Consider the following 67,752-nt stretch of genomic DNA (forward strand, 5'->3'; position numbering starts at 1 on the left):
AAATGCCCCAGGGAGCACACCAGACAACAAGAGACCTGCAAGGCCTCCTGGGAATTGTAGTTTAAGAACATAAGAACAGCCCCACTGGATCAGGCCACAGGCCCATCTAGTCCAGCTTCCTGTATCTCACAGCGGCCCACCAAATGCCCCAGGGAGCACAACAGATAACAAGAAACCTGCAAGGCTTCCTGGGAATTGTAGTTAAGAACATAAGAACAGCCCTGCTGGATCAGGCCATAGGCCCATCTAGTCCAGCTTCCTGTATCTCACAGCGGCCCACCAAATGCCCCAGGGAGCACACCAGATAACAAGAGACCTGCAAGGCCTCCTGGGAATTGTAGTTTAAGAACATAAGAACAGCCCCACTCGATCAGGCCATAGGCCCATCTAGTCCAGCTTCCTGTATCTCACAGCGGCCCACCAAATGCCCAGGGAGCACACCAGACAACAAGAGACCTGCAAGGCCTCCTGGGAATTGTAGTTTAAGAACATAAGAACAGCCCCACTGGATCAGGCCATAGGCCCATCTAGTCCAGCTTCCTGTATCTCACAGCGGCCCACCAAATGCCCCAGGGAGCACACCAGACAACAAGAGACCTGCAAGGCTTCCTGGGAATTGTAGTTAAGAACATAAGAACAGCCCCACTGGATCAGGCCATAGGCCCATCTAGTCCAGCTTCCTGTATCTCACAGCGGCCCACCAAATGCCCCAGGGAGCACACCAGACAACAAGAGACCTGCAAGGCCTCCTTGGAATTGTAGTTTAAGAACATAAGAACAGCCCCACTGGATCAGGCCATAGGCCCATCTAGTCCAGCTTCCTGTATCTCACAGCGGCCCACCAAATGCCCCAGGGAGCACACCAGACAACAAGAGACCTGCAAGGCTTCCTGGGAATTGTAGTTTAAGAACATAAGAATAGCCCCACTGGATCAGGCCATAGGCCCATCTAGTCCAGCTTCCTGGATCTCACAGCGGCCCACCAAATGCCCCAGGGAGCACACCAGACAACAAGAGACCTGCAAGGCTTCCTGGGAATTGTAGTTTAAGAACATAAGAATAGCCCCACTGGATCAGGCCATAGCCCATCTAGTCCAGCTTCCTGTATCTCACAGCGGCCCACCAAATGCCCCAGGGAGCACACCAGACAACAAGAGACCTGCAAGGCTTCCTGGGAATTGTAGTTAAGAACATAAGAACAGCCCCACTGGATCAGGCCATAGGCCCATCTAGTCCAGCTTCCTGTATCTCACAGCGGCCCACCAAATGCCCCAGGGAGCACACCAGACAACAAGAGACCTGCAAGGCCTCCTGGGAATTGTAGTTTAAGAACATAAGAACAGCCCCACTGGATCAGGCCATAGCCCATCTAGTCCAGCTTCCTGTATCTCACAGCGGCCCACCAAATGCCCCAGGGAGCACACCAGACAACAAGAGACCTGCAAGGCTTCCTGGGAATTGTAGTTAAGAACATAAGAACAGCCCCACTGGATCAGGCCATAGGCCCATCTGGTCCAGCTTCCTGTATCTCACAGCGGCCCACCAAATGCCCAGGGAGCACACCAGATAAAGGACCCGCACACCAGGAAGGACCCGCAGAGCTCCTCTGGCCAGGGATGTGCGGTGGGTGGGGAGGCCCGTGGAAGTCCCTTGAGAAGCACTGCTGCTGTGTGAGGAGCAGGTGAGGCAGGGCCGCCCCGCTGGAGTCCTTCCAGAAGCACCGCCGCCACGCGAGGCCTGCAGGCTCTCGGCTTGACGGCCCCGCCCCCTGCAGCCTCCTCAGGAGCAAGGCCCACTGAGGCCCCGGGCTTCCTCCCCGGAGGCGCGGCTGGGCTGAAGGACTGCGGGAGGCCGTGGTGTGCGGCGGGCGCGCGGGAGGAGCGAGGTCCGCTCTGCAGGTGGCGCGCTGGAGGCCGCCCGGTGCCTGCGGGGAGGGGCCAGGCCGGCAGGCCGGGGGCGGCGCTGCCGCGAGGCGGGCGTGCGAGCAGGCGAGGCGAGGCGGCGGCGGGCCCCTGCGGCGGCGGCGGAGGCAGCATGAGCAGCGGCTACAGCAGCTGGGAGGAGTCGGAGAGCGAGGAGTTCTTCTTCACCGCCCGCACCTCCTTCTTCCGCGGCGCCCCCGGCAGGGGCCCGCCCGCCGGCCCCAAGGTCAGTGCGGCGGCCCGTCCCTGCCCGCGGGCAGACGGCCGCGCTCCCCACGTGGGGCGGGTGCCGGCTGCGGACGGCACTCCTGCGCGGCGCTCCCCGGGCGCGGCTGCCTCCGCCCGGCAGCCCCTCGTGCGTGGCCGGAGCAGCGAGGCGCGGCTGGAGGACCTCTGGGTGCCCCGACCCCCTGGCGGCCCGCGGTGCCTCCGGAGGGGAGGGGGCTCCGCGCAGAGCGTGGCGCTCCGTCCCCCTCTAGCTGCGCTGCTGGTCCAGCCTGACTCGGCCGAGGTCAGCGGCTGCGTGGAGGACCGGCAAGTGTGGCCTTGGCACGTGCTTGCCCTGGCCTGCTTTGCCCACCGGTGCTCTGCGGCCCAGCTGGGCGTGCTGCTGGCGGGCACTCCAGAGTGCTTTTCCCTCTCCGGGCATCCACCGCAAGTGAGCGGCAGGAGGGTTCGAACAGGCAAGGGAAACATTTCTATCAGTGTAATTGGTCTGTGGAACTCCTTGCCACAGGGTGTGGTGACGGCGTCTGGCCTGGATGCCTTTAAAAGGGGATTGGAAAAGTTTCTGGAGGAAAAATCCATCACAAGTTGCAAGCCATGATGTGTATGTGCAGTCTCCTGATTTCAGAAGTAGGCTGGCTCCAAATGCCAGTTTGGAAACCGCAGTTACTGCAGAATGCACTGGCCTGTGTATTCGCTGGAGGCAGGCAGTTTGACTCTGTTGCCCCACTTCTCTGACACTTGCGCTGGCAGCTAATTTGTTTCCAGGCCCAATTCAGGGTGCTAGTTTTGACCTTTGAAGCCCTTATATGGCTTGGGGCCAGGGTATTGCATAACACCAGAACCTGGGGACATCCACTAAAATTGAGTGTTGGGAGGGTTAGGACAGACAAAAGAAAATATTTATTTACTCAGCATGTGGTTGGTCTGCGGAACTCTTTGCCACAGGATGTGGTGATGGCATCTGGCCTGGATGCCTTTAAGAGGGGACTGGACAAGTTTCTGGAGGAAAAATCCATTGTGGGTTACAAGCCATGATGTGTATGCGCAACCTCCTGATTTTAGAAATGGGCTATGTCAGAATGCCAGATGCAGGGGAGGGCACCAGGATGAGGTCTCTTGTTATCTGGTGTGCTCCCTGGGGCATTTGGTGGGCCGCTGTGAGATCCAGGAAGCTGGACTAGATGGGCCTATGGCCTGATCCAGTGGGGCTGTTCTTATGTTCTTATTTGAGGGACCACCTGCTTCCATACTATCTGACCCTTCTCCTCAGGTCATTGGAGTGCCCTTTTGCAAGTGCCTCTGCCTAGGGAGGTGCAAGGGACAGTGGCAAGAAATAGCGCCTTCCCTCTAGTGGTACCAACTTATGGAACTCCCTCCCTCTTGATTTAAGAACTGGTCCCTCCCTGAAGATGCTCCTTGAAGACACATCATGAACACATTTTTGTTTCAACATAAAAAAAGGCCTTCTGTTTTCTCCGCGATTTGAATTGACATCTCACTTTACAGGCTGGGTCCTCTTTTATGAGATGGTCACTGCTGTTCCTGTGCTTTATTGTAGTAGTGGCTTAATGTTGTTTTTATATTACTTTAATGTTTAGGGGCTTTAGCTTATTATGTAATTTGCTTTTAAAAGTGATTTTATTTTTTTTGTACTTCTACCTCTTTTTGTAAGCTGCCTTGGGTCCCCTGGGGAGAAAGGTGGGGTAAAAAGTACTGTTAATAAACAATAAATAAGAATAAATCAGAGTCACAGTCTGAATTTAGGCTGGGGGAAAGGGAGAAAATGGAGGGAAGGCAGCAAAGGGTGATAAGGGTAGATCTGTGTGGAGCGCATTCATCCCTTGCCTTTGAAGGCTCAAGTCAAAGGGTCTGTGGAAGAGGTGAACTGTGAGCCAGGGTTTGAAGGCCAGGGGAAAAAGTGCTTTGTGCAGATGGCCTGGGAGGGAGTTATCTGAAAGGAAGTCATTAAAGAGAACAGGAGATCTTTGGGGACCTGGAGGAGCAAAGGTCACGGTGGAGGAAAGGAGGAGGGCCCAGTTGCTGCTGTGTGGATGTGGCAGGGGAAGCATTGATGTCTGGCAGAACATGGGCTTACTCGTGACTCTTGGTAGAATATGAGAGAGGCAGATGGAGTGAGTGTGACAGTTGAAGAGTCCCGAGTCCAAGAGTTGTGGGAGAAATTCCTGTTTTGACTAAATATTAGGACGTTTCACGTATGCAGACTAGCAAAGGCCTTTGCGCCTTGCATGTGTCAGGCATCTGCAGAGTTTGGGACGTTGCTGCCCCAAGCCACAAGAATCCTCTGCAAAACGAGCTGTGTGTTTTTGACAGAAGGATGATGCTGGCCTAGCTGAGCCAGAGTGCTGTGAGGCTTTCTGGGATCCCACATGTGGAGGGTTTAGGGGCAGTGCAGTGACGGGCTCCCTGTGGGACCATTTGTGCCAGTGCTGATGAAGAAGATGCTGCTCTTTATTTATTTATCACATTTTCATACTGCCCTTCCTCCACAGAGCTCAGGGCGGTGTACAGGCCACTCCCCATATTTTTTCCTCACAACAACCCTGTGAAGTAGGTGAGGCTGAGAGAAAGTGACTGGCCCAGGGTCACCCAGGAAGCTTTCTGGCTGAGGGGGGATTTGAACCTGTATCTTCCAAGTCTGAGTCCACCTCTCCAACCACTACACCACCCTGGCTCTTTACAGCTGGGGTCTCCATCTTCAGCCTCTCAGTTTTCCCTTCAGGATGTTGAAACCAGTGGGATGGTTCTATTTCAAGGTATTTGCAGCCTTTTAGAAATAGGTGGGCAGAACCTGCCAGGTGAGGCAGTATGACAGGCTGGACCAAGGGCCTTGGAATTTAGGAAAACCTTACTACTATAAAAAATGAACTGTGGCCCAATCCTGTGCTGGCTGGCCAGGCGCCCGTGTGCTGCCCATTGTGGTGAAGGCTCTTTTATAGCAATTGCAAAGCGGGCTCTGCTGATAAGTGCTTTCGGGCTGCTGACAAGGAGGTTGGAATGGCATCTTGCACACCAGTGGATGGCCAAAGACCCATTGGAGCAGATAAGACCATGCAGGGGTTGGAACGGGGCAGGGGAAGGCAGAACGGGGGAGGAGTGGGTGGAATGGAGCACTGTGCCAAATCGTGGCTGCCTTACTGGGTCAGTGCAGACTTGTGCCAGCGATTGAGCGGATGCAAGTCTGAGTTGACCCATAGCAAGTTGACCCCAGCAGTGCTGGGGTACCTTGAGGATGACTCCAGTGGCCAAAAATCCCTTGTGGTATACAGCCTGCACCAGCACTGCTGCATCACCACAGTGGAATTTAAAGCCCAATCCTATACATGTCTACTCAGAAGTAAACCCCATTATAGTTAATTGTGTTTACTCCCAGATGAGTATGGATAGGATTGCAGCCTAAGTTAGGATGCTCCGTATTCACACCTTAGGAGCTAAAGGTTTGTAGCCAGCAAACTACTAGTTTGTAGCTGACTAGACGCCTCTTCCCACTGAGGTGGTACCTATTTATCTACTCACATTTTTACATGCTTTCAAACTGCTAGGTTGGCAGGAGGTGGGACAAGCAATAGGAGCTCACTTCATTGCACGATTTGAGCTGCCAACCTCATGGTCAGTAGGCTCATCAACTCAGCAGTTTAACCAGCGGCGCTACCACGTCCCTTTCCACAACTTACTGGTAGGTAATTTAAAAATGAATTTAAAATTCATGAATTTAAAAATGAAAAATTTAAAAATGAAACCTTGGCCTTTGGGTTCTTTTCTTTCTGACCCCAGCATTGCCACACTATAACTGTACTTTGTTAATCTTTATTTTTTAAGGTAGCATTATTGAAAGCTGTGCATGCAGCATGTACATAGGTGTTTAGTAAGTTTTTTCTTTTTGATTCTCTCATGCCGTAAAACGGAAGTTTGTTGTCTTATTGGATGGCAAGTTGTGCATAAATGCCTGGGCACGTACAATTGTTTGCTGACTACTGTTTGAGCAGCCCGCTTGGAGGCAGGCTGTGCAGCATGGCCTTTCCCAGTTGGAAGAGACACTTGGCCAACAGTCTGAGGCAAAGAGGCAAAGAAGGAAGGCCCACAGCCAGGGAGACAGACCAGGGACAGACTGCACTTGCTCCCGGTGTGGAAGGGATTGTCACTCCCGAATTGGCCTTTTCAGCCACACTAGACGCTGTGCCAGAACCACCATTCGGAGCGCGATACCAGAGTCTTTTGAGACTGAAGGTTGCCAACAACTGTTTTTAATTAAGGAACTGAGCAGCTTTTGCTTGATCAGTGGCTGTTGTGTGGTAGCCCAGTGGAGTAGTCTTGTAGTAGTTTTCTACATGTTCCCCACACATGCATCATGAACTATAACCCAGGAATGTACTTAAACAACCATATGACTTCCACAGGCTGAACTGTAATGCAAATTGAGTAATTCAATGTGTCACCAGTTTAATGAATTGGTCTTAAGCTCTCTTCCTCTCCTCCACACAGCAAGAGCAAAGTTGGAATAATATCTCTCTCCTTTTGAGCACCTGAATTGTTTTTGTAATGCTCAAGGGGCACTGAAGAAAGGGAGTTTTGTGTGGGCTCCAGTATTTGTTTTTGTTAAGGAAGCCTGTGTTGTTCCTGCTTCTGCAGTTTGTGTGCCTGGATTTCCCTTTGGCGTAGGGGAGGAGCACTTTGACACTGAGGTCAGAGGAAGCAGCAAATCTAAATCACTCCACCCATCTGCTTGCACTCCAGTTACAGTGCCCAGCCCATGCTATCCTGGTGGAGTTGGCACTGTAGATTGTTGGCACTTCTGCTGCGTGCGTGAGTGTACACAGATCTGTCTTTGTTTTAACTTCAGAAGTTATTGAGAAAGTCCTGTACAATTTGGTTATTTCCCAGTGTAAGAAATAAGAGCATGAGCCTCTAGTCTCAGTGGAAGAAGGCTGCAGTGTGCTTGGGAGCTCATCCCATGATGCAGAGGAGGCTGTGTGTCCTAAGGGCAGAGATCCTTCTTCCCAGATGGTCCTAGAGTGGGAAATCAAGATCCAGTCCTTAGTTTGCTGAACTGCAGGGATGAACTCCGCCATCTTAGTTCTGCCTAACATGCATCCCAAATCCCAGTCTGCACTAAAAGCTGACTTGGTTTGGCAAACTTGGTATACTGCTAACATTGTGAACTTGAATTAAGCTATTTCTGCACAATGTTGCATATATGCAAAAGGGATCAAACGTGTATATCTGTGGGCTGGACAAAAATGGGTAAATGTAATCTTATGGGGATTGTTCACAGATGCTTTATTAAGCACTTTGGCACAAAATGGCAATCAAAATTTTGATTGAGGCAATCAAAATGGTCTCACTCCTGTCTGTAAAGAAGGAATAAAATCTTTATTGTGTTGAAAATACTCACCAGGCTGTAGGGAAAAGGCAGCCTCTGTTGAGTGGCATTGGAGAGGTAAAGGAAGGTTGTACCAATATTGTAATAAGGAGAGTCATGACCATGAAATTGGATATTGGTACATCTTCTGGGAGCAAGTTTCACTGAACTCCATGGGACTTACTTCTAAGGAAACATGCATAGGATTGTGCTGTAGAGATTTTTTGACTTCATAGAGTTTACATTCAGTTGTCAGCATCAGTATCCACCTTGTTGCTTGTGGAGCATTGAGTAACTCCAGAACCACCTTGGGTTAAGGAGCCAAATAACATCTTCCCGATGATCCATTTCTATTTAAAAGAGGAACCTGCTGTGTCCCAACAGAACAGGCAGAGAGCGAGCAAGTAGTAGTAGTAGTAGTAGTAGTAGCAGCAGCAGCAGCAGCTTCAGTGATATGGGACTGATGGGCTGGAAGTAAAGATTCAGGATTCAGGACTGAGAACTGGGAGTGAACCCTGAGCCCCTGAGAGAGGGGGTGAGCTGATGAAAGGTTGACATGAAGTGGGATTGTGTGATTCCTGCTGCCTGGATCCATTGGGATTGATGACTGACTGCTCATTGGCAAATTGGTCCCCTTCTCCTGTCATTTTTTATGCGTGATCTATGTAGGTGGTATGTTCTGCTTGCTGTGCCGGTGGTTGATTAGATGGACTCAGAAGATGGGCCCTGTTGGGAGAGTTTGTGTTTCTTTTCATGAGGGAGCTTGGCAGTGGAGAGGGGTACCACTGTTACGAGAGTGACGGACCATGGGAGACATGGAAGTGGGGGTTGGACAGGCTGTTCCAAGAGAAGGAGGGTCCATCACAGACAGATTGTTCCTCTTTCTGGTCCCTCTCTGATGACTGAACTGGGCAGTGATTCCTTGAACCTGCAGCCGCTGCTTTTGAACACCAGTTCAGTAAATAATAAAACCTACACATCCAGGATCTCAACCTTAATCCTAAAGTAGGATGCCAACCTGCTGGGTAGTATGGAGATCTGGTTAGATGAGGCTGGTGGAGTAGGTCTCAGCTAGCTTTGTCCACCAGGTGGGGTGGTTAGGGTGGGGTACCATCAGTATGTTGATCACCCAGCTCTGTCCTTTTCACCAGATACCAGCGTGGCTTTTGGGGCCCTGGATCGTTGCCTGGGGGTGGTTGGAACTGGGATGAAGGTTAACAAACAGGGATTAAATCTGGTCAAGAAAGAAATTCTGTTGGTTTGGAAATCCACAGTGCAGGTGCTAGAATATGGTGCTGCTCTGAATGCACTTGCCCTCCCTCTGAAGGAGCAGGTCTGCAGTTTGGGGCTTTACCTGGATTCGCAGCTGCTCCTGGATTTCCAGGTGGTGGCTGTGGCCAAGGAGTCTTTTGCCCAGTTTTGGCTGGTGTGCCAGCTTCGACCATGTTTGGATTGTTTGGACCTCGCCACGGTGATCCATGCTATGGTGACATCAAGATTAGACTATTGTAATTCACTCTGTTTAGGGCTGCCCTTGAAAATGGTTCAGAAACTGCAGTTTGTGCAGAGTGTGGTGACTCTTGTGATTGCCGGAGGTAGGCGATTCAGCTCTGTTGGGTCACTGCTCTGCTGGCCGTACTGGCCACCGGTTTGTTTCCAGGCCAAATTTGAAGTGCTGGTGTTGACCTTTCAAGCCCTACATGGCTTGGGGCCAGGGTATTTGAAAGATCACTTGCTTTCTTCTGTATAATCCTGTTCATCTCCTCAGGTAATTGGAGAAGGCACTCTTACAGGTGCCATTGTTTATGGAAATGGGAGGAGCAGTGACAGAAGTAGGGCCTTTCCACTAGTGGCACCAAGACCCTCCCTCTCAGTTTATGAACTGCTTACTCCTTAGACGCTTTCGAAAGATGTTTCTCTTTAGACTAACCTTTTCAGTTCGTGGGTTTTTAAGTATTAGATGTCTGCAGGTTTTTTATTGGGATGTCATGTAGATTAGGTTGTATAGTCCTTTCTTAAGAGGTGGCTGTTACTGCTGGTCTGTGTTTTATTTGTAATGTTTTAAAGGTGTTTTAATGTTAATATTGTAAACTGTAATTTTTTTATGGCTCTGTAAGCTGCTTTGGGTGCCACCTGGGGAGAAAAGTAGGGTGCAAAATGAGTAAATAAATAAAACAATAGGAGGACATGGTTTTGTTGGTTGTTATGCTGTCAGTAGGGTCTTTTGCTTGTTGCAGGGGCTGTAACTGGTCTGGCAATGGTGAGAGAGAGACTCTGCTGTTAAGTCTTTCTAGGGTCATTTACTTCTTCAAATAAAGTCAATGTACAGGTAATTTTAGGATTTGCAGTATGCAAGATAAAGCAAACTGTTTCACTCCCCAAACCAATGTGGCTGCATGAGCACTATTAATTTTCAGTGGTTCTTAACCCATTTAAACTTTCAAATTGACCTCCCAATTATTATCTATGTCTGGATTTGACTTCACTTCAACAGAATTATTGTTAGGGCCTTTTCAACCTTGTCTTTCACGATTCTACATCTTTGAAAAAAAAGATTTGCTTGGATTTTATGATTGGATATTTGCCATTTGAACAAGTTCCCCTCTTTGCCCTTATAAAAACACAGCATTTGGGTGTTCAGCCAGGTGTATGATCTAATTGGCTGATTTCCTATATAAAGCTAGTGTAGCCAGCAGATATTAACTTCAGTTTACAAAGGTAAAAATGTACTGATTATCAGTACAAAAATGTACTGATTATTTCAGTACATTTTGGGGAGTGAACCTCCATATATAGGCTTTGGTTCTAAAGAGGGCTTTCATTATAACTGTTAAATGCCTTGATTCAGTTGGGCAGTGCATGGGTTAAAAATAATAAAGGAGTGAAACTTTGGATTGCAGTTGAGCAGAACTGCTGTAAAGCATCATCAGGTCACATGCCCTGATTTGTAAGTGAAAAAGGCCATACTACATCAGCAATACCTGTGTACCAGGTTCAGACGGAAAGAAGGATGGCAGAATTGGCACAGATGGCCATTGAACACTGTTCGTGCTTCCTCTTCTGGGCGTGGCTGCCTGGGAGAAGAGACGGTGTCCTCGCCCAGCCACAGTGAAGTCTCAGCTGGGGGGATGTGGGTTTATTTGTATGTCAGTCGCTTGTATGCTACTCTTTGACCAATATTTCTGGAGCACTTTGTGGCCAAAGTCACTTAACTTTCTCCTCCTCCTCTTTGGGCTCCCAGCTAGCTCCTTTCATACAGGGATGACTCCTTCAAGAAGTTGGTGGCAACTCAGCAAATGGCTGCCAAGCCACACCAAAATGTGTGGATCCTTGCCTTGATCCCTACTTGATCACAGGCAAATGTAACCCGATAATAAGCAATCAAGTGTCAATATTTGTCTGGTCATTTGACCAGCCTTAACATTTTGATGTGCTCCGGGACTGTGACATTTATATCATATACTTCCTAGTTATGGGACAGCAATGGGTGGGGAGAGCATAGACAATGGAGCACTCTTGTATAAGCAGACTGGAGAAAGGAAAGTTCTGAACCCAATATGAAGACAGGAAAAGATCTTGCATTGCAGGATTAATGAAAGCAATTTATGGAGTGGTCTGACACTGCCTAGAATGTTGTTCCAAATTTATGGGCAGTGTTAAATTAAATGCTGTTCTTGTCTAGAGACAGGCTTGAAAGTTATTGCAGTTACCCTGATGAATTTTGGATTTTTCTATCACAACACTTCAGCTCTAACTAATTGTAATAAAGGACAAACCATATTAATATGAAAATGGAGCATGTTTGGTTTTATCCTGCAAGCTTTTCCCTCTGAGTCCTGCTTCATTTATCAACGTAATAATTTGACTGTTAGAAGAACAAGACCTAAAAATAGGATATAGTAACTTGCCATCAGTCATTGGGGATTATGAAAATACTCTTACTTGAATCTGCCTGTAGAAGGTACAAGTGACTTGCGTGGGATTAAGACTGTTCCATTTCATAGAAAGAACAGCCTCATGTTGGGATGTGCTGTGTAACTCTCTGGTTACCATAGAGGGGTAAAAACAGCTTCCTTGTGAATGGTCTAACCTTTTTACAGCTCAGTCCTGAGCTGCCCAGGGTGCAGGGCTGCAGTAGGGCCAAAAATGGCTGCCTCTGCATCCTGCATGCTCAGGGCAGTTGCCGGCAGCTCCTCAGGAGGGGGATTTCCGTTCCCCTCTCCCTGGTAAAGCGCGTAGCCCCACCATGGGGCTATTTGATTCACCGCCAACCTTTGTGTCGAGTGGCGAGCCTCAGGATCCGGTGTAGCTTTGTCTCTGTCCCACCCACTCCCTCCCCCCAGAACACCTCCTCCCCACACTCTGCCCACCTCCCCCCTCTCTGGAACTCCTCCTCCACACCTCCCCCCACACCCCCACCTATCTCTCTGCAGCATGGCAGTCCTTGTGACTGCCAAATGGCGGAGCTCTGGCGCTTGCCTGGCCCTAGGGCCTGCAAACGTGCCTTAAGTTTGAAGCAGTTTGCACCGCCGGCACACACTGTTCAGGATTGGGCTATTAATTAGCAGGTTGGCACCTGGTTGATGGGAGCCATTGATAATAAGCTTTGGAAACGGGCTTGTTCAAAGGGGAATCTGGGTTTTTGCCAGTTCGGTGGTGATCTCCCAAGTCATGCACAGCATGAATTGATGCTCAGAGATGAAACTTAACTTGCAAAAATATTGAATGACCTCTCCGCTATGAAGAAAAGCTCAAAGAAAAATAGTTTGGTGCATCCTTTGTTGGCAAAAAATAACAAACCCTCTCTCTACATATTTCCGCTTCCAATTGTCTACATAACTTGTGTTTCATCTTGGCAGGATGTTATTTGGATTAGATTTGTTCTGTTAACAACCTTTCTGATTGTGAATATGCTTTTTTATGTAGCAGTGTTCACTGTTGTTAGTTAGGCCCAATAGTCAGCTGTCTACTGGAATTACTCCACTGTCAGTAGGCAAGTGTTAAATTGCATTTACCAGTTCAATTCATTGTATACATTTGAATTGAAGATGACACCGTTCAGGGGTGAGCAGGGAGGTGGCTAAGTTTGCAGACAACACCAAACTTTTCCCAGTGGTGAAGACTAGAAGTGATTGTGAGGAGCTCCAGAAGGATCTCTCCAAACTGACAGAATGGGCAGCAAAATGGCAGATGCGCTTCAATGTCAGTAAGTGTAAAGTCATGCACATTGGGGCAAAAAATCAAAACTTTAGATATAGGCTGATGGGTTCTGAGCTGTCTGTGACAGATGAGGAGAGAGATCTTGGGGTGGTGGTGGACAGGTTGATGAAAGTGTCGACCCAGTGTGCTGCAGCAGTGAAGAAGACCAATTCTATGCTTGGGATCATTAGGAAGGGTATTGAGAACAAAACGGCTAATATTATAATGCCGTTGTACAAATCTATGGTAAGGCCACACCTGGAGTATTGTGTCCAGTTCTGGTCGCCGCATCTCAAAAAAGACATAGTGGAATTGGAAAAGGTGCAAAGAGAGCGACTAAGATGATTACTGGGCTGGGGCACCTTCGTTATGAGGAAAGGCTACAGCATTTGGGTCTCTTCAGCCTAGTAAAGAGGTGCCTGAGGAGGGACATGATTGAGACATACAAAATTATGCAGGGGGTTGACAGGGTGGATAGGGAGATGCTTATTACTCTCTCACATAACACCAGAACCAGGGGACATCCGCTAAAATTGAGTGTTGGGAGGGTTAGGACAGACAAAAGAAAATATTTCTTTACTCAGCGTGTGATTGGTCTGTGGAACTCCTTGCCACAGGATGTGGTGATGGCATCTGGCCTGGATGCCTTTAAAAGGGGATTGGACAAGTTTCTGGAGAAAAAATCCATTTCATGCCATGATGTGTATGCGCAACCTCCTGATTTTAGAAATGGGCTATGTCAGAATGCCAGACGCAAGGGAGGGCACCAGGATGCAGGTCTCTTGTTATCTGGTGTGCTCCCTGGGGCATTTGGTGGGCCGCTGTGAGATCCAGGAAGCTGGACTAGATGGGCCTCTGGCCTGATCCAATGGGGCTGTTCTTATGTTTTTATGTAAGGTACTAAAATTGTCAAGGCACACCATCAGTTTCTGGACAATTGACTAGGCACAACTTGCTATTGGTGGGGGCTCATATCCTCAATGGTCCTATTAATAAATGACCCTCCACCAAATTCCCGTGGCACACCTGGGGACCATTCACGGCACACCAGTGTGCCACGGCACAGTGGTTGAAAATGGCTGATTTAAGTGAGCATACCAGAGCAGATGTATGGAATATTCAGCTGATGAGATGAGATTTGTCCCACTCTCCCCAACATGCTTGGGATTGTTTGCTAAAAATGGATCTTGCTCAAGGTATAAAGTCCAAGATACCTGGCCTGGGGGGGGGGGGGGGAGTGGTCAAAACATTTGGACTGCTGTGCTGCCTTATTTGATGCAGCTCTTCACTAAAGCTATAAGTTCTAGTTGTTGGGAATATTGACCAGTATTAGGACGCAGGATTAGGTGAGTGTGGGATTGCTCATTTTACAGTGCGCTCTGACGCCTGTTGACTCCAGAGTAATTCTGCTTTGCAACAGATTGGAACCATCTGCCTTGTCCAGTCGTACGCTCTCCTTTTGCAGGTGGAGGGTGTACAGTCATTTATCAGGGATATTGTTGCCTGATCCAGGGGCCTCCAAGGTTCCTTCCAATTCTGACTTCCTGTGATTCTAAGGCCCGCTGTGTTCAGCAGGACTTTTGTGCATAGAACTACAGACTGCACACTTACATGGGAGAAAGCCTCATTGACAGTTGCTTCTAAATAAACATCCATAAGATGGTGATATTAGTTTCCTATGTTAACTATGTGCATGAATTTGGTGGTGCAATTGCTGACATTTAATTTGAAAATCTTTATAAAATGCAGAGTTGCAGTCTTCATAACTGTAAGTAATAACAGGGAAACACAAATCCTTGGCTTTGCTTCTTATCCTTGAAAGAAAATGAAAAGTAATTTTTAAAAAATCAGCTGTGCTTTAAACCTGTATGTTGTTGAGATCTGATTATCAACTTCAGTAAAAAATCATCTGCATCCAGCTTTTCAAATGTTGATAAGTGATTACCATTTATAAGACTCTTGTCACTTTAATGGTGAACTTCTGATGTTCTACTTTGAAAACTTAATGTTTGACTTAAGGAAAGGTGGAGCAGCAGCATTTCCTTGTGCCTTTTGATTTCCTGTGCATGCAAATAGGGAAATTGCTGCTTAAAAAATAGGAAAAAAGTGCTGGACTCTGTGATACAAAAATGAGCACACAATATTCCATGTACCCTCAAGAACAAAGCCCCTCTTGCTTGCTGTGTTTCCTGATGGCCTCTTTCCGGAGCTGTTAGAATAACTTTTTTGTTTACAACCTGACTCAGTGGCTCTTGTCCAAGAGCAATGTACCTACTTTGTCTTGGTTTTTGTTTAGTTTCACTTCTGCTGCAGCAGACCTTGAAGCAGACTTTTCATTCCTGAGAGTAGCTCAGATGTGATGATTGCCGCAACCTCTCTGCATCTCCTCCTTAACACGTTGGCCATTGCTGCTTCCACCGTACATTCCTGCAGATTGCTGTATAAATAGCTTTTAAAGCTGCTGGGGATTTTCTGCTCATCATAATTAGTGTAGACCTTGGGACTATGTTGCAGTGCCGCCATTGCAAAGCTGCAGTGGGGTCCCTCATAAGTGAGGCAGTGCAAAATGCAATCATTGCCACTGAGAGTGAATGCCTTGTCTGTGCTCTGGACCATTTAGCATGACTTGGCCAGGCAAGTGGCAGAGTGTACAGTCCTTGTGTATTTTCCAGGCACAAAAACACACATTAAATACAGTTTTTCACAATAGAGTCTTAAGGACTGCATACAGAAAACAAAGCCCTGTTTATGTTGTACCTGGATCTGATTGTAGTGATTGAGTAGGGCGAAACAGTTGGAGAAAGCTTTGAAACACAAAGGAGTTGATCATCCTGCTTTGGGCAGTTCCTGCTGGTCTCCATGACTTGAGAGGACTTCTGTGGTCCACTCCCAAGGAAGTTGGGTGTGGCTACAAAAGTTCTTTCTGAGTCTGAGTGACTCCTAGCTAAACCCTCAAGGTGTCTGCTGCTGCTGTTTCTCCAAAGAGATGTTTGGGATTCACATGTGCCTTATAAGCAACAGATAATCAGTCCCACACATGGGCCAGCAATTTGTCCAATATCAGAAGATCCCCATTGCCTGTAGAATGTAATAGTTTGTACCCAAATTGAATTGCAGCCCCCAGTTTCTCTTCTGCATACTCAGGTGACTCTGTGCCTGACCTGCCTCTTCCTTTAAGAGGAAATGGTTCATATGAGGGGTCAGACCTCTGAAGGTGTGCTGCTCTTTAGGAGTAGCAGTGTGTGGCTATTCTGTGAAGTTTCTGCCCCTTGCAACTGAAAGATGCCATGCGCTCTGTCCAAAGAGAGGATTGTCTAACTCCAGAGATGGCAAACTGCCGGCATTAAAACACCGTGCTGCCTGCCGCCTGGCTCCAGCCCTGGCTAGTTGGCACATGCTTTTCAGCAAGACAGATGTGCGTGTTGTGGGCTGATGTGGGGAAAATTTTTTTACAAGGACTGGAAAGAGCCCTTTGAGCGACCTGCATCCTCCTAGGCCTTTCTGCTTGAATGGGTGGGATTATACCTTAAACCCGTGTAGCCCCTGCTGAGTGCTCTGGTTCATTTTGGACTGAATAAGAAGAGCATGGAAATCCTCGTATTCCTGTCCAGCATCACCCTCTCCTTGCCCACTCTGCTCTTATCAGTATAGGAAAATATGTTCTCTCCCCTGCCTTCCTGGCACTTGCAGAAGGCCTTGACTGATGCACTCCTCCTGGATGACTGTCATGGATATGTACAGTTCAGGCCTAGTAGCATTGCAAGGCCTGAACCAAGCTAAAACAGTAACACAGAAGTGACTTGCATTTCCTAGCTGCTAGGATTTACAACTCAGTGGAAGGTGATTATGTAGCACCTAGGCAACCAGAAAGATGCTCATGAAGGATGGAATGCAGCTGCAGATCTCCAGGGGGGAGGGAAGAGCTGAGAGGGCGAGCTTCCAGCCCCACTTCTGGAGGACAGGGTCTCTTGGTGAGAGAGGAGGTGGGTGCACATCCTGCCCCACCAGGACCATGTGGCCTCTTAGGTAACTGAGGATCTACAAAAGAAGCTGATCCAGGTGAGAGTCAGAGATTAATAGAGTTAGCCAGTTAGCTTTGTTTTTTTATGCTGATATGTTTCCTAGAAGTTTTATGCCTCTAGCATTTGCTGCCTTTTGTAACTTTTAGTAACCCTATGTATTTAATAAAGTAGAAAATCTTTTTACCATGTTGGTTCATTGTCTGTTGAGGACAAAGGTTCAGAATCCTGCCTAGCCGTTCAGCAAGCTACCAAAAATCCTCATTGTGGACTAAAAACTTGAGGACTGAGACTTTAAGTAAAGAAAGTGCTCAGTGCCTACAAGGGATCTAGTTAAGCCTAGAGGGTCTCGGGTTCCCTGGACTGAGGCACTGGCTCTTACAGGGTGGTGGCAGTACTACCAAACAGGGATCTTTGAGGGCTCTAGGGTTCAGAACCAACAACTCTGAGCACCCCAAAATCCTGGGCGTGAGACCTAAGTGTACGACAATGACCCATGTAAATACTGCTCTCTGCATGGACTCCTCCAGTTCTTCCCTCCTCCCACTTGCACCTTGCGGCTTGAAGCAGCTGCCTTCTCTTCCTGCCACACTTCCCCCCCCCCATTCTGTTTTGTACTGCTGTAGCCTCACTAGCTAGCTCTGCACATACCATTGCAGAAGGCATCAGTCGGGCAAAAACTCTGTGCTGTGCTCAGCTTTCTGTGAACACATTTTCTTGAGTAGCGGTTCTGCCTCTTGAGCAGAAAAGAGACCAGATATTTAAGCAACCAGGTAATGATTACCCTTTTGGTAATGACACCTGCAATATACCTGTTTTGCATCATAGCCTGGAATAACCACTTCTTTGTGAACACACCTGGAATTTCTGCAATTTCCAGCCAGGATTGTTCAATAGTGGACAGAAGGTTTTGAGTGCTTGTTGGCTGGTTTGGGGCAAGTTGCTGTGTGTGTGTCTCTCTCTCTCTGTGCCACAGATGTGCCACCTTGAGCATCCTGGGGAAGAAGTGGGCCACTGTGAGATACAGGAAGCTGGACCAGATGAGCCTGTGGCCTGATCCAGTGGGGCTCTTCTTATGCTCTTTTGAGAAGAGGGAAATGCAAAACCTGGTAGATAAATGTTCAAAGTTTGGGCCTGTGCTCTTTGTCACAAAGGACCAAATGCCAACCAGAGAGGGGCATCAGAGAATGTATTTATGTCTGATTTTCCAAGACACTGTGAACCATCTACAGAAGACCACCTGACAGACAATCCTATCCAGGTCTACTCAAAAGTCAACCCCAATGTGTTAATTTGGGCTTTTGCCTATGGAAGTGTGCATAGGATTGCAGCCTGAATGTGTCTGAAAGGCTCATTCCAGCAAAACGAAATTCCCCTCCCCCCTTTTATATAAAAGAGGTATAAAACCTGAGGTTCCTCCTGCTAGATATCAAGTGCCAGGACTCTCGGTGCTGCTCTTGCGCTTTGTCTTCCAACTTTAAACAACCAGCTCTGTTTAGAACTGGGTCGTGTGCCAGCAGTCAAAGCACAGCCATATAGGGTCTGACAGGACGGGTTTTGGAATGAGATTGTGATAAACTGGATCAGTGACTTGAATATAGCATAGAAGTCTTGCTGTCAGGAACAGACCAGTTGTGTACTGGTTCACTTTATTTTGAATTAACTGAAGTAGGCTACATCCCCCCCCCCCTTTAAAGGAAAGAGCATATGGACTGGTTTATATGTAGCTGGGTTGGGATTCCTTGGGGTTGCAGCAGCATAGCTACAGGGGAGGCTGTGTGGTAAGTATTTCAGGCACCCCAACTTGCAGTGTAAGTAGCCTCTTCCACTCTCCATCAGACCCATTCTGGGCAATCGCTGTCCCCGACAATGAGTGGGAGGGGCTGCTTACACAGCGCGTTATGGCGCTTGCAATACTTACTGCACCACCCTCCCTGCAGCTAGGCTACTGATTCCTTGTCAGGTGTGCATGCGGGGGATAAATAGGAGGATGCCTGTTTAGTCATTGTCTTAACCCCTTTATCTGTAAGAACGTCAGTGACAAAACTAAGGACACAGAACTCCCCAATGATGTGACCAGATCAAGTGATACTTAAAGCATGAGAGTTTTGAGAGATGCTACCTCTATTATCTTATTCAACAGCTGTTGAATAATCCCATAGTGTTCAAGGGCAGTCTTGGAAGTTTATGGTCCAGCCTACACAGGAGATGAAGGAGAGCTGGAGTCTAGATACTCATAATAGTTAAAGTGGAAACAGTTTATCTGGAAGATAGTAATGTTCAATGCAGTTCCTGACCATGTCTGAGTTATTTTAGTCCTGTATTACTAGTGCCTGCCTAGAAGGTTTTCAAGTTAAGGCTATTAAAGAAATCCTCTTGGTTATTAAAACTGAGAGCTGAGAGGGCTTCAGACTATATATGGTATTTGTGCTAATGATGGAAATATATTTATAGCATTTCATTTTCAGTGCATATTAGAAACCAATGCTTTTTGGGAGGTATCCCATGCCTAGGGGAAAGATGTACAGAGGATTGTGAAACTCAATATATCACATGGAATAAGCTTTTTTGGGGGGGACGGACAGACAGGGATGATCTCTATCCCTTACTTTTTCAAACCAAGCTATATCTTGGTACTGGATGTCCAATACATGTTGTTTTTTTAAGTAACCTACGATGATATATAATTTGTAGCTTATCATGTTGGTTTTGGTCATTTGGTAGATGGAGTTACATTTGGGGGAGAAAAACATGAATAATGTCACCATTTGAAGGATGGTAAAGTGTTTCTTTTGGGGTGGCAGGACACTAAAGGAATTATTTGCAATTAATTTTTCTTGAAAATGCCTTTTAAACAAAAAACCAGTGTCTTTAAATAGTAGTTATTTGCAGCCTTTCTTTTAAAAAAAATTTTTTTTTCCAAAATAAAAACAAACAACAAATATAACAAACACAAACTCAATACACTCAATACTTTTAAATCTGCTTTTCTTCAAAGAGCTGAGGCAGGAATGTTAGCCTCCTACTAAGGCATCCCAATTTCACCCAGTAATCTTTGCAACTGAGCAACCTTAAATTGGGCATGTCAGTCTTGCCCTTTCCTGCCACTACACACAATGCATTTACCGGTCCTTTGCAAATATACTCATCTGTAACTAAGAGCCCAATCCTATTTTCCCCTCCCCGCCAATGCAGCAGTGCTAAAATGGCTGTTGTTGCATCCTACGTTGTGGGGGGGCAGTTGCAGACATCTCCTTTGGGTAAGGGTACACAGGGATTTGTACTCCTGTCGATCATATCTGGAGTTGGTTGCTTTTGGGGTGTCTTTGGATGAGACAGAAGGTAGGAACACAACTGACCTACACATCCTTTTACCAAAGCCCAGAGGTGTGCTTTTTAGTAAATACCTTCAAGGTGCACAGAGCATGGAAGAGTGAGTCATTTGTGTTTCTGATCTCTGTCTCATCCACAGTCATCCCTTGTGGTATTTAATTCCACTGTCTTGTATTATGGAACGAGAATTGGAGCGAGCATCTTTCAGTGTCAACTTTTGTGGCAGGTTCTAAAATACTGAAAAATGTAGTAATAGTATCCACATAAAAAATAGGCACTGTACAGGAAGAAATGGCTATAAAAACTATCTGTTTTGCTATAGGATGTTCAGAAAGAGAGAGAAACTCACAATTACCTCACGAAAGAAGCTATCAAGGAAAAAGTCCATATGTACAATTCTGATGTAACTGACAAGCTAAAGATGACCTTGGTAAGTTTTACCTCGTATAGGTGTTATTGTGGGAGTATATAATGGGGGCATGCTGAATCATCACTGTGTTTTTGACATTGCATCTTTTCTCGTGTGTGCATGTTTGTTTGGGGGGAGGGTTGTGTTTTTTAAGACTGTGAGCCCTTTGGGGAGGGGGAACCATTTTTTCTTTCATTTTGTTATGTAAGCCACTTTAAACTGTTTTGTTTAAAAGTGGTATATAAATATTATTTATAATAGTGTATTATTAATACCCATTTCTTGTCCTTCAAGAATTAAGTATTTGAAGTACTCCTGTACAGCAGTGAGGACTGGTCGTAATGGCTTGCAGTCTGACTGATAGAACACAAAACAAAGAAGGGAAGATGAAATTTTGCAAGTTCTGGCATCCACTGTTGCAGAATGACTGGGTGGAATGGCCATAATGGGAGGGAAGTGGCCATTTGCCCAAACTGAGTTGATGGAGGAGGTCTGAGAACCAAATGTTACAATTTTCCCTTAAAAAAAAAATTAAGTAGGGGAATGGGCCTGGGCGTGAAGAGAATAGCTTAGCATTTTGCCCCTGCCTCAGTTCCACTCCTGATCAGGCTCTCCCTGTACTATTTACAGTAACAAAAAAGTTTCAGTTGGCGACATGATTGGAATTGGAATTGCTGTGGGAGGCCAGTGCTAAAGTCTGTCTACCTGTAATGGTTTCACAGTAAAAAATGCTATTTTTTTTGTTTATAAAAATTATTACATGCGTGCCCCGGTATCTGTGGGGAATCTGTTCTGGAACCTCCTGCAGTTAAGCAAAACTTCGGATAAAAGGGAATGCCCCCACCCTCTGGAGACGAGGGGAGTTCCACCCTCTTTGCCTCCGAAGGGTCTTCTGAGCCCAGCAGAGGACATGCACGTCTGCCTGCAGCCTCTGCCCGGCTCAGAATGAAGCTTAGAGTAAAATAAATGTGACTTCTAATTTTTTTGGAAAAACCAGAAGTTGTTCCCCTCACCTCCCGGGGGGGAGGGGTCCGTGGACCTGGGTAATTGAATCTACGGATATGAGCCTGCCCCTTGTATTCTTGTTATTAAGAATTGAAGACTGGGCTGACTCACCCATTCTTTCTGATGGTCAGATCGGTCTTTGGCTTTTAAAGCAAGTATGGGAAATATGTCTTCCCAACTACTTTAAGGCTGTGAAATGATTTTTGTCACAAGCTGTGTCTTGTTCTGTTGCAGCACTCCAATGGCAGATACACTGGCTTCATCAAAGTGCAGCTGGAACTGTGCAGACCCATCACGGTACAGAATCACGTCTGTCACGTTGTTGACAACCACAACGAGGCGCCATTTTATCTGCCCCAAGGCTGCATGAATACGCTTCATATCAGCAGCGTTAACACTGTCCGTGAAGTGATTGAAGCCTTGCTGAAGAAGTTTCTGGTGGCCGATAATCCTGCCAAGTTTGCACTTTACAAGCGCTGTCACAAGGAAGACCAAGGTATGCTTTCAGAGCTTTACAGAGCCTCGTGCGATGTTCTGGAGCTCTCTGAAAGCCTTCTGAGGCTTCCGCAGCACCCTTAACGGTACCTCCAGTTTTCCCACAGGTGTGGTGCTCTGGGTTTTTGACCCCTTGCCCTCCCCCCCCCAGACTGTCACTGGGAAGGTCTTCCTCTTGTCTTAGACTAAATGCACTTCCTTGTAGTTTCATTCCTCTGGTTCTAGTCCGGCTCTCAGGAACTACAAAGAGTAAGTCCTCCCCTTCTTCTTTGCGACATCCCTTCAGATACTTGTAGATGCCTGTCGTGTCTCCCCCGCCCCCTTAGCCTCCTCTTCTTCAGGCTACACAAATCAGGTTCCATTAACCATTTCCTGTGGGATTTGGTTTCCAGACTCTTCCTCATCTAAAGAGCCCAATCCTGTGGGTTGGCTGCACTGCTGGAACTCATGTTCTGGCAGCACATCCTGTTGATGACTGTCACAAAAGGCGAAATTCCATAGAGCGCAACCAGGTTGTGAGCTAGCACAGTCATTGTAGGCAGGGAGTGGGCAGAATGGGGCAGAGACTAGGGTGGGGTCACGTGTTGAGGCCAGGAAGGGGACAGTATCAGTGGCACCACAGATATTCTACCCCCTTCCCAGTCTTGATCAGCCTTGTCAGGTCCACTCAGGTTTGTACCAGCAAAATCACTGGCACAAGTCCGAGTAGAACCATTTGGGCAGCAGAAGTTTACCCTTGAACAAGGGAACAAATGTTCCCTGATTTAGAGGAGACCTTTGGGACTGCACCCTACCCTGTGCTGGATGCAGCATGTGCTCCTGCAGCAGTGGTCGGGATTGGCTGTTGTCCTCATTCGAACCGAGCTTATTGGTGTCCTCCTTAAAATGTAATGCCTAGAACTGGATACAGTATTTCAGATGAGGTCATCTAACTAGTACAGAATAACGTGGAACTGTTACTTCTCATCAACTGGACTGTTCTTACAACTCTACTAATATAGCCCAATACTGCATTAACTTTTTTGCAGGTGCGTCACACTGCTGCCTGAGGTTCAGTTTGTGTTTCGTTTGGTTAGCCCAATTCTAACCAAATTCCCCCATGCTGTGGTGTGTAATGCAGCCTCCACGGCATCTAGCATGGAAATTGTGGCTGCTAGGTCTTTATCCTGGGTAAGGGGACGAAAGGTAAAGCCCCAGCAGCCTCTGTGGGGCTACTCAGATATTGGGAGGGGGTAGAATATGGCAGAGGCCTCCTCTGCCTTTCCTGCCCCCTCCCAGACCTGATCCACACTAGTCCCCGTGCTCTTTCACTGTCCTGCAGGAGCACTTACTTGCTGCGGCAGGTGCTGGCCATTGCTCTGGCAAGACGGAGCTCCACGCTGGCGCAATGTCGCTTATGGCATGTTTGTAACAGTGTTCCTGCTCCTCCTGCCAGCAGAGAAGGACAAAGGATTGGGCTGTAAGATACCTAGTTCGTTTTCACACATGCTGCTGCCAGACCAGGTCTCTCCCTATCCTGTACCTTTTTTTGTTGTTTTTTTTAATTGTGCAGGACTTCACATTTGTCTCTGTTGAACTTCATCTTGTTGATCTGTGCACAGTGATTGTGACTGCCAAACCTAGTCTCAAATCGTGTTTCTGTCGTCCAGGGTGTCAGCTCCCTTTCTCAGCTTTGTATCATCTGAACATGTCAGTGATGCCTTTTTAATGGGTGAATCAGAAAAGGAATTTGTTTTTACTCTCCCCAAGACTGACCTGAGAATTGAGGACTAATAAGGAGATATTTTGAGACTAGAGTGCAGTGAAAATTAGATGAACAGGATAAACTGAGTTAAATCAAGGCAATTGAAAGAACCAAGACCATAATCACCAAGAGCAAAACCATTTCTTCAAATCAAGATACTGCTGTCCAAACGGCCCCTCCTGACCAAGGAATTAAGTCAGATAGAGGTTAAAACAGAAGATGTTTCAGACCTCATTGATAAGTTAAAGATCAATAAGTCACCGGGCCCTGATGGCATCCACTCAAGAGTTTTTAAGGAATTGAAGAATGAAGTTGCAGATCTCTTGACTAAGATATGCAACTTGTCCCTCAAAACGGCCACGGTGCCAGAAGATTGGAGGATAGCAAATGTCACACCTATCTTTAAAAATGGAAAGAGGGGGGACCCGGGAAACTATAGGCCGGTCAGCCTAACATCTATGCCAGGTAAGATGGTGGAATGCCTAATCAAAGATAGAATCTCAAACCACATAGACAAACAAGCTTTGCTGAGGGAGAATCAGCCTGGCTTCTGTAAGGGTAAGTCTTGCCTCTTGAACTTTATAGAATTCTTTGAAAAGGTCAACAGGCATGTGGATGCGGGAGAACCCGTGGACATTATATATCTGGACTTTCAGAAGGTGTTCGACACGATCCCTCACCAAAGGCTACTAAAAAAACTCCACAGTCAGGGAATTAGAGGGCAGATCCTCTCCTAGATTGAGAACTGGGAAACAGAGACCAGGAAACAGAGAGTGGATGTCAATGGGCAATTTTCAGTGTAGAGAGGTGAAAAGCGGTGTGCCCCAAGGATCTGTCCTGGGACTGGTGCTTTTCAACCTCTTCATAATGACCCAGAGACAGGGGTGAGCAGTGAGGTGGCTAAGTTTGCAGACAACACCAAACTTTTCCGAGTGGTGAAGACCAGAAGTGATTGTGAGGAGCTCCAGAAGGATCTCTCTAGGCTGGTAGAATGGGCAGCAAAATGGCAGATGCGCTTCAATGTCTAAGTGTAAAGTCATGCACATTGGGGCAAAAAATCAAAACTTCACATATAGGCTGATGGGTTCTGAGCTGTCTGTGACAGATCAGGAGAGAGATCTTGGGGTGTTGGTGGACAGGTTGATGAAAGTGTCGACCCAATGTATGGCGGCAGTAAAGAAGGCCAATTCTATGCTTGGGGTCATTAGAAAAGTTATTAAGAACAAAACAGCTAACATTTTAATGCCGTTGTACAAATCTGTGGTAAGGCCACACCTGGAGTATTGTGTCCAGTTCTGGTCACTGCATCTCAAAAAGGATATAGTGGAAATGGAAAAGGTGCAAAAGAGAGCAACTAAAATTATTACTGGGCTGGAGCACCTTCCTTATGAGGAAAGGTTACAGCGTCTGGGCCTCTTTAGCCTAGAAAAGAGACACCTGAGGGGGGACATGATTGAGACATACAAAATTATGCAGGGGGTTGACAGAGTGGATAGAGAGATGCTCTTTACGCTCTCACATAACACCAGAACCAGGGGACATCCACTAAAATTGAGTGACGGGAGAGTTAGGACAGACAACAGAAAATATTTCTTTACTCAGCGTGTGGTCGGTCTGTGGAACTCCTTGCCACAGGATGTGGTGACGGCATCTGGCCTGAACGCCTTTAAAAGGGGATTGGACAAGTTTCTGGAGGAAAAATCCATTACGGGTTACAAGCCATGATGTATATATGCAACCTCCTGATTTTAGAAATGGGCTATGTCAGAATGCCAGATGCAGGGGAGGGCACCAGGATGCAAGTCTCTTGTTATCAGGTGTACTTCCTTGTGCATTTGGTGGGCAACTGTGAGATACAGGAAGCTGGACTAGATGGGCCTATGGCCTGATCCAGTGGGGCTGTTCTTATGTTCTGAAGTTTCCCATTATGAAATTAACATGTTGAACTATTTGGTTTGTAACTAAGCAGAGCTGTTAGGCAAGCTAGCTACAGACTCCAAAACCTTTGATTGTAGTCCCTCTACAGATCGATATCTGATCAGAGGCAAGAGGTGGACCAATGTTTGCAGTGCTTGTTATGCATTCAGGATAATTAGCTTATTACGATTCTGTTATTGTCTGCAACTTGATAGAACAGCGTTAAAGTTGCAAGGCAACAAAAAACCTTGATTAGTGGTAAGATTTTACTGTTCATTTTTCACAAAATGGTACTGCCCCTTCTCTAAACATGGAAGATGACTTGTAAGAGAGGGGAGTTGGGGGGCATCATGCTCCTTAGCTTGTAAAAACCCAGAAATGGAAGCCAGCCTCACTGTTGGAGACACTGTCTTTGTACATTGTATACCAGGCTGGTTGGGAAGTGCTTGGCAGTGCCACGCAGCCAGCTTCTACTCCCTGTTCAGATTATCTTGAATAGATTTGGTTGGTTCTTGTATATTGTGTTCATGCAACGGGTAGGAAGTGAGCTGGAGTTACCGTGGGGCACAGACAAGGTCATGCTTTTGTTCTGGCACTGAGTGGAGTGCATGGGTTGAACAGACTCACCTGACACTCTCATAAACAGTCCTAGATTTCTCTCCTCCCCTGCCCTTATTATGAAGCACTGTTCATCTTGACCTAATTGCACATTGCACTACAATCTGGGCAGGGCTGTATCCAATTACTAAGCATCCCGAACAAACATGCTCTCCTTTTTCATTTATAATTTACTTATAAAATGCTATACCTCCTTTCCATAGTAACACTCCAGAGGATATAAACATTTTGAAATTGTATCTTAAACATAATTGTAAAACAAGTCAAAATCGCCAACACTTACAGTAGAAAGTGTACAAAAAGAAAAGCCATAAAATTAGCCTGAACATGAAAACAAAAGTGTTTGTTTACTTGAACGAGTTGGTTCTTGTCTTCTGAAATGGCACAATGTGACAGTGAATCCTGGGAAGGCTGGAGCATAGTGATGGTTCCACTCTTGGAGATTAGAGCTGTGATTTTCAGCGTTTTTATTCTCATGGCACACTGACTCTATGGCACTGTTTCTCAACCAGTGGAACTTAAACCACTGGTGCTCCTTGAGATGGTATCTGGTTGGTGTGTGTGGGACCTCCACATCCCTGCCACCTGGCAGCGAGACCAGCAATGCTACACCACAAGGAGCTGGAGGAGGCCTGGCTTTGCAGGCAGAGCTGCAGTGCGGGCTTTTTGTGCACCCGAAAAAGCCCTACCGACCGCCCTGAGCGTCCTACCTCTTAAAATGGTTAAATGTTTTCAAATTTTGGGTCCCCCCCAACAATGAGAATTTCAGAAAGCAATGTTAGGTGTTTTTATTTTGTTATCGCCATTTTCACCCACCTCTGTGTATGGCATTTTGTGTTCTTAGTTTTGATCCTTGGCAGATTTTTGGTCACAGCTGAACTGAAAACCTGTGTGTGTGAGAACTTTTTTGGGTAACTTTTTGTTTTTCTTTGTCTGCAGTGTACGTGTGCAAACTCTCAGAAACAGAATACCCTCTGTATTTGCGCCTGGTAGCAGGCCCCAAAACAGATGTGCTGAGTTTTGTTCTGCGTGAGCACGAAACTGGAGAGGTTTTGGTGAGTTGCATCTGTTCTGCTCCCAAATGTCAAGAGTACTAGAGGCAGGACAGGACAGACATGTCAAAACAAGTAGCTGGAGGGGATTCACAGGGCTGGCTCATCCATGAGGCTGTGGGGCTGTTCTCTCAGCATTGGAGAAAGAAGAGAGGGGGTGGAGTGAATGAGAGAGGAGGAAAGACTGGAGTGGCAGAGTAAAGAGTGGGGGTGCTCTAGTCTACCAGTCTGCTCTCCTCTGCACTTTCTCCTCATCTCTGCACCCTCTTCCTTTTCTAATCCTGGTGGCCAAAAAAGTGGAGGCTGGTGCATTGCCATATAAGGGGAGGGGGTTTGCATCATTTGGCCTGCTGTGTCATGTGGTACAAGCTGTTGAGCTAGCCCTACTCCTCTTGCCCCAATTTTGTTGGTGTCAAGAGTTTGTCTCTACTTTCAGGCCCAGGCCTTTGTGTGCACATGAGGGGGATGCTTGACGGTCCAAACTATAGGAAGAACACTCAGAGCCTATAGCCTTTTGTGTTGAGCTCCTTGGTTGCCATCAGTTTCCAGACAGATAAGCCTGTTTCTTAGGGGTTGCAGTGGGGTTGTGACGTTCATGTGACAAATAGGTAGGGTCCCCAGTGACTGCTAAAAGAGAGAGATGAGTAGAGGTATAAATTGAATCAGTTTGCCTCGGAGCTGGTGTGGAGAAGCGGCTGTCATTGACTTGCTGCCATAGAGGATTAGAATCAGTGATGTTAGTCGCTGAGAAACTTACCTTGCATTACATGATGATTTTTGTTTTGCTTGCATACCTGTTTTGGCAGTGGGAAGCCTTCAGCCTTCCTGAACTACAGAACTTCTTGCGTATACTGGACAAAGAAGAAGACGAGCAAATGCAAATCTTAACAAGGCGCTATGCAGCCTACAGAGACAAACTTGAAGAAGCCCTCAGTGGCGTTTGGAAGCCAGGTTAAAACGGGGCCAAAGAATACTCAGGAAAATGTGCATTACCAAATATCACCTAGCATGCCAACCCCAATTCACAGAGCAAGGCTGACTGTGTCTCTTAAAATAAGTGAGCATTTTGTGAGACCAAGACCCATGCTGTCCTGTAGAGGTGGCCCCATAAATCTGCAGACTTCAACCTTGCATGTAGAAGCAAAGGGGAGCTGCAGTTCTAGACACTTGCAGACCTGTGCATCCTGAGTCTTTCCCATGCAAGCTGTTATTGTGTGGTGAGTCTACTTTAAAAGACATGATGAAACAGGCATTCTTTGCTTTTCACGTTAATTTGAAGCTCTGAATACAAAGGATATGCAAATTGAATTTTATAATAAATCCAGGCTCAGTTTAGAATAAGAATTGGGGCACTATTTGATACCAAATCAGTTTGCACTACCTTCAGATATTTCTGTATAACTTGCAAGCAAATTATTTTTATATATAGAAGGGATGAGAAATGTGTTGCAAATGTTGTGTAGAAGATGTTAGAGCAATCTTAACTGAGGAAGGTTAGAGGGGAAGTTGAAAAGAAGGTAAGAGGCAGTGAAGAGAATTAAGGATATTGAAATGGAGGGAGAGAGATGGGTTGTCCTGCAAGTCAGTTCTGATATTGAAAAGAGTTGAGTGTTATACTGTTCTAGTATTACTGAAATTAATATATTGAATACTGTTGTTGATGTGGAATTTACTAAATATAGCTGAAACTGATGTTGCAATTACAATATCAGCATGAAAGAATCCAGAATTCTTTGATTCACTGCATGTGAAGGTGCAGGTTAATTGATCTCAGCACAAACTTTTAGTTCTTAAAAAAATTAAAATAGTTTTATCCTCTGCGTTCCTTTAAAGCTCAAAGCAAAAAAGAAACTTTGCATTTTGAAGCACGCTGGGAGATGCAATGTTTGCATATTGCCTTTTACTTTGGGAAACTTGAGTTATCCATTGTTTTTGGCTACATATGGTTTAAAAGTTGGTGAGGATTCTATGTGCTGCTCAGCTACATCCAAGATAAATAATGGAGGAGGAATGATTGTATTTTATATTTGACTGTAACTTTGTTTTCCAGAAATATTTTAATTGCATATGTAAGGTAAATGAAACCAAAGTTATGGGTGTGCAATACAAATATTCTATATAAATGTGTATATCTGCAGCCACCCAGGGGGGAATAATAATAACTTGACTTACAAGAACTTAAATTTAGATAGTTTAATTGAATCATGAGCAGTAATCTGAGTTCTCATTTGGGCATCTGCCTCAAAATTTCAGAGTATCTTATCTGCCACTTGGGTGACTCCTAGTGGACATTGTGTGCTACACCAAAAATACTGCATTCTCTTGGAGAAGTGTGCCTTCAGTTTAAAGGTTGGCTGCTTTTTTTCTTCTTCTCTCAAAATATTGAGGGAGAGATTTGAATTATATATTTGCCAAGACAATCTTGATGTTGTAAAGTGTTATCAGTAAATTAAAAGTAGAACTAGCTATCAAATAATAATTGATGGCATATCTTGTTTGGATTTTTATTTCACATGTAGCATTATAGTCGTTTGTGACTTTCATTTTATTGGAGACATAATCAGTCTCAGACTAGTGGTGCTGGTTAAAATTATTTTCCTGCAAATACTGTGGAATGTGTGTTGGCTTGTTAGATATTACTGTTCCTGTGTGTTAGCCATCAAAAAGCTATTAAACCTGTGGTGATGAAAGTAGTAACCATGCAAATGTTCCTTACAGTAAGATACATGGTATGCACCACCAAGAATATGCTACCACAGGCGGGGCGCATGCATTGCATACAGTTGAGCTATGCCCAGAGTTGATTCAATTAAATGATGCATCTGCAGAAAGTATCACCACAGCAAAGGACTTTGTGGCAGCTTGCACACTGGAATGGGTTAAGGCCTCCAACAGCCCCTATTCAGTGTTTGCTATTAACTATTTATACATTTGTTGTGCAGAAGTAAATACTGTTTGAATCTAGAAATGGTAATTTAACAAGTATGTGAACTTTAAATTCTTACTTGAAATTTGTACTTTTCTTTACTCTCAAATCTTGGTGTGTCTTATGCACTACCACTTTAAGAAGTGAAAACAGGTTTAATATTATGTTCTGAAGCTTAAACACCACAAACACTTATCACTGGTTACTGCAACAGTTTTTTTAATTTAAAAGAATAGGTCAGTGGTGACCCAAGTCTGTCTTTTGTGAGATTTGATATAACTTTTAGTTTCAGATTATTTGTCAAAAATGTGATGCAAAATTTATGTATTATCTATTTGGTGGTACCATAAATGAGATGCAAGCTCTGTGGGAAACACTGAAAATTTTGTTTTTCTTTTTTAGAAACTGTCCTATTTATTGTTTTTAAAGGCTTGTTTTTTTAAATAGGGAAGCTTTAATTCCCTTTTCAAGTTACTAAAATAGCAGGTTTTGATTCCATCATTAAAGCTGAACTTGAAACAAATGTGGTTGTTTCCATTGTTGAATTTATTAAATAAGAGTGTCACAGTAAAAGCACTGCAAGGGAAAAAATGAATTTTGGGGGAGGGGATTACTGTTTCTTTGCTTTTCTGTGACTGCTAAGAGCAGCTCTATTTGAAGAAACAAAGACTTAAACATAACTGCTATTATACTTTGTGCCCTGACAAGAGCCAGCAAGGGAGAGCACCCCCCACAGCATATTGTGCCCAACTCATGGAGACGACTGCATTCCCTTTTCAGGAAGGACTAGCTAGGGAAGGCCACTTGGTTCCCTTTTCTCTTAACTGCCACAGAAAACCACTTTACAGCCACACTAATCTGCTCAGACATGGTTTTGTTTTCTCATGCATTTAGTTTGTTTTTAAAAACCTTCAGCTCTGCTTGGGTCCTTGGACATGAGCCATAAGTTGCAGAAAACTCCATCAGGGAAGAAAGTAAGTGGTTTTTTTCACCATGAGAGATGGCAAAATGCTGCAATACTTGCAGATGCATGCCGGCTGCTGTAGCTGCTTCTAAGTGAGACAGGCTGATGGTGATGCAATGATAGTAACCCTAATGGACTACAACAAACGTTCATATTGTAGTGGCTTTGTTGAACGTTTCCTGGCTATAGTTTGGCACACTTTATAAACAGTTATCTACAACTAAATATTTTTTAATAGTGTGCTCCCCCCCCCAAGAGCCATACATTGTGAATGCTGGTTGAAAGGCAAACAGCTGAAAGTGAAAGAGCAGGGGCTTGGCCCCTGGTGCAAGGAAACCCTGGCCCATGAGTTCTCCGGCCATTCCTGCTTGTGCAAAACTGATTTTATGTTACAAACGGGTGAAAGACTGCATAAGTGGACAAAGTTAGACACAGCATGGTGGAAATAAGTACATCCCACTCAAAGCCCTGGTTTGTAAGGCACTAAAGACAAGGGCTGTGCCTGGACTATGGCACTGTGCATGGTTTCCTCCCAGTCTTTTTTTCCATGGCAGGCCCAGGTCCTGTGAGAAGAGGGAGTTGGTGTTGCTTGGGTTTCTGAATCGGAGTCAGCCAGGTCCCTGCTGGCAGGTTTACACCCTTTAATACCCTTAACCATTTTCATTATCAGGAGCAGAACAAGCACTCCAGAGGCCTCAATACAGAGCCTTGGCCCAAAGCCCCAACACCTACTTGCCAAATGACATGACCATTTCCAGCATGTATTTCTAGAGCAGCCATTTTCAACCACTGCGCCATGGCACACTGGTGTACTGCAAATGGTCTGCAGGTGTGCCATGGGAGAGGGTATTTAATAGTGAGGTCATTGGAGGATGTGAGCCCCCACCAATAGCATGGTGTGCCTTATCAATTGTCAAAAAACTGATGGTGTGCCTTGACAATTTTAGGACCTTGTCAGTGTGCCATGAGACGAAAAAGGTTGAAAATCACTACCCTTATACCCTTCCTCTGCACTGTTTCTCTACTGTCCAATTGCCAAAATAAATGGCCACTCAATGATCCAGAAATGAATGTTTTGCAACCTAATTAAAGCCCCTGGTTTCAGTTCACAAGTACATATTTGTTGTAGACATAAGTTTAATTACTGAAAAGTGCAGCAATATACAGGATCCTTCAAAGGGTACTTCCTAAAACAAAATGCTATGATTCATGAGCAATAAAATTGACATGTATACAACTCTCAGTTACCCCTAATAGCCAATATCATGGCTTCAAGCAGCATTACACACAAAATACTTGCACTATCTGGTTATGGGAGGGGTGAGGATGAGAGGAGAGAAAAATCCAGATGCCAAAGGCAGCAGCCACAAGCACTAGAAAAGCAGAAGTCCAATGGCTGGTTTTTCATATAACCAAAGATCACCAAATATAGAATTTCACAACAATTTTCAAAACAACACAGTCAAAATCGGACCAATGGAACACAGAGGAGGTTACTATTTCTAATTGCATTGTTGGAAAAAAAGATTGGATCTGTTGTGGGGAGAAAGGAAAGGATATGATCAATGTTCAGCTGTAACGAACTAGATAGAAGCAGCTTCCAGTGATAAGGGGGTAAGGACCACATGGCTAACCCTTTCGCCCAACTCAACCAGCCATCACATCCAAATCTGCACAGCATTGTTTCTGTTATTTGAGAACAACCTCTATGCTTTATGAATTGGTATTAGCTGCTGAATTCCAGGAGCAGAATTTGTATTTTCTGGGAGCAGATATACAACTGTAGATACATGAGTTGGATTAGGACAGTTAAAACATGTCAAAATACCAAGGTCATCTGCAAAATCAAACAGGACAGCAGGACTACTCAAGTGTTTGCCCAAAAAGGCTTCTAAGTCTTACAAACTTCAAAATTTTCCTCTGAACTGCTTGCTAGTAATTGGTTTAGAAGTGCATAAAGTTATTTGTGAGAAATCAGTTGGTGAATTTCAGCTCTATAATACTCAATTATAAATATAGAACTAAATATAGAAAAAAATAAACTGGCAGACTTGGCAGCCACTTTGAAGTGTGGTTAGCTTTAGTGTCAAGGGAACTGATTAAACAACACGTGCTCTGGCTCTTTATCCTAATCAAACTTACAGTAAAATCTTAAATCTAAGCGTGTCTCCATGGTTTCCCATACATTATTATATGTATGTATTAGAAGAGAAAGTTATCTTAACATGTTTAAGTGATTGAATTACTATTTGCTGGTACTACTGGAAACAGATTCATTTCAAACTACTCTTACCTGGAAGTACTAATCATGGAGGGAGGAAGACAATGGACACCTCCATCTATAGCAAGCAAAAACCAAAAACAATTTAATGCCTGTAGCTGGGAGAGGTTTTCCTAGTCCTTAGGTAACTAAAAGGATGCAAAACTTCAGGACTTTGGTGATTAGAAGGGAAAGGAAAAATGACTATAGTTTAGAAGACTAGAAAAGGGACAGGACAAACTGTTTCTGACTGATTGTGGTATACAGAATGAAGTGGTCATAAATGCTCAGCTACATTCACTCAAACACAAAGAAACGGGAAACAGGGCATGCAGGACTGGAGTGCATGCACAGCATCAGAGTTCTACTCAAAGGTCTTGGTGGAAGGCCTTGAATCAGACTCTTCCCCAGAATTTATGCTCTCCATGAACCACCAGTTCTTTCAGGGTGTAAGAAGATTTTTATGAGTCCATGATTTGCAAGATAAACATTCTCGCTCAGAACAGTCTTATTCCAACTATCTATCAAGGGAATTATTCCCTTCCAGAACAGAGCAAAGGAGACTTGACAATTATAAAAATACTAATTTTGTCTACTTTTTAGGGGGAGGGGGGTTTATAGTGAACACTGAGTTGTTTTTCTCCATCCTGACAAGTTTACAAGCTGCCTACAAAGAATAAGTGACAAACACTTGATGCCAAAAGCTGTATTTCCCCTATGGGGAACCTAGGAAACATAACAGACTTGAAGGCCTTTTCTCAGGAGACTTTCTGTTTTAACACAAATATCCTAGTATAACAAGTAACATCAGGAAATAAGACTGTATGCATGCCCCCAAATTGCAATTTCCTTCCTATATCTGCAAGTGGTGACTTGGATAAGATTTGCCCCTTGCTTGCAAATATTTTGAATAGCAAAGCTGCCTGAGAAATACGCGTGCACTCTTTAGGAAGTGATGCAATGATGTACAAACTTTTTTTTAATTTGGACATCTGTACCCAGCATTCTACTGCTTCTAGTTATTTAAGGTTAATGCCTTTTGAACAGCCAGCCTATGTAATGTCAAATCCATTAAACCAAAGCTTGTCACTGTTGGAAGCAAATCAATGGTCATTTTTGCACTGCCCTGAAACCCTGGAACAAGTGACAAAAAAAACCCCATTTCAGAAGATGAAAGAAATTAAGTAGAGTACCAGACCTAACACTTGGAATAGTAATGGACCAACTTCAACACATATGAATTAAAAAGGTTTTAAATATTAAAATAGTGATCATTTCTAAATGTTGAAAACTGCCAATATAATATTTCGCATAAGTAAATAGACAAGTGATAAACTACAGCTTCCCCAAGCATCAAGTCTGGACACCAAAGAATTGCCAATCCTTTGGCTTAAAGGGCTCTTAATGCAGGCTTTTGATCCCAATTAAACACTTTTTGAGGATCAGGCACAGTAACCTACTTTCTGGTGCACATCTCTCAGGATGGTAACTATATTTTCCTTTTAAGCATGCCATTTTCCAGTTAAATTTTCAATATTTTGCATTCATCTCACTTTTAAGTTGTTTCTACTACTACATGAAGTAGAAAGTGAATGCTGAGGTGCCACAATTCTTTGGGAACAATGCTCATTTAGTGGTTTACTTGGTTCTCATTTGAAAACAGCTGATTAGAAAGACCATGTAACAGGCGCACAAGTTCTAGTCAGCAACTCCAGTTAAGATCTGAAATGCTGAGAACAAAATGGATGAAAATCTCCCAGGTTAATTTGATTACACTAGATTCAGTACAAACAATGAAGAATCACACCTATAGCCCCTTAAAAGCTTAAGACGGAGTGGCTGTAACACCAGGGAGGCAGTTTGTAGCTTCTGGATAGACAGTAGGTCACGAGGTAACCTTGCCCATACACACCCCTCCCAACTTCCTTGAAACCACCTCTGTACAGTATACTTTTAAGCTGCTAACAGTTTCCATCGTCAGTCTCATTCACACCAAACCAAATTCAAATTTATGTCACAAGTTAACACTGTACTTGAGAGAGAAAATTTTCAAAACTGATGTAGTGATCAGATTGGAGTGGACTAAATTGACTGTGTCTGTAGTACACATGTATTGCACAAGGCAACCAGCTGGAAGTTAGTTTCTCCAAACCAAGCCAGTTGATCAAGTCTTTCATATGTAGTCAGTGGGATTAGGCAGATCTTCTGCAGTCATGCTGAAGAAATGGACACAGGCAGCAAGATAGATGAGCTGATGCAGCTACAATGCGCGTGGAAAAACTCTACGAGTCTGAGTCCCGTGGCTGCTGAACATCAGATGTGGGTTAAACCTGTATCTAAAGGTGTTCAGGAGAGAAGAGATGAGAGAAAACTGACTGTATATATTCAGATATTTAAATACCAGCATTCAACGTGCAGATATACATACTGTGTCTCTGCTACAAAGAAGCCTCAACAGTAGTCGTCTCCAAACTGTGGCCTGAGGTGCGCCAGAATAATTATTCCAGGCATTGTGTTGTGGTGGTGAAGCCAGTTCTACCCCACAGCCAGCGGTTTTCATACCCAAATATTGCCAGGCCTTGTGCTGGGGATCCGCTTCCCAGGGAAATTGCCCAGGAGGATCCAGCCAGTGGACTGGAGTTTGGAGGCCCCTGCTCTACACTACTGCTACCGTGCAACATTCCTTTAGGAAACCCATGCCCATTAGAATAACACAGGCCAACACACATTTTGCTTCCTTGAACGTTACACCAATTCCTTGGTATATTTGGGGTGCTGATTCCAAAAATGGCATCCGTTTTGCCCTATCACATCTAGTTTTGGAGACACGGCATGGCCTCTTCAGTGAATGATTCAAGCAGCTTCCTCATGAGGAAGCCTACACCATGGCTACCTCATGAGGAAGCTGCTTGAACCATTCACTAAGGAGGCTATACTATATCTCCAAAACTAGATGTGACAGGGCAAAACAGATGCCATTTTTGGAATCAGCACCCAAATTCATATCAAACCACCATAAAGTTTGGGAAAAACTCTTCTGACCCTCAGTTTTGTAGGCCTGTGTAATTGGAGGACCCTCAGGAGCACATTTTTGAAGCGAGTGCAGCATGTTAGAGAGGGAAAAGGGAAACAAACAAGAACTTCTCCACTCTCCCCCCTCTCCTCGAACAAGCACCAAACACTAGAAAAAGGCAGTTGGTACTTGCACAAAGTGAGATTTGGATAGTCTAATTCTGTATGCATTTACAAAAAGTTAAATAGGCCAGAGATTAATTTTACCCTAGGTCAAAGACTCCTGGTGTACGGCAAGCTGCTCCAGAACACGACTGCATCATCATTAATCTGTAGTTCATCTTCTCCAGGATTTCTTGATCAATTGTTTTTGCAATATTGTTTAATTGGTGTGGGTCTGCAGTCAAGTTGTAAACTTCAACAAAAACCTGTAAACACAAAAACGGTGCTGTCAGACATATTCAGTGTGTATGCACCTTGAAAAAGCCTAGGTTTAAGATTATGCAGTGATAAATGGCCAGGTTTAATGAGTTAGGCTAGCCTCTTAAGCATAGCCAAGTATGTTCAGTGGCAATGTTTCAGATAGACCAGGGGTGCCCAAACCCCGGCCCTGGGGCCACTTGCGGCTCTTGAGGCCTCTCAAAGCGGCCCTCGGGGAGCCTCCAATCTCCAATGAGCCTCTGGCCCTCCGGAGATTTGTTGGAGTCCATGTCAACCTGACGCAACTGCTCTCAGCATGAGGGCGACTGTTTGACCTCTTGCGTGAGTTGTGGGATGAGGGCTCCCTCCACTGCTTGCTGTTTCACGTTTGTTATGCAGTAGTGGCAGCAAAGTAAAGGCCAGCCTTGCTTTGTGCAAGGCAATACGTTATTGCAAGACCTTCATTCATTCATATAAATTCATCTTTAATACATTCATTTAAGTAAACTTATGTAAATTTATTCAAATTTTAAATGTAAGTTAATTCTTTTTCCTCCCGGCCCCCGACACAGTGTCAGGAAGATGATGTGGCCCTCCTGCCAAAAACTTTGGACACCCCTGAGATAGACTGTAGGTCAGGCTTTTCACTAATCTCACAATACTGGGTTCACAAGCCTGTACACTCAAATTCATGCAAGGTTTAGTATAGCTCTGGTTTCACCTCTACATTGAACCAGTGTCTCCTTTATCAAACCAATACTATATGTCAGGGGTGCCTCTCAATGCGGCCCTCAGGGGGTCCCCAGTCTCCAATGAGCCTCTGGCCCTCCAGAAATTTGTTGGAGCCCACACTGGCCCGACACAACTGCTGTCAGCGTGAGGGCGACTGTTTGACCTCTCACGTGAGCTGTGGGATGACAGCTCCCTCCACTGCTTGTTGTTTCATGTCTGAGATGCAGTAGCACCAGCAAAGGAAAGGCCAGCCTTGCTTTGTGCAAGGCCTTTTATAGGCCTTGAGCTATTGCAAGACCATTCATTCATAAGTTCATCTTTAATATATTCATTTATGTAAATTTGTTCAAATTTTAAATGTAAATTAATTCTTCCCCCCCCGGCCCCCAATACAGTGTCAGAGAGATGATGTGGCCCTCCTGCCAAAAACTTTGGACATCCCTGCTATATGTGATCATCCAATATGTTTACTTCAGAAAAGCTGAATGTCACAAACTAGGTGTACTAAGGGTATGTTGCCAGTATTCGTGCCTGAGGGATTAAGATAAGGTAAATTATTTGGTTTTACAGAAGCATGGCCTAAATCCCTCATACACAATCTCCAATGGAGCCATCTGGATCTTTTATAGGAGTTGTACATCAATATGGACTTGGGCTTGGTTGGTGTGACAGGAACCAGAAACCGGAGAACCACTAGCACCTCTTTATCAACCTATAGTTTCATCAAGTTGGCAGTGGATCAGGTTTATGAAAGCTGGAAAAAAATGTTCAATGTTTATGAAGTAGGATAATACTAATGAGATCTTAATTTTGCTTCTAAAGGGTAAAATCCTGTTCCAGGACAATTATCCTAGATCTTTTTGTCCAACTTTGGTTTCTCCAGCTCAGAGGATTGCATTGTTAAATTTACAGTCCTTATGGTTCATCAAAGTCAGCTTGAGATTGTCATTACACCAATCTCAGCCTTGTATTTAAGCACTACAATGCCCTTCACCATCAATTAATTTCCATAATGTGCGCAGTAGCCTTGAGTTGTTTACGGAAGTTACACCAGCAGCTCTTATTTTGCTTTCCAGACACTGAGTAGCTGAAGGTTAAAGTCAGAAAACAGGGCAGTCTCCAAGTATTTATTGCCAGTGCTGATAATTAGTGCCTAATGCCAGAATTACAGCAGCCAAACACCTATGCTGGTAATTCCACTCACACACACAATTAAATTCTGTACTCATGGAATGAGATATGTAGGCTGAATCAGACATGAAGGTCCAGAAAGAAACTGGAAAAATTCAGACCAGCTTTTTTTCTTCTTCATTTTTTCCTCCAAGGATGATTTTTAATTTTTCCTATGAAAAAATGGAAAGTTGGGAAACACTGAAAACCATTCTGATGAAATGTTTTTCTTTTCTAATGGGTGAAACATATTTTAAGGTAAGATTTTACTCACTCAAATGCCAGAAGCCGTGTGGCATGAAGATTTGTATGTAAGGGACTCTACAGAAGAAGAGAAAAATTGCAGTGCACACTGTAGGCAAAAGACTAGAGGCAAATCCAAGATGTATTTCTGCATCTAGTGGGCACTTCCCTCTTCCTGAGAGAAGCACACAGGGATTCGCTTCTTGAGGACTGCTACCTGCCTTCTTTGGTGACCGGTGCTCTACTTAAAAAAAAAAAGTAGTTTTTCAAAAAAAAGAGCAAAACGTTCAGTGCTCTTGCATCTGCCATCCTTTTGACTTGGTCTCAGTCAACATTTTCATCTCCCCTTTCAAATGACTGTGACCAAGACACCCTGCTACAAACTTGGAGGAAAAAAAGTTTTACGCTGCTTTGCTGGGGAATGGAAAGGGCAGAAGGAGCTGTGGAAGAAACTGAGGCTGTTGCAGGTACACCAAAGCCTCAGTGGAAGAATCTGTAAGTGTAGCTGAGAACACTAACCAGTCCAAGCATAGCATATGGTACAGCGGTTTGCAGCTGTGTAGCAGATATAAAATAAACCTAGGTTTTATATAAAAATAATGTGTATATATTTCATGTTTCCCCAAAATGTATCCTGAGACTTACAAGTTTCTGGAAATTTGACATCACTAAGCTGAACATAATCTGAAAAGTTCAAACCAATTGGCAGAAGATTTAGAACTGACACAAGAAGGCACCACAGCCACCCGCCTATAAGTCAATCTCACAGGTAAGTCGAGGGCAGGCACTCAGGGGAATAATGGAATTTTATGACCCTCAGTTAAGTCTGGGGTTAAACTTGGGGGGGGGGTGTCTAACTATAGTTTTGTCTGATTTTATCCAAGTCCAGATTCTGAAAAATAATCTACTAGTAATTGTTACCTAAGAAATGTACAGTCTCTAATTTATTAAACACATAATAAAAGATCCTAAGATACATTTTTATTCATTAAGTTTTAAATTCTGGTCTTCACAACCTTTCTGTAAACAGTATCAGAGCAAGTGCCTGAAAACAACATACCAGTAGAACCATTAATCAAATCCTTCTTTAAGGTGCCTAGTGTGTTAAGCCAGAGGCTCCACATACAATTCAATTCATAGCAGAGAGAAAAGTAAGAAGGACTAAGCGAGAGCAAGCACAGCTACACGTAGGCGCAACCCAATTTATTAAGAAGCAGACCCACTGCTTTCCATGGGTGCTATTCTTAAGTAATGGTGCACAGAATTGTAGCTTCTGAAACATCTGATGACACTGTTTCCACTTTCAGGGAAGGTGCACCTCCCTGAGCTGGTCTGAGGGCTGTTTCATTACCTCTGTTTATCCTCTTTATTTATAGCAGTGTCAAAGCAACTCATTTTGTATTTCCATGCATCTTGTACAAGAATCACAGTATAAAAATTTAAGATTGAAATGTATAGAGCACGGAATTACCTCCCGATCATCAAATTCACAGTACTGCAGATTCCACTTTGCTGACAGTGTCCTTACACATGCATAGGTATTGTTGTATGCATCTTCACAAACACAGTCTGGAAAGCAATGCTGCAAGAACAGAGAAGTGTTCATATTCATATTCACACAAAGCTAAATACTGGAATAGCAACACAGATCTAGATCCACCTGGAGCCTGTGGTGACCTCCACACTTATTTTTATACTATATCCTTCTTGCCTTTCAAGCCCACACGCAACATATTGCTCCTAATCTTTATGCACAAACCATTTCTCTACTTCATAGGATATGAGGAATTCTAAAAGTAAACAAAAAATACATACGGTGACACCAGGCCCAAGGGCAGGACAGGTAGGATCACTGCTGTTATGACCTTCTCCTTGGTATTCAACCAAGACGTCTGATCTCCAGGTCACATTTGTGTCTCCTCTCTAAAAGAAAACAAACATTAACAAATGGGGGGGAGTTGACTTTTTTTGTGGGCAAATGGAATGTAAGTTTCTTAGATAAAAAAGTGCTTTTAGTCATAATTTTGGAGATAAAGTCTGAGTGTGCAACAGCAGCAAAAAAGGTAGATCTGAAGAAATAACCCACCGTCATTCAACCCTCTAGTTTTTTTGACTTTGGATTGTTACAATTTTGAATCTCTGGGTTTCAAAAACACCAGAGTTGTTAAGAAACATCAACCTATACAAAATCTCAAATTACCTGATGACCCACTAAGTGTATTAAGTGATGTCTACTAGATTCACAATGGATACGCATCTTAAGTAGTAGTAATAATAATAGCATTTGTATACCACCTTTCTCACTGACTCTCATAAGTCACTGTGAGAGACTTAGGGCGCAATCCTAACCCCTGATGTCAGTGCTTTCCAGCACTGGCACAGTGGTGCCAATAGGATGTGTGCTGCACCCTGCAGTTGGGTGTCACTCAGAGGCCTCCTCAAAGTAAGGGAATGTTTGTTCCCTTTCCTCAGAGCTGCACTGCCCTTATGTCAATGCTGGAAAGCACTGACATCAGGGGTTAGGATTGTGCCCTTACAGACTCAGTACTGCAAATTCAACAGAACATGGGCAAGCAATCTTTTCTACTGCCTCTTCTCAAAGACAGTTCCCCAAGCCCCTGGGACCCTTGGAAACAATCTTGGAAGCAAAATCTGGTACTTTGGGGTGGAAAGAAACTGCTGGAAACTAGGCACAAGCACCTTCCATGAGGGGAGCTCTAAGGAGTAAGTCTCACTGAACACAGCAAGACTTCTGCATAAATATGCAATGAATTATGCTGTAAGAAATTCAAGCTTTTGTGCTCAAAGACAGTATGCTAACTTGCATGTTACAAACATCTACCTTTCCTATGCTACTTGACTCATCTGGAATCTGGCATAAATTATTTCTCCATTTTTCATTTTTATGGCAAATAAAATGAGGTAAGGTATCTAATGCCTTCATGCAGCTCACAATACATTTAGTTTAAAAGTGGCTTCTAATCAAAATATGCAATAGCCATTCCTACAAATACCAAGACAGTAAAGACTGTATGAAAGCACTATGTACAGATCATCCTAATCCAATTTACAAAGTGGTATCTGCATAGGGCAATCCTTGCAGTAGCATTGGAATACTGAAGAACCCCACCTGTGTACTTACCAGAAGAGGCAATAATGACATCCCATCCATCTGTGTTTTATTTATATCATAGCCAGCAATATCTAAAATAGTAGGACCCAAATCAATGTTTGCCACCAGCATCTAGAACACAGGAGAAACAACGTATTACAGAACTAAGATCAACATGAAGCACAGATCTGTTAATTCTGCATTGATCAAACATGCCAGCTACCACATTCCTCTCCACTTCCTTTGACCACCTTTGTATACTTCCTCTGTATTATAAAGAACAGTGAACACAAGTTAAAGCTTCAAGGAGTAGCTGAGTGGCAAACCGCTCTGGCTACTCCTAACTGCAATTTACGCACACTCCCCTTGATGCACTGTCTAGGTAGGGCCCCTTCCATGTAAACTTGGGACTGGTAGCTGCCACTGCATCACCCTCAGGATGGTCTTTGCTTCTGGTATTAAGAGGCCAGTGTTTTTCTTTAACTGAACATTATATTTTACAATAAAGAGGGTACAGTACAAGAAGATACACATCAGTGTTGCATAACAGGAGTAGCTAGCTTTTTAACTTTAGGGGACCTGGACCTCCAGCAGGTGTGGCCTGTCATCTGTGAGATGACAAGCAGCACCTGCTGAAGTCTCCTCATCCACACAAGTGTTACAGGTCCCTAAAGCTGAAGGGCGCTGGCCACCAATGTTGTATAATAATTCAGATCTTATCTTCTCTTTCCATTTGTGCATGCATAGAACCATAAAACTTCAGCCATATTCAATTCCACTGCTTTCAAGAGACAGCAAAAAAGGAATAGGGAATCTCCAGGAAAAAAATTAAAGTTGTTCATATTTCTTGCTTTTCCTTTTTAATAAAAAGAATATCTGCTCCTTCGTACCCAAGTGCCAGTTCTCCTAACCATGACTACATATTTGGGGGCAATAAGAATACATCTGCAGAATGCCAGTCCTGGTTACATATTCCAGCTTTCTAAAAAACATCTGAACAAGAAATCTATTTCTCATCCGCTTGACATCTGAGAAGTTACAATACAACACACAGACCCAGTGGTGTTGCTTGGGGGGCTATAAGGCATTGCGTTTTTCAGGGAGCTTCATCACAGCCTGCACATGGCCCCTCCGCCTCTCCTTTGGAGCCATTCCGGGCAGGGGGAGCAAAATGGAGGTGTACACCATCTGGGAGTATTCCAGGTAGTTTCTTAGGAAATATTTTAATTTAGGCTTGCAAACAACCAAACTCACCTGCTCACACATGCATACAAATCAGCACCATTAACCAGGCAAGGGTGCTTCAACACCATTTTTGGAAAATACACAATAAGACAGATGTGGGTGGGGGTAGGAAGGCTAATAAGTCTATGGATTTCTTTGCAAAGCCAACTCAGGAACAAATACCATTTAGCAGTTCTGACAAATGCTCTATGTTACATTCTATGCAACTGCAGACTTTCCAACTCAATTTTCTCTGTTTTGGGCTCAACAGATTTGAATTCATAATATTAGCTCCACACATTGTTGACTCATTCAGTTTGGACTTGCAGCTGTTCTGGAATTAAGACTGCTTTGAAAACATATCCCAAAATGCACTGTAGTGTTGTCATGTGCAAGCGTACCTTTTTTGTCTGGTTGGGCTTGATTCCTGGACCTCGAACAAGAAGTGGGACTTTAATGTCAAACTCATAAAGCTGCCGTTTGTCAATAGGCAAAGAAAACTGACCTTAAAAAGACATACAGAGTAGAAATCGTGACTTAGTCCATTTTTAATACTATAGTTAAATACCATGAGAGGGCAAAGATAGTTTGTATACTATCTCACCAATTAGAGACACATCTGTCTAGTTTCTTAGGAAATATTTTAATTTAGGCTCCCCAGCACTGGCCTTAAGTTTAGAGTTTTCCTAACCCAGTTAAATATTCTACGGAGAAATATCAGTGGTAGATGACTTCAAAGTGATATGATAATCAGATCTGGATGTCAATAATTTTCAAGACCACAAATCTATAGCTCTTCTCCACAGCAGTTCCCAAAAATTATCTATTTCTTTTCTGAATTGGTTCCAAATGCATGCATACAACTCCTATGTAAATTCTGTTTATGTAGAAATTTATATTTCTAGTTATACAGAAACTTTATATATAAAAGACCTACCTGTATGAAAGCCATTGTCAGATGTATAAAAAATGTATGTATTATTCAGCTCTCCATGGAATTCCAACCTCTTCACAAGTTTTTCTATCAGGTCGTCCACTGACAAAAGTGTCTGCCACCTGCGTGCCAACAGCATTGTTCAGCTGTACTACAACGAATAGTATGTGTGCATGCAAAATGTAAGTTGCACAGCTCAAAGTGAAAGTTGTTAAAAATTGAGGTTGCACAACCTAACTATATTTTGATCTGAAAACCTGAATCTGCTGTACAAATGTCTAACCTGCTATAAGCAGCTTCTGATGGCATTCCACTAACCTAAGATTAAAGCCTGCATTTTCACCTACCTGTAAACTGAACCAGACTAGGCATTAATGTACTTAACCTAACTTAAAAGATCTGTAAAAATTTAATTATTCAAAAACCATTAACAAAATTTGGTAGTAATGAATGCTTTTAGAAACTTAAAACTTTTAGAAACTGTTTTGTATGCACAGGTGGGGCCTTGGTGTTCGTGAGGGATCTGTTCTTGGATCCCCTGAGGGTACCAAAAACCACAGATGAGCAAATTCGCTGTTTCAGCCCCTTAAAGCCTTCAAAAGCAACCAAAGTTGGGTTCTGGTCACCTCTGGAGGACTTTCTGATGCCCAGAGACTGCCTGGAGAGTTTTTTGGTTGAAATGGTTTTTCGGCCTGAAAAGTGACATTTTTGGGCCTGAAAGCCCACAGATTGTGGCCTCTGTGGGCTTCACAGCTCTGGTTGCCTTCAGAGGGCTCAGGCTGGGCCAACTCTGGTTCAGCGCAGGTGCAGGGGACCAGCAGTGAGCCAGAGCCACAGATACATAACCTGAGGATATGGAAGCCCCACTTGTAAACACTAAATTTCCTTTCCTGTCCAGTAAAGCCTACCAAGAAGTTTGATTCAATTTGTTTAATACTGAGAATGTCTATTCAGATGTTTATAATGCTATGAACATGAAAATCTACAACACTAGTCTTGAATCTTTTTTGTGGCATGACCTCAATAAATAAAATAAGGTATGAGACTGGGGAGCCACTGTTTACCCTCCCAGGACCCTATCAGCCCACTCTCCACCCCCCCATTAGACCCTCCCATCTCTGTTCACTGTAAACAAATACTCAATAAGAATGCTCTCTGAATGAGCAGAAAAGGAACTGCCATGAAGCCTAGCACTAGTGAAAGCTATTTTACCACAATTGCTAAGAACTTGAGAAGGACTGGACACAATCTCTTGGTACCTGAAGGGGCACACCAGATACCTCCTCCTTTACCAGTTGGTGCTCCAGTTCAGTGTCTTCAACCTATTTTGTTCCCATAAGTTGCCACAACCCCACAACTGAGGCTTCATGACCTGATAGGGGTCACAACCCCAATGTTGAAGAACACTGATCTACAAGATTCACAGTCCTGAAACTGAGCACCAACAGAGCTTCTAAGGCTACAATCCTATACACTAGCAGTTCCCAAACTGTTGGGACTCAAAACATCATACTGCTGCATTTGCAGTATGCAGCTCCCAGAATTGACTGGTGATTACATCATCGCCAGTCACTTCTGACTCCAGAAGCACTGCCCACCTCTTCAAACAGTAGTAAGAGGGTCGAGGCAGTACAGAGGGCTTTACTTATCATGCGGTTTTCATGTGCTGGAGCTCTTCCCGCCACATTGAGTCCCCAATCACTGTTTGGCACAGAGTGGCGCTGACTCCCTACTAGGGCAGTGGACAACTCTGCCGCCCCAGCAAATGCCTTGTGATGCCCCAGGACATTACAATGTACAGTTTGGGAATCACTGCTATACACGCTTTCCTAGGAGTAAACCTCACTTTACACAATGGAACTTTTGAGTATGCACAGAAATGGGCTGTAAAGGACCTGCCACCTCCAGCAAAGCTTGTAGATCTACCAGCATGATGAACTATGGGTATGGCCCATCCCTTTCAGCAGCTATGCAAGTAAAAGCTATAGTAGAGAACAGTTAAGATGGTAGTTAAGGTCACTGGCTGTTTGGAGGACTATTTTGGTGAGGAAAGACTGATGTTTCAGTTTGCTTGTCACAGGTGGCTCATTACTCGTTAATGGATCTCACAAAGCAGGAAACACTGCACACATTCCCAAGGAATACATTTTTGCAAGTCATATGTCTTTGTTTCAGTTTAGACACAATGCAAATATTCTTACCTTTTCCTAAAAGCATCATCTAGAAACTGTATTGATGAATTAGTCATTGGAGTTTTTGCTTGTCTGATGAGCCAATGCTTGTCCTATAAAACACACATTAACACTCATTATTTTGGATTTGAAGGCCCAGCTGGAGTTTCCAAAGGACTTCTCTTATTTTTCATATTTCAGATAGTTTCATATGAATGATGAACAGCATCAAAGGCCAGATGAAATGCTATGGCACCTCACAGACCAAATGCTCTTCAAGTAGTACAACAGAAGCCCAAAAAGCTGTACTCACTTTTTAAAATGAAAACATATTGTTTTGACACAAGCTTTTACAGGGCTAAAGACAAAGTAGTTTGACAAAACACTGAAGCTGACTGTAGACCTTCAAGATTAAAACAAAACACAGGGCCTTGAACAGGAGGAGTAGAGAAACAGAATACTCTAAAAGTTATTGAAATATATCTCACTCTTCTCAAACTATGAGGTAGAGGTACATGGCCTTGATTTTCATCTAGAATCAGCATGACTGGCACCAATCTAATCTGGAGTTGACAACATGAATGACTGCATCACTGCCTGCCTAACAATGTTCCTACACACTTGACCGCAGAACAAAAAGATTAGGTCAGTGGGTTCAAGACAGGAGTCTTTTCAACAACAACTGAAGGTCAAATAATGTCAAGACACTGGTTAGTAACACTATTTTCATCATTGAGAGAGAGACACTTCTGGGCAACTTCAACCTGTACAAATAGTACATTCAAGTTCTGGAGCTCTTTGCTTACTGTCTGATTTGCTTATTGTTAGAAACATTACAGGTAGGTTGGTCAGTAAAGAGCCATCTCAAGACCTTCAGCAAAAATCATCTACTTTTACATGCATTATAAATTAGAGAGGCAAAAGAGGGATGTTCTAGGTTCTGAATGTCAGAAGGCTGGAGAAGATTCTACAGCATCAACAATTCAATACACACAATGGATAAGAAAAACTAAGCCTGTTCCCAAAGTACTGCCAACCAGTACAGGAGGACAAATGGAGGACAAAAGCAGTTCAGGAAACAAAATTGCTGAATGCAGACATCAAGAGTTGCGATCAAGGTGAGGAAGAGGCTGAATGCCAGTGCCTTCCTCCTTTCCCCAGATCTGCCCCTTGCTCTGGACCAAAACAGGAGACTGTGCTTCCACCACAAAGACTAAAATCAGCCAGAGAGAGACTGTCTTTGAAAGCCTCCCTCCCAGTTAAGATGAATTCTCAAAAAGCTATGCTACAGCATGTAGCCAGTGGTCCAGAAGGCCTGGGCTCTGACTGAATTCAGATACCAGGCAAGTGAAGAGTTAACACATAAAAAGAGTTTATTAAAAACAAAGGCAGGATGATAGGATAACACAAGGAGGAAGAAAAAGCACAAGCAGACTTAAAGATGGCTTGGGAGATGGAAGAAAAAAGATCTTAGCAAAAGTATAGCAAGCAATTACAAACACTAAAAAGTAAAAATAAAATCCCCAACAGGTCGATCTTGCTGATCCTAATTGTATGTACTTCACTTTCTGGACTTCATTACACTTCTCCAAACCCAGGGGAGGCAGGAGGGCTTGACCACACACCCATATGAGCTCTGATGGAGCCAAGTTGAGGCACACACAAGTAACCCTGGGCTTCACCTTAAGTAACTCAGTGAGATCATTACCCTACCCAGCTGGCTGTTTTACAACCATCTGGGTTTCTCATCCCACCCTCCAACGAGATGAGGTGAGCGGCAATGTCCAATGGACTGGATATTATGAATTCAAGGCATCAAATTGATTTCCTTGACTTGGCTTTTCCATGGCATTTACCCATTAATTATTTTGAGCATGCATTAATCAAACCTATTTGTTAAGTATCAACAAACCCATACCTTTCCATGAATATTGAAATTACTGTTTCTTGGAGCACTGACATTCTGGAAGGTTTGTTTATATTGAGGAGCAGCTATCCAAGGTGAGTGAGGTGCTGGAGTTGCTATCATCATGAAGAATGGCTCAAAGTTGGACTTATATTCCAGGAAGTCCAAGGACATGTTGGCCTGAACACAAACACTTGTTATTTTAACATTCCAAATCACAAAATACTATTAAACTGTCATCCATGCAGACAGCAAGAAACAGATATTTAGGTTAAAGTCAAAACTTACAAATACCTGAAGTGCTTGAAGAGTTAAACTTATTTCATGTGCTCCTTTATTTTCATTTTACTATATAAGTAATGCTTTGTGAGATTAGGCAATATTAATTTCTTGTTACATTCTGAAAATAAACCTTGAGCTTTCCTTAGGCGTAGCATTTCACCTTAGAAAAATGCCATGTTGTCACCCACTTGCAGGAGAAGAATTTGTTAAAAAATTGCAACTTCAAACATTTATGTTTAGAGCACCTCTCTGCAAGAAGTCACTCATTAATTTGAGATTCCAGGCATACAAGCAGACCATTTAGATTTGGAGCGGCTTGTCTAACCTTACCCATCAGCTCCACACTGCAACCTCTCACTGTAGTGACCTCCAGAAACAAAGCAATGGCCATAACTATGATTAGTCAATTCAAACAACAGGCCAAAAACACTCAAATTTTTGTCTTCATGGTTTGGGACAAGGTTGGAACTGAGTCACTGCATACAGAACTGGGAACTGGGAGTACCTGTATTTTTCTACAAGTGTCTCTGTAAAGCAGGACACACTGTACTGTAGGATTTGCAAAGTTGATTTGCACACAGGATCTTGATAAACTAGTTTGCTTCAGGATTACCTAATAAGTTCAACTTAACATAGTACTCGAACCAAATAAAAACATGTCTTGCTAAATACCAGTTGTTGAGAAATTCTCACCAGTACATCCGTGAGGTAATCAACACTGTAGTTCTCACCATGCTTCCGTGCTTTTCCGTTCACTGAAAGTGTGTAATTGTAGTACTTTGAGTTTTTTTCCTGTGAAATAAAACAAAAGCCACTTCATATGTGGAGAAACTAGGCAGCTCTGTGTTTTAAGTTACAGTAAATTTAACCATGGTAAGGAATTTAACTATTCCACAGTTTTAAGACAGCAGTCTAGTAACCAACTCTGAACCCTAAAAACAAATCCAGATTCCAAAACCACCACTTGCTTCCACAAAACTTTGCCTGTATGTTCAGACAGTTTTTTAGAGTGCCCCCATCTTGAGTGGAGCGGCAACCAGGAGAATTTTTCCATAAGACTCTCCATTTATGGAATACTCTTAACAGAAAGGTCTATCTGATGCAAAATTTACTTAGTTCCAAGTTCTGTTAAAAGCATTATTTTATCCAGAGCTTTTATACAGTCAGTGAACATGCTTGTCTATGAACAGGCCAAAGTCTGTGGCTAAGACAATGCCTGAACTGGGGACTTCCTGCCTTGTAGCTCACATTCTTTGCCATTACACTAAACATCTTTTGTACATTACACTGCGCTAAAATGATAGCAGGTGCTCCATGCAGAAGTGCAGCAGCACCCTGGATTCCATTCACATGACCAGCACAGCTCTGCACACTCAAGATTTTTCGTGATCACAATCACCCTTGTGTCTTCTTTAAGTGATCTGACTGTCAGCTCTATTCAAGCTCACACTGCCTTCTGTTCCCTCACCTCTGCTTTTCCAAAAGCCCAGGAACAGGAAAAGGAGAAAGCAGCATCAGGAGGGGCAGCAGCATCATGGCAGAGTAAGGGAAAAGTGGGGTAAAGGGAGAAGGGCACCTATCATGACAGACGGCAGTGACACTAGGGGGCTTGTGGGTTCTGACCTAGAATGCGGCTGCCCCACTGAATAGGAAAGGCTGGCCAAGGTTAACTGACATCAATCCATTAGAAAAACATACCTAAGACAATTCTAACAGCCCATGAAATTAAGAATATGAATGATAATTATGTGACACTTACCAATGCATACCAAAAACTCCATCCAGGAGGAACATGGCCAATTCCACCTGCATCTTCTGACCCATACTAAAATTAAAAGAATCAACCATTTATGTGAGCCAGTAGTTAACAGGATTCTTTCAACCCACTGATGGCCAACTTGCAGCATGGAAGCCCTGAACAAAAGCCCCAAAGCTATTTTATCAGGCATCTGGGAACCTCGCCAAATTTTACTCAAAAGTATGGTCAAGAGCTCGCCGATAGTTTTAAGTACAGTTTTAAGTACAAAAATTCCACTATAAAATTATGACTTGTTTCAGATCTCTCTTTGGATTTTGCATGCCGTGCCTCAGCTATGCCCAAGCACACACAGCTCTTCCAGATGGTACCAACTTTTCATGAAACTTAACCACTATTAGCAGTGTCAGGTCCCAATCCTATCCAATTTTCCAGCCCCAATGCAGCTGCAATGCATTCCCTATGCAAGGGAACAAATAGTCCCTTACCTTGAGGAGGCCTCCATAACTACCCTCCCACCACAGGATGCAGAGCAAATTCCATTGGTATGGCTACACCAGGGCTGGAAAGTTGTATAGGATTTGGCCCTCAGTTTGTTTTGCAAATCTTGCTCCCAATTCCTCTGTCTGAAGAATACACTGGCCCTTGAAAATACTATGTTGGCAATACCTTGTTTCATTTGCCTACAAGATGCATTGTCCCCTTGAAGTCACAGCTGTTTTATATTCACAACCCTCATATTTAGTGGCAGGAGGGTGTCTATGTAAAGATCCACATATAGTGAAAGTATTTCAGGGATATACAGGGATGTATTTCAAGGATGTATATCAACCCAGTCATTTTAAAGTTATAAGACATATCAGCAAGTTGCACTGGTTAAGATTATCATTCATTTTTGCATCTAAACACAGCAAAGAGAATAATAACTTATTATTCCTCCTCTATTTTGGTAGCTAAAGAAGGAAGAATTCGGCTATTCCTTGTAGGTTTTTAAAACCAGTTACCATGTAAAGGAATAACACTACACAGGTCAGTCCTCATTATCTGCTGATTTGGGACCTGGAGGTTTGACTTACCATGGGTCCCAACAAGGAGGCCAAACTGTATGTCCTGGGTGCAACTGGAAAAGTCTCCAAGCTTCTGAAGGTCCCTGGAAGGCCTTAGAACGCACTTCTGGGTGGTTGTTGTTGTTTTTTAAACCAGAAGTGCATTTCTAAGGTCTTCTGAGGGCCTCAGACCACCTTCTGGGCATGGGTGCCTATCCCCACCCGTGGATTTCATTATTCAGAGGTTTGGTATCTGTGGGGTTCCGGAAACGGAAACCTCATGGATGCCGAGGTCTGACAGTATAACTTGGATATGGACCTAGTTTTACATGTCTGCAGACATATTGATTTTAACTCTCCAACGAGCTGAAATAGTGCAGTAATAGTGCCCGATACATCTGTTGACTTCTTACAACTTCTACACACATAGTATATGTGATAAAATATCAAAAAATCCTATGTTTCTCAGTTTTGGTATTACCTCTCAAATACAGACATCAGTTTAGAATTGCTAATGAGTAAATGAGTCAATTTAGACTAGTCAGTTCTAAGATTACAATGGGTTGAGTTGTAACAGCAATTTCCCACAACAAAAATTAAGCCTAGAGATGCAAGAAAGAGAAAACCCTATACTGTAAATATTGTCCTTAGGAAAGCTAGTTTACCGGATATGCTCTGTCAGACATCAGAATGTTGATGTCTGCTTTACACCCAGCTTTTCTGAACTCCACGCTGGGCTGCATTCCACCCTTGAGTCAGCCTTGATACTACAAACACTAGATAAAAACCCCAGGATATGTTTCTCATAGGGGAGACACAAGGAAACTACATAACAGCCCTGAAAGATCAGGCCCATGGCTCATCTAGTTCAGCTTCCTGTTATCTCACAGTGGCCCACCGATGCCTCAGGGAGCAGACAAGAACACAAAAGACCTGCATCTTCCTGCCACTCCCCTGCACCTGGCATTCTATTTACCCTCGCACCTCCAACAAAGGCATCAGACTGCCCTTGGTTTTAACATGAGCCACTTTATTAAATACAAGTGACCAATTTTTAACACATGAAACCTACTGAACACATCCTCCCTTTCTCACCAGTCTGGGGCAGGTGAAAAACTATCATTCATGGCCAATTTGTATGATAGAAAAAAAATTCCTATCCGGTCCTCATAATGAGCGACCAGCTAATCTCAGACTGTACATCCCCATCAGGGCTTGTAACCTGTGATAAACTTTTCCTCCAAAAATCTGTCCAATCCTGTTTTAAAGGCATTTAGGCCAGATGCCATCACCATGTCCTGTGGCAAGGAGTTCCACAGACTAATTACAAGCCTGATAAAGAAATATTTTCTTTTGTCTGTCCTAACTCACCCAATAATTTTAGTGGATGTTCCCTGGTTCTGGGCAAGTAGAGAACAGAGCATCCCTCTAGTCACTCTATTCATCCCCTGCATAATTCTGCATGTCTCAATCATGTCCTCCCTCAGGCAGATCTTTTCTAGACTGAACGCTGAAGCCTTTCCTCATAAGGGACAGCCCAGTAATAAATTTTGTCACTGTCTTCACCTTTTCTAGTTCCATGATATCCTTTTCAAGATGTGGTGACCAGAACTGTGGTTTCTGTGGTGACCAGAACTTTTCAAAATGTGGTTTCCCCTGGGGGCTGGGGATAAGAATAGGCCCTCAGTTTGGCTGTACTTGTCGTAAGAAGCGACTAAACAGCCACCGGGTAGATGGGGCTCATCAGCCTGGGAAGGCAGCTCATCTGAGAGAAGGAAAACTCTGATCCCAAACCTCCACTGCCTTGTGGCTACATCCAGTTATGGAAAAGGCTTCAGGAGTCAACCTCGAGGCAAAATCCAGAGCCGGAGTCCCTGAGGCAGTTCATGGCTGAACACAGTCACGTTCTGGCAACTCCTGCGACGCCGCTGGAACCAACCGTATTGGCCTCTGCCTTTCCATTGGACCATTTCAGCGACGTGGAGAGGGGGGATTTGCTGCATGGGAAACAGCCTATCCTCCATACCTACTTTACCCAGGCTTCGTGCACTGGAGAGGACACTGTTCCAGAACCACCATTTAGAGCGTGACACCATAGTCTTCCGAGACTGAAGGATGCCAACAACTGACCAGAACTGAACACAGTACTCCAGGTGTGGCCGTACCATCGATTTGTACAATGGCTATAATATTAGCTGTTTTAATCTTAATCCCCTTTTTAATGATCGCTACCATGGAACTGGTCTTCTTCACTGCTGCCGCATATTTGGGTTGACATTTTCATCGAGCTGTCCACCAGGTCCCTAAGATCTCTCTCCCGAGCTGCCAAAGAAACCTCAGAACCCAATAGCCTATATATGAAGTTTTGATTTTTTGCCCCAATAAGCATTACTTTACACTTACACTTACACTTACATGCATCTGCCATTTTGCTGCCCATTCTCCCAGTTTGGAGAGATCCTTCTGGATTTCTTTACAATTCCTTCTGGTCTTCACCACCTTGTCCAGGACAGTTCCCTGGGGCATACCGCTTTTCACCTCTCTCCACTGTGAAAACAGCCTATTGACACCCACTCTGTTTTCTGGTCCTCAATTAATTCTTAATCCATAAGATGACCTGCCCTCTTACTCTCCGACTGTGCAGTTCTCAGCAGCCTTTCCTGAGGGACGGTATCAAATCCCTTCTGAAAATCCAGGTATATAATATTCATGGATTGTCATGCATCCACATGCCTGTTGACCTTTTCAAAGAATTCTAAAATGTTTGTATTCTAAAAAACTTACCCTTACAGAAGTAGTGGTGTTTCTCCCTCAGAAAAACTTGTTCTTCTGTGTGTTTTATCTTTAATTAGGCTTTTTACCATCTTACCTGGAACAGGTGTTAGGCTGACTGGCCTATAGTTTCCTGTGTCTCCCCTCCTTCCTTTTTAAAAGATTGGTGTTGCATTTGCTACCCTCCTGTCCTCCGGCACCATGGCCATTTTTAAGGAACAAGTAGCATATTACAGTTAAAAGAACAGCAACTTCAATCTTCAGTTCCTTAATAACTCTAGGTGGATGCCATCTGGGCATGGCGACTTACTGATCTTTAACTTATCAATTAGATCTAGAACATCTCTTAACTTGTTCTAGATCTAATTGATAACTTCTATCCTCCGAGTCAGGAGGAGCTGCTCTGATAGCAGTATCTGCCCGAGGTCTTCTGTAGTGAAGACAGATTTAATTCATTAATTTCTCTCCTCTCCCTTTTATCTCTCCTTTTCCATCTAGTGGTCCAACCGCCTCTCAGGCAGAAGAAGCTTTTATTATTCTTTATGTTGCTGGCCATGCATTCCTCAAAGTCTTTCTTGGGCTCCTGTATCAGCTTCTTACATTTCTTTTGCCAGAGTTTGTGTTCCTTTTTATTCTCCTCATTTGGACAAGACTTCCATTTACAGAAGGAAGCTTCCTAACCTTTTACAGCCTCTCTAACTTTGCTCGTTAGCCATGCCAGTACCCTCATGAACTTAGTCCAGCCCTTCTTTCTTTGCAATACAAACTTCCACTGGGTCTCATTGTTTTAAACAGCGTCCATCTACTCTGGAGAGACTGGACTCTTTACAACAGATGCTGGCTGTCTGAAAGTTGCATTTAGAAACTCATTTCTAAATTCAATTGCATTTAGAAACATCATGACAACCACCACCATTCTGGGGGGCAACTGGCAAGCAGACTTCACATAATCTTGGTAATCCAAAATTAAAGAAGCAGTTCCCTACATACTACTGCTGTGTGAAGCAAACACTCGACAGAAGCATTTCCAGGTGCTTATGTGTGGTGGCTGTAATATCAAAAAAGTCTTTCCAAGTTTTATAAGTTAGTTGTAAATTCTAGTTTGCTTATTAAATTTCTCTTTCTGTTTCTGGACAATTTTAGACAAATATTCCTTGACCTTTGCAGGGAGGTCATAATACACAGACATGCACACAAACTTTTAAACAGAGTTCAAGTAAGATCAAGCAAAATATATAAAAGCATACCTCATTCAAATATTTCCCAGCAAAGAATGTCTGATAGCCACACATAGACTTGAGGATAGCTGGAAAGGTATACGGTTCCTGAATCTTTTGCCAGGCTTTGCTACTGCAATTTCCTTCTAAAGTGTTGTTGACAACATGGTGATTATGTGGGTATTTTCCTGACAAGATGCTGGCTCTACTGGGACAGCACAATGCACTGGGCACATACTAAAAAACAAAATGAAAGAACATGGAACAAGTGTTATACAGCAGGTATTTCTAACAATAACTAAAGAATTGGCTGTTGGTACATTTTTAGTGTGCAATAAGAATGTAGAAACCCTATGTGATTTACCCTAAGAAACTAACAGATTACTAACATTTCTATTTTATTGACAGAACTGAGGCAAAAGTAGTACTACTTGCAAAAACCAAGCTGTAAGCAATCAGTTGGATTTGAATCCGAATGCAGAGTATACATTTTTATTTATTTTAGAACGTCTACTCTGCCTTTCCCTTTTTAACCAAAGTAGCTTACAGTATAATTAAAAAGCATAGAATATAATAAAACCAGACATGACCATCAATAAAAATACCACCACTAGAAACACGTTAACAGAAAATATTAGGCTGAAAAGGTAAGACAAAACATTTTAAAACCTGCCAGAAGAGTTCCCCTTCAACAGATGTTGAAAAGTTTTCTTCAACAATGAGGGCGAGGTTCTCAGTTCTAAAGAGAAGGAGTTCCACAACTCTGGTGCTGCCACCACAGAAAAGACCTTCACCCACACTGCCACCCTAGTTTCAGCTGGTGGTAGCACAGTAGAAAAGCCCCCACCAGATGACCTTAGGAAACAGGCCACCCTGGCTTAAAAATGTCAGCACCAGCACCCTGAATTGCAACCCAGAAATGAACTAGCAGCCAGTGCAGCCACAGGAGCAGAGATTTGACCAAGCCAACTTCCAAGCTACCATGAACAGTGCATTCTGCCTCAAATGCCATTTTCAGACAGTTTTCAAGGGCAATCTCACATACAGAGCAATAATTAAGCCTTGATGCCACCAATGCACGGAAAACTGTGGTCAGCTCTGACCAACAGAAGTAAAGCCACAGTTGGCACTTCAGCATAAGCTGGAAAAGAGCTGCAACACTGACAACCTTGGCTATTCAGGAGGACCTGTAACTGCAAACCTGCTCCTGCAGAGGGAGTGCAACCCCATTCAGAACAGACTGATAGCCTGATATTGCATTATAGATCTCCAGACCAAGAGGACCTCTGCTTTGAGTGCATTTAATTTCAGCTTGTTAGCCTTTATCTAGTCCCCTACAGCCCCTAAGGTAACATGCTAGATACCCACAGCCTCCCTACCATTCAGTGGTACAGAGAAATAGAACAGGATGTCATTAGCATATTTATGACACCTACGTCCCAACACTTGAATGCTTTCCAGGTGCTTCATGTAGGTGCTAAATACCACAGGGAACATGTTTTAACCTATCACAGGGCACGTATGGAGAGGTCTCCTCTAGGATAGAGATACAGGCACAGCCAGTGCCATGCTAGTTTGCACTCTAGGCAAGGCTAACTACTTACCTCCCTCTCCATCCGATTTTTTTCACAAGACTTTATAATTATATTCTATAGCACTGCTGTGTCATTTATCTTAAAATAAATATAATTTGTCAGTAGAGTTTTTACATGGATTTAAAAAACTAAATTGTATAAAACTGAGCACATCTGAGGTCTGAACCTAATGTGGCTGCTTACTTGGGCTAATGATAGTATTGGCCCTGAATACAGGTTGATCAAAATTTAAAAATTACCACCAACTAGACTTTGGTGAGCTTAACACAACAGTTCCTATGGCACCTCCCAGAACACAGCCCTTGGGAATCTTTTCTCTTCTCTATTCCACTGGCAAAGACAAAGGCCAAATTCAGACACCACACTAGACCAAGGTTACCACTATGTGGATGTTCTAGTGAGCTGTGAATTCACAAGCTTCCCCTCCCCCTCTCTAATACATACCTAGAGAGTGAACACTTCGACTTCAAGAACAGGCTACAGTTTCATGTTATCAAGGCAGGCCTTATTACAAGGCATGATGCAGCAGGTGTTCCATGCAGCAGACTTAACTGGGTAGCAGAAGCTAACCCTATGGCATTGCTACATCACCAGTTTCTGCCTGGCTCACCTCCTGACTCTATAGAGAATTTTTTTTTTTAATCATTTAAGTTGCCTTTTTCTGAATTCCTTCTAGGATGTCCTTTTGGAAACATGGAATTGGAATAGGAAAGAGTTGCCACCTGAATGCAGTTCCACAGCAATAGTTCTGCCCAGCTTTCTCTCCATGCCTTAAGTTTAAGCCATTTCTCTGCCCAATAGGGACCAAATGTGTACACCTGTGAACTGGGCAGAAATGGGTTAATAAATAGTGTTTCTTTTATCTGCCATCCTTCCAGGTCCCTTCCTTCTTTCAGTTTTCTTATAAGAACCACACCAACAGTTCTAAAACTGTGGGTCCGGGACCCATCAATGGATCTTGACCCAATTTTTGGTGGTTTATGAAAGTAATAGGGCAGATTAGGCTATGTGAATCAAGGGTTAGACAAGCTGCTACTGGAGGGGGGGGAAAGAACTGCTGCCCAATTACCATTATAGCCAAACCCCTTGGCATTAAAAAAATCAGGCAGTAGCCTCTAGGGCAGCCATTTTCAACCACTGCCGTGGCACATTGGTGTGTCGTGGATGGTCCGCAGGTGTGCCACAGAATTTTGGGGAGGGTCGTTTATTAGTAGGGCCATTAGGGGATTTGAGCTGTCTACCAGCAGCATGGTGCGCCCTGTCAATGGTCAAAATACTGATGGTGTGCCTTGGTAATTTTAGCACCTCGTCAGTGTGCCATGTGACGAAAAAGGTTGAAAACTGCAGCTCTAAAATGTTTGGGAACCACTGAACTACACAACTGCATTTGGTTGTAAAATAAACACCTTCTGCAAATCCAAGACAGTTAAAAATTTCAGTACTTACCGAATTTGAGAAGGTTATCCCCATTTCTGCAATAAGGGCATTGGTCTTTTTCATAGGCGTCTGTGAAAGAGAGAAAAGAAGCATAAAAGCGGTAGGCACTAGCAGGGCAGCTTCAGATTGGTTTTTCAGTATCTGTTTTGAACACTAATTCTATTTGGACCAAGAAAACTTTCAATATCATTGAACTAGGAATCAGTGAAGAAAAATACAGACATAAAACCAAAAGAATCATTGCCATTCTTATTTTGCTGCAGTGACCTCTTAAATTTTAAAGTATCTGTTCAACTTAATTAATAATACTGACGAATAAGTTTGACTGATAAGATGTTAGTTCTTATGACACCCAGGAGACTTTTACTAAAGTTCCCACTCCAAAGAATTTAAGATAACCATCTAGTCCAAACTTTGAGTCTATGACCACCAGTGGGTCACAATTCAATTTTTGGTGGTTCATGAAAGCAACAAACTAATTAGGCTTTTAAGGGTTAAACACTGGAAGCACTGCTGCTCAGTCACCATTATAGTCACAGAGGCTTGAGTGGCTGGTAAAGTGATTTTTTTTTTTAAAAGGTGGATCCTGATGCTAAAAGTTTGGGAATCACTGCTCTAGTGACCTTTGAAAATAAAATATTTTAAAATTGTATTCATTAAAATTATGATTGTAGCAAGTCACAACACTGATTTAAGAATTATTTGGATATCCATTTACTTTTGTCATCTCCAGAAACAACACACACGTTAACACACAGGAGCAAGTAACAAGAAAGTTTGTGTACTCTTAAACAGAATCCAAGAATAACCTCATTTAACCTTTGGAACCAAGAAGGTATGACCACTAGTAGAAGGAACACAGAGCATATAGAGATCCGCATCCCTTTCCATGAAAGTGGCAGCAGAGGGAATCTCTGCAAAGGGTACTTCTTTTTTTGCCAGGTTTGGGTTGATCAACAGGCAGCTAGTATTTCCTGTGAAGTAAAGTCCTCAGTTGCCTTTCTACAGGTGCTGCTGTTTCTAGCAAGCAAAAGTCGTCCTCTATTCTGTGCATTACGCCAGTGGAAACTGTATTGCTTTCACTATAAAGGAGTGTTTCTCAATCAGTGGTACAGGTACTACCAGTGGTACTTGAGGTGTTGACTGGTGGTATTCGCGGGACCCCTAGACCCCTGCTGTCCAGCAGAGACCAGGAATACAACACAACAGTTATAGGAGGCCCCAAAGCATGCTTTCCCTCACTCAAGCCCACCCTACTGTCCACTCTGAGCTTCTTACTGGTGTTTGTTATGTCACATTCAGCCTTCCGACCTAGAAGTAACTGGCAATGACATCATTGCCAGTTACTTCTGGTGGTGCTTTGAACCAGTGGACCACGAGAAGCAGTACGGCGGAGGCCAAACCTTGAGGAACACCACTATAAATGACTGCTTTTCTTACCAAGTCCAAGATGGGTGTGTGCCTTGCAGCCCATTTGCCACAGGTTGAAGATGAACACGTGAAGGGCTGTTGCAGTCCTTTCTCTGGAACTGCCACACACTTGGTGGTCTTACGCAGGGACCTGCCGTGGGTGGGAGGCAGGTGAGGCAGAGCCTCCCCACTGGAGGCCTTCGGAAAGCGCGGCCGCCGTGTGAGGCACCCAAGCTCACCTGCCTCCCCACCAGGGCACGTCCCTAGCCTTGCGCATGGGGCACTGCGTACCGGCAGAGCACTGGGCTCGCAGGACCTATCCTTGCAGTGGTGCACCTGCCACGCTTGCGGTCCTGCGGGAAAGCAGCCCGCGCGCAAAGGACTCCCTCCGGGCTGCTCCCTGCGCGTCCCCTGCAGCCGGGAGGAAGGGGCGCTGGGCCAGGCAGAGCCGCACAGGCTGGGCTGCGGAGAGGCAGGGCGAGGCCCGGCCTCCAGGGCCGCCAGCCCCAGCACAGCCCCAGCGGGGCTCCCTCACCATTCCTCCGAGGCAGGCGTCCTGGTCGTCGGTCAGGATGAGGACCACGTTGGGCTTCCGCGCCCTGCTGGCGCCGGAGGACGCCCCGCAGCCGAGCAGGGCCAGCAGGAGCAGCAGCGGCCGGGCCGGAGCGGCGCGCGCCATCCCTGCGCCGGAGACGGGGCCGCGCGGAGGGAGCTGCACCTGAGGGGCGGGCGGCGGAGTCACGAGCCGGGCGGGCAGGCAGGCGCGCGCAGCCCCGCCCCTTCGGAGCGCGGCCAGGAGGGGAGCGAGGCGGCAGCGGCGTCACCTGACGGGAACTCCGGCGCCTGGAGGCCGAGGGCGGGCGCGCCTCTCGGAGTACGAGGACTCCCGCGCGCTGGGGGCGGGGCGGAGACGGGGGTGCGCGCGCGCCTCCCCGCCCCCTCAGAGGCCCTGGAGCGCCTCCCCCACCCCGCTGCTGCCCCCCTGGGCTGTCCGCGCTGCGCACCCCGTGGCCTGGGGCGCACGTTCAGAGAGCCAGGCGCCCCCCCGCCACTACGGGCCGCCGGTGGGGAAGGAGAGGCGGCCTCGCGTCCTCTGCCCGCCTCTGGAGGCTCCCAGAAGGGGCCGCCAGCAGAACCAGAAGTGGCATCGTGACGTCACTGCCCCGGGAGCCACCGTTATGCTGCCGTGTGACGTCATGACCTCACTGCCTTGGCCGCCAAAAGGGGAGCCTCCACAGGAGAAGGAACAGGGATACCAGCACCTCCAACCCAGAAGTTACATCATGATGTCACATGACATCACTGCCTGGGTGCCAAGGCTTCCATTCTCACCCCTGGGTAGCAGCATAGCGGCACTGGCCAAGGACAGGCTTTCAGCATTGTGGACAAATGGGGTGATGCTTTTCGGGGTGAGGGAAGGGCACAACAGGGTGGATCAAGCCCAGGAGGGGGGCAGATAGGTGGAGGAGGCCTCCACCCTATCCTAAACCCCCGGCCAGGCAGTGTTACACTTGACTGCTCCGACTTCCACCAGGTAACAGGAGCAGTTTTTTGTCTTTAACTGAGTGGTTCTCAAACTGTTGGTCTGGGTCCCACTGGTGGGTCATGACCCAATTTTTGTTGGGTTGCAAAACTGACAGGGCAGATCAGGCTATGTGCATCCAGGGTTAAACAAGCTGCTACTTGGGTGGGGGGCACTGCTACCCAATCACCATTTTTTAATTGGCAACCTTCAGTCTCGAAAGACTATGGTATCGTGCTCTGAAAGGTGGTTCTGGCACAGCGTCTAGTGTGGCTGAAAAGGCCAATCCGGGAGTGACAATCCCTTCCGCACCGGGAGCAAGTGCAGTCTGTCCCTGGTCTGTCTCCCTGGCTATGGGCCTTCCTTCTTTGCCTCTTAGCCTCAGACTGTTGGCAAAGTGTCTCTTCAAACTGGGAAAGGCCATGCTGCACAGCCTGCCTCCAAGCGGGCCGCTCAGAGGCCAGGGTTTCCCACTTGTTGAGGTCCATCCCTAAGGCCTTCAGATCCCTCTTGCAGATGTCCTTGTATCGCAGCTGTGGTCTACCTGTAGGGCGCTTTCCTTGCACGAGTTCTCCATAGAGGAGATCCTTTGGGATCCGGCCATCATCCATTCTCACGACATGACCGAGCCAACGCAGGCGTCTCTGTTTCAGCAGTGAATACATGCTAGGGATTCCAGCACGTTCCAGGACTGTGTTGTTTGGAACTTTGTCCTGCCAGGTGATGCCGAGGATGCGTCGGAGGCAGCGCATGTGGAAAGCGCTCAGTTTCCTCTCCTGTTGTGAGCGAAGAGTCCATGACTCGCTGCAGTACAGAAGTGTACTCAGGACGCAAGCTCTGTAGACCTGGATCTTGGTATGTTCCGTCAGCTTCTTGTTGGACCAGACTCTCTTTGTGAGTCTGGAAAACGTGGTAGCTGCTTTACCGATGCGCTTGTTTAGCTCGGTATCGAGAGAATGTGTGTCGGAGATCGTTGAGCCAAGGTACACAAAGTCATGGACAACCTCCAGTTCATGCTCAGAGATTGTAATGCAGGGAGGTGAGTCCACATCCTGAACCATGACCTGTGTTTTCTTCAGGCTGATTGTCAGACCAAAATCTTGGCAGGCCTTGCTAAAACGATCCATGAGCTGCTGGAGATCTTTGGCAGAGTGGGTAGTGACAGCTGCATCGTCGGCAAAGAGGAAGTCACGCAGACATTTCAGCTGGACTTTGGATTTTGCTCTCAGTCTGGAGAGGTTGAAGAGCTTTCCGTCTGATCTGGTCCGGAGATAGATGCCTTCTGTTGCAGTTCCAAAGGCCTGCTTCAGCAGGACAGCGAAGAAAATCCCAAACAAGGTTGGTGCAAGAACACAGCCCTGCTTCACTCCGCTTCGGATGTCAAAAGGGTCTGATGTGGAGCCATCGAAGACAACAGTGCCCTTCATGTTCTTGTGGAAAGATCTGATGATGCTGAGGAGCCTGGGTGGACATCCAATCTTGGGGAGAATCTTGAAGAGGCCGTCTCTGCTGACCAGGTCGAAAGCCTTTGTGAGATCTATGAAGGCTATAAAGAGTGGCTGTCGTTGTTCCCTGCATTTCTCCTGCAGTTGTCTAAGGGAGAATACCATATCAGTGGTGGACCTGTTGGCTCGGAATCCACACTGCGATTCTGGATAGACGCTCTCTGCAAGTACCTGGAGCCTCTTTAGTACAACTCGGGCAAACAGCTTTCCTACAACGCTAAGGAGAGAGATGCCGCGGTAGTTGTTGCAGTCACCCCTGTCACCTTTGTTCTTGTACAGCGTGATGATGTTTGCATCCCTCATGTCTTGAGGTACTCCACCTTCTCTCCAGCAGAGACAGAGGATTTCATGCAGCTCAGTGACGATGATCTCTTTGCAGCATTTTAGGATGCTGTCTTTTCCAGCAGGGATGCTGTCTTTTCCAGGTGCCTTGCCAAAGGCAAGGGAGTCCAGGGCCACGTGAAGTTCTTCTAGGGTTGGTTCACTGTCAAGCTCTTCCAGCACAGGCAGGCACTCAATGTTGTTCAGTGCTTCTTCGGTGACTACATTTTCTCTGGAATATAGCTCAGAGTAGTGCTGCACCCAGCGTTCCATCTGCTGCGCCCGATCCTGGATGACCTCGCCTGTGGCAGACTTCAGAGGGGCAATTTTCTTCTGTGTTGGACCTAGGGCCTGCTTGATACCATCATACATCCCCTTGATGTTGCCCGTGTCAGCTGCTATCTGTATCTCGGAACAGAGCTGGAGCCAGTAGTCGTTAGCACATCTCCTGGCAGTCTGTTGGACTTTGCTGCGAGCAGTTCGGAGGACCTGCAGGTTGCGCTCACTGGGACAGGCCTTGCATGCTGCTTGAGCTCTCCTCTTTTCCTCAATGACTGGTGTCAACTCCTCAGAGTGGGCTTCAAACCAGTCTGCCGCCTTGTTGGTCTTCTTGCCGAATATGGACAAGGCGGTGTTGTAAACGGTATTCTTGAAATGTTCCCATCTGTTGGATGCGTTTGCGTCGGCCGGGCCTGGAAGAGATTCCTCAAGCGCTTGTGCAAATTCCTCCACTTTTCTCTGATCCCGGGTCTTGCTGGTATCAATGCGAGGTCTTCCTTCCTTTTTCGTGTGATACAGTCGCTTTGTTTGCAGTTTCACTCTGCTGCACACCAGGGAGTGGTCAGTGTCGCAGGCAGCACCATGATAACTGCGTGTGATCTTGATGCTGGGAAGGCTGGAGCGTCTGGTGAGGATCAGGTCGAGCTGGTGCCAGTGCTTTGATCTTGGATGTCTCCAAGAGACTCTATGTTGGGGCTTTGTGTTGAAGAATGTGTTGCTGACACAGAGACCGTGATGACAGCAAAACTCTAGCAGGCGTTGGCCATTTTCGTTCATCCTCCCAGTGCCAAACTGACCTAAGCAAGTGGGCCATGAACTGTTATCAGCACCAACTCTAGCATTGAAATCGCCGAGGATGAACAATGGCTCTTTTACAGGGATTTTCTTGACAGTGGTGGCCAGGTCATCATAGAATTTGTCTTTATCACCATTATAGTGATTTATAATGGGCATTTATAAATTGACTGTACTGAAGGAGCAGAAGGGGGGTGAGACATGAGACAGACACACAACATCTACACAGGAGCAGTGAGACCTGAAACACCACCCAGTGCCAGCTTGTGTCTGCCACCCCTGCCCTAAAACAGAACACAACTCCAGTCCTAGATTGCTCTCCTCATAGCCCAGAAGCCTGGGACTTCTGATGAAACCTGAAGCAGGTCCTTCTTCCACTGAGGGAGGCAGCAGCAGCAGCAGCAGCTGAGGGCCCAATCCTATCCAATTTTCCAGTGCCGGTGCTGCCCTGCCAGTGGCGCATGCACTGCATCTTGTGATGGGGCAGCAGTCACAGAAATCCCCTTAGGGTATGGGAACATTTGGGCCCTGAGGGCCCAGTCCTATCCAACTTTCCAGCACTGGTGCAGCCACAATGCAGCCCCCAGATAAGGGAACAAAGGAGACCCCTGTGACTGCACCCCCAAATGTTGCAAGGTTCAGAGCAAAGTTCAAAAGCAAACTCAGTAGGCAAGAGTAGTGATCGTCTGCAAGCTTTATTTAGTTGCCAGCAGGGCTTCTCAGGGACTCCTGTCCAAAATGAAGAGAGCAATGAGAGGTATGTGGGAGCTCTCAGAGAAAAGCAATTTTCCAGTGTGTGCCTCTCCCTTATATTCAATTCTGGCTCCTTTGTTTGAGGAGTCTTACATTTCATTGGCTGATGTGTGACATCAGAGATGGGGGCTTTCTCAGGATTGGTCACAGATAAATTTACAAACTTGATTGGTTGGCTTCAAGTTACAGACTCCAGTCAAAATGTACATTTGAGACATTGTTTCAACATCCACTAGATGGCACTGTTTACTCATTTATTGGCTGTGGTATGTCTTGTGCTTATTTATGACCTTGACAGAGTTACCTGCTTATCTCTCTAACATTCTTTGTGTCTGGTCTCATCAAACACTGTGAACCTTCTGCTAACCTATGTTTAAACCAAGCTTTTGGTCTTTATTCTATGTGTGATTCTCTATATGTATAAACAAACTAACTTCTTATTATAAATAAGGATTTTAAGAAACTTTTCTCTTTATTTCAATTAAATCTAGCCCCTCCTGCCAGCGTTTAGCTCTGACAGAGGTTCTCAGGAATGTTTGCTAATTAGGGGCTTTTTCATATTATCTTGCTCCTGTTCAGCTGTTTCTACTGATGTCTGTATCTTGGAAAACCTTATTTCAATTAGTAACAGATTTACTGTCTTTGCCAAGGCTGTAAACTGTCTTATCTAATGTTTCTAGTTTTCCCTCATTAAAACTGTCTCTAACCTGTGCATAACCCTTAGTTATCTGTTTTTGGTGCCAAGAGATAAGTTCTACTCTGCTTCCTGGCTACTCCCTGTATATGTCTGAGTTGTAAATCTGTCTCTCTTTGAGTTGTACCTCCCTAGTTCCTCTCTGTGTTGTATCTAATCTCACTTTAAGTTGTATATTTCTCTAGTTCCAATTAGAGTGACAGGTGGGGCCTTGAGTCTATAGAGTTGGAATGCTTTTCTTAAGAGTTCTAGTGTCTCCTTGTTAATTAACTTCTGCCAGACTTCTGCCTTCTCAAAGTTACATTTGAATTAACTTTTCAAACTTTCAAATTTTTCAAATTTTCAAACTTGTAGCTTTAAGTAAAACTTAATAACTTTTCACCTTTCTGTGTATTTCTATATTATTTAACTTTCAATAACATCAGGCAATTAAGCTTTACTCTAATAGCTCATTTATATTGGTTACACTTAAGGCATTGAAAAAATATTTGCAAACAAGCAAGCAATATAATCTCTTTGGAACGTCTATGAAACTTTGGTCTAAATAGCCTTTCCCAGTGTTTATCAAACTGTTTTTGGTTTAAAAAGAAAAGCCTGACTGTTTTAAAATGCAGTAGTGCTTTTTCCCCTTTCAATTCTCTGCTTAAAAGCAACTTGAAGGTGGAATTTGTCTCTCTATTCAGAGACAATGCTTTATCTGATGCTTTGGTATAATGAATATACAAGCTGTAAATTTGATTCCAAGAGAAGCTTAAATCATCTGCCATACTAGCAATTAGCTTGACAGATGGAAACTTCAGCCTTATACTCCCCTTTCCATGAAGCAGTTCACCTTATCTGATGCTTTGACAGTTTGCTAAGACTTATTAATCAGCCAGCTCGCAATTTTAGCAAAAGCTGTCTGCTTGAAGCTTCAGAGAGCAAAATGGATTTTTTTTGCAAATTTATTTGTGAAATGTGCTAAGCACATAGGTTTTTAAACATTTGATTTGTTCTAAGCATACATTTTCCTTATTAAGCTGCTAAGCATATGAACTATAATGTTTGTGTTTATGAGCATGGCATAATGGCTTATAGCTTTCATGGCCTTGCCTCACCAACACTGGAAGCAGTGCATACCCCATTGGCACAGCAGCACTGGAAAACTGGATAGGATTGGGTGCTCCCACACTTACCTGGGAGTAAGCCCCATAGACTCTCTTGGGACACTTCTTGTTGGAGGAATCTTAAAAAGTGGTTTCCTCTTTGGGGGGAAGCAGAGTAGCTTCAGCAGCAGACCCCCCCTTTGCTGGGTATCAACCCAGGGAAGCTCCCATACTCGGCTGACTGCTAAGCAATAAAGACAAACGACAATGGCTGGTTGAAGTTGCAAAAGAGAGTCATTTACTCACAGTTCCATAGAAGCATGTTTACAGCATCTGATTATGATCAGAGGTTCACTAAACTTGAGACAGCAAGGCCCTAAAGCTGCCTCGCCCTGCGTGCCATGTGGTCAAGATGGCAGCGCCAGCAGAGCCCTGCTGTGTGCCATCTTGTCAGGTCAGTGAGGAAGAGAGGGTGTGCTCGGAGAAGAAGGGAAGGTTACAGGGTCTGGGCCACCCCCCCAGATAGGTCACAAAGGGGACAGGTAAAGTGTAGGGTCACTGGTCCATGGCTTAACCCTTTCAGGACAGTATCCTGCCACCTCTGGACAGCAGACGGAGTTGCTCCAAACTCCAAGACTTCTGAGCAGACAGGCATGGAACCCTATGCCTGTCTACTCAGAAGTAAGTGCCATGAGAGTCAATGGGTCACAGGCCCCAGGAACGTCTGGATAGGATTGGGCTGCTGCCTGGGTGGAAGGCACCCGAAATCCGCTGCCCCCTTGGACCACTGCAGTGGCGCAGCTGGAGGGGTGCCAGGCGCCAAGGTGCTGTGCAAGCAGCCCTCCCCTTGGCATGCTGCGGTGAGGCTCGGTGCCGGTGTAGCTGTGCCAG

The 67,752-nt window shown here is 44.7% G+C and overlaps 2 protein-coding genes across 3 annotated transcripts; one reads left to right on the top strand and one right to left on the bottom strand.

Moving 5' to 3' along the window:
- Positions 1–1,984: 1,984 nt before the first annotated feature.
- Positions 1,985–30,767, top strand: RASSF3 (Ras association domain family member 3). Of its 2 annotated transcripts, none has more exons than XM_066634541.1 (5): positions 1,985–2,148; positions 20,401–20,508; positions 21,727–21,988; positions 27,206–27,321; positions 28,125–30,767. In XM_066634541.1, exons 1-5 carry the CDS (start codon positions 2,035–2,037, stop codon positions 28,272–28,274), a joined length of 750 nt encoding a protein of 249 aa, XP_066490638.1. In that variant the 5' UTR covers positions 1,985–2,034; the 3' UTR covers positions 28,275–30,767. The 2 variants fall into 2 exon arrangements, with proteins under 2 accessions (XP_066490638.1, XP_066490639.1); XM_066634542.1 differs by lacking the exon at positions 1,985–2,148 and adding an exon at positions 2,437–2,605.
- Positions 30,768–32,327: 1,560 nt separating this feature from the next.
- GNS (glucosamine (N-acetyl)-6-sulfatase) lies at positions 32,328–60,629 on the bottom strand. The gene is made up of 14 exons (XM_066634085.1): positions 60,443–60,629; positions 58,507–58,566; positions 55,496–55,702; positions 50,434–50,499; positions 49,368–49,466; positions 48,405–48,572; positions 46,517–46,599; positions 44,319–44,437; positions 43,783–43,886; positions 42,188–42,289; positions 40,861–40,968; positions 40,517–40,627; positions 36,748–36,908; positions 32,328–35,804 (listed from the first exon to the last, which is right to left on the bottom strand). The coding sequence occupies exons 1-14, from the start codon at positions 60,584–60,586 to the stop codon at positions 35,729–35,731; spliced, it is 1,608 nt and encodes a 535-aa protein (XP_066490182.1). The 5' UTR covers positions 60,587–60,629; the 3' UTR covers positions 32,328–35,728.
- Between the last annotated feature and the right edge of the window lie 7,123 nt (positions 60,630–67,752).

Source organism: Tiliqua scincoides, chromosome 7, assembly GCF_035046505.1.
Source record: "Tiliqua scincoides isolate rTilSci1 chromosome 7, rTilSci1.hap2, whole genome shotgun sequence".
Taxonomy (NCBI): domain Eukaryota; kingdom Metazoa; phylum Chordata; class Lepidosauria; order Squamata; family Scincidae; genus Tiliqua; species Tiliqua scincoides.

Excerpts from the sequence above, each read along its gene's own strand:
- RASSF3 (XM_066634541.1), top strand. The coding sequence starts at position 2,035 with ATGAGCAGCGGCTACAGCAGCTGGGAGGAGTCGGAGAGCGAGGAGTTC. Across the intron at positions 21,989-27,205 it reads CTGTCACAAGGAAGACCAAG|TGTACGTGTGCAAACTCTCA; the intron begins GTATGCTTTCAG and ends CTTTGTCTGCAG. Across the intron at positions 27,322-28,124 it reads ACGAAACTGGAGAGGTTTTG|TGGGAAGCCTTCAGCCTTCC; the intron begins GTGAGTTGCATC and ends CTGTTTTGGCAG.
- GNS (XM_066634085.1), bottom strand. The coding sequence starts at position 60,586 with ATGGCGCGCGCCGCTCCGGCCCGGCCGCTGCTGCTCCTGCTGGCCCTG. Across the intron at positions 58,567-60,442 it reads ACGCCTGCCTCGGAGGAATG|ACGCCTATGAAAAAGACCAA; the intron begins GTGAGGGAGCCC and ends TCTCTTTCACAG. Across the intron at positions 55,703-58,506 it reads GGATAACCTTCTCAAATTCG|TATGTGCCCAGTGCATTGTG; the intron begins GTAAGTACTGAA and ends TTTGTTTTTTAG.